Source organism: Hyaena hyaena, unplaced genomic scaffold (assembly GCF_003009895.1).
Source record: "Hyaena hyaena isolate Hyena2069 unplaced genomic scaffold, ASM300989v1 scaffold_456, whole genome shotgun sequence".
Taxonomy (NCBI): domain Eukaryota; kingdom Metazoa; phylum Chordata; class Mammalia; order Carnivora; family Hyaenidae; genus Hyaena; species Hyaena hyaena.
The window spans coordinates 67841-128788 of record NW_024081087.1 but is presented as its reverse complement, the minus strand read 5'-3'; the positions used below and the strand labels follow the sequence as shown (position 1 = coordinate 128788).

Sequence of the window (60948 nt, the reverse complement as noted above, 5' to 3'; positions counted from 1 at the left end):
GTGAGACAGCAGTGTAGTGTGCCCCTTCTCACTGCACTGCAGACAGCGTTTTTAAAAGGTGCCCAAATTCAGTTTTAGTTCATTTTAAATCCAGCCATCTTCGATTCTAGAAAACTGGAGTTGATTGACATTTTTTGGGGATGAAAATCAAGGTTGTTTTTCTCCATCTCCATCTTTCCTTCAGATACTTCCGAGCTACCCCTTTGGTGGTGCGAAAACTGTGTTGTAGGACCGAGGTTAATTATGGGGAATCTGGAAACACAGTCTTTCGTGGGATAACTGTTGGAAGGGTTTGTTTTGGGTTTGTTTTCTAAATTTTGTGAATGTGGAGCAGAGGAAAGTTGGAATGCTGTGAAAGGATGCCCGACTCTGCAATATCTGAGGGAAGCATCTCTGGGTGAGAGTTAGTGAGATCAGAAAATCTCACTGGGGGTAACATACTGGTCTCTTCAGATCCATTTTCTACTTTGTGCTTTCCAGCTCTCGGTGACTTGTGGTTGGAGATCCATGTCCTTCTAAGGAGCTGACTCTTCCCCTCCCTCCAGGGTCCCTGGTCCCAGGCTGTCAGTCGGTGCCTTTGATCCCTCCCACGGCAGTGATTGGTTCATCCTGGACACGTGACCCAGCATGGTCCAATCAGAATGATTGTCAGTAGTCTTTGTTTTCAAACTTCTGACCAAAACAGATGTTAAAGAAAGAAAGGAAGAAAGAAAGAAACCTTGGTGTAAAATCTAAATGCCTCCGGTGTGATCACTCAGGAGTACAGAATATCACTTTTTGCTTCCTTCAGTCTTTGGTGTGTGGCACGAGAAAAAGTCTTTGGTGTGTGGCTGGGTGGTCTTCCTGTAGCAGAGGAAACAAAAACTTCAGGAGGGTTAGAACCAGAGGTCTCTCTGAAAGCAAAATCCCTCTTCGAATTTATTTTGTTGAGCGAAAACAGATGCTCATGTAGGTCTTTCATAAAAGCAAAGTGGCATAAGGCAAACATTTGAAACATGGGAAATAGCTGTATTCCACTGGATCTAGAATATTTTAAACTATGCCTTATACATTTGTATGAAGCTTTTTAAAAATTCAATAAATAAGGTACCTTCTTTCTATTGTTGTCTATTGCTTTTAGAAACACAAAGATGAAGGGCTCCTAGATGGCTCAGTTGGCTAAGCTCCCAACTCTTGATTCATTTTGGCTCAGGTCATGATCTCACAATTCGGGGATCAACTGCCCCCCACCCCTCTGTGGGGTCAAGCTCTGTGCTGACAGGGCAGAAACTACTTGCGATTCTCTCTCTCCCACTTTCTCTGTCCTTTCCCCACTGGTGCTCTCTCTGTCCCTCTCTCTCTCAGAAAAAATAACATGATTCTTTTACTGTAACAAAGATCACTATCTCTCTGATTCAAATTGCAATTCAGATGGGTAAATGGTCTAAATCCTGTACACTGGACCCTAGAAATGGAGGCTAGAAAATGAGAAGAAAAGAAACCAGCTGTTCTTGAGAAAAGACATGGGAAAAGGAGCTGGAGAGAGATAGTAAGGTTAGTTTCTCTAGTACAACCAAGGGAAAAAGTTGGGCTCCCCGCCCACCAGGAATTTCAGCTCCCCCAATGAGGAGCCTAGGCTGGTAGGATTTTCCCGGCTGTAGAAAATTGATACGAAGGTGAAGAACCCACTAAAGACGGTTGCATTTAATTATTATTTATGATTTTGCACTCAATTGTGCAAATGAAATACGTTATGAGAATGTCTAATGCTGATAGCAAATAAGTAAACTGCCCACAATTGCTACCTTGTCTTATTTTGCTCTAGTTCCAAAGTTAAATTATCTTCTCAGTCACATCATTCCTCCTTTGAGATGATGGCATTTTGTTCCATGAGGGAAGAGGTGTCTGAAAAGAGATTTGCTGTCACTCCTCTTCCCTGCTTCACACAAGCTGGATGTTTGGCAGTTGACACATGGTCACACCATTGTCCATGCATTCAACATTCATAGGGCAAGTATTAATTGAAGGAGCCCTAAGTGCCAGTTGCAGTGAGTTCTCATACTCAGCCAGTGTTTATGAGGTTTCCGCCATGTGCCAGCTCAATGCTGGAGACCAGTGATACATGATGAAAACGATACTGTCCTTGCCCTTGAGCACGTGTAGCGAGCACTGTGGGAGCACAGGAGTCAGTTAAACAAGAGGAAAGGCAGGGTTTTCAAGGGTGACACATGTGCTTTCAAAGAACAGCAGGTGCTTGTGGCCTTACGGGCTCTAGGTACGCAGATCGCAAAGGTCAGCATCCTGGAAGTAGAAGCAGTCTGTTAGGATTCTAACGTAGTGACAAGTGAGAGACCTAACTAGGAGGGAGGCGGGTCCTGGATGCGCAGGGCACCGAATGCCTCCTGCAAGCACTGAGCTGTGTCCCGGAGGCAGTCAGCAGCCCCGGCAGAATTTAAGCACTGTGATTACAAAATTGTGTTTGTATTTCCAGAGGTCCCTTGTATAGTAATGTTTACGAGGACACAAGAGGCAAAAACAGGTCAGAAAACGCAAAATAAAAGGGCAAAACATGTAATATTAATAATACTAGACAACAAAAAGTCCTTATGACCGGAACACATAATATACAAATAATAAAGAAGTAATTTGAAGATTTGCCAAGAGACATGAGAAACTAACAAAAACACAAGTCGTGAGAGTTTTTAACGTAGATCTTGCAGGTTTTGAAAAACATAAGCAAAAAAACCCCAGTATTTGAATTATAAAACGCTTGACTTAACCAGTATAAAGGAAACATGCTTTTTAAGCGCACTTGATGACAATTTGCCACGAATTCATCCCAAAGAAAACCTCATTAAATTAAAAAAAAAATTTCCAGGCCACATTCACTAATCCCATTGCAGTAGCAGTGGAAATAAATCACACAAATATTTGTTACCACTATTAAAAAAATTCAAGACTAATAAAAATATATAATTTTAAACTCTCCATAACCGAATTTAAACTCTGAAGTGAATATATTTTGTTCATGTTGCAACAAACATGTGAAATAATGGTGTGGAGGGTGAATTAGGATGGAAGAGCAATAGAAACCTCAAACTCTGGCATCAGGAGGATTCTTCTAGTGCTTAAGGCACAGCCTACTCGCTACTGACTACAGATACATGGAAAACAGCGTGTCGCCTTCAGGCGCCCGGCCACACAGAGACGCAGACTTCTGCTAGCACCTGCCCTGTAAAGCTGACTATTGCCATCTCTCTTCCTTCCTCATCACCCTTCGTCCCTGAAGATTCCCTAGCGAAACTTCTGCTGTTGGCTTAGCCTGTTCCTCAGGGCCGCCACGCCCCAGTTCTCTCTCCTTCAAGATTCTTTGTGATTTGTTTTCTTGTTTTCTTCTTCCACCATGGAACTTCCTAGTCAGTTTCCTTTGGGTAGCTTTTCTAGAAGCTTCGAAGAAACAATCATTTTACGGCCACTTGCCAAACAGCTTCTTATGACCTGCATTAGCCCTTAAACAATTCCGCAAGCTAGTTATTGTTAAGTCAGCTTTGCCTGTGTGACAGAACAGCGTGCGTGATTCACATCGATGCAATGTTTAACGCACCGTATGACACCAAGAGTGAACTCAAATGAATGCTACTATAATGCTATGTAAACTATAGCAGACCAACGTTCACACTGCCGTCCAGGAGTTTCACCAAGCTGTCCATCCTAGCTCCTTGTGTCCCCTCTTCCTGTCTTCGGCCTCTTCGTTACTAAGCTTATTCAGTCTGGCTTAGATTTGTGTGGAAGGAATAAACTTGAGTTTGGAGCCAGAAAGCCAAGGTTCAGATCCTGGATTTTGCAACTGACCGGCCATTTTGACCAAGTTCCCTGTGGTCAGGCAGTGCCCTGAGTGGCTCAGGGTTGCCCCCTTGTGAAACTGTGATAAACTGGATGAATTCAGAGCCCTGCAGATTCCAGTTCCTTTTTTGTGCCAGAGCAGTTCTTACGTCATGGAGATCCTCACTGAGGAGGCACTTAAATAAAACGTGAGCATGAGCACACACAGTTCTTAGAACGTAAAGGTGCAGGACTGGACTCTCCTCCAGACACCAGTATGCATCTTAGAAACATAGAACATCACAGGACGCCCGGGTGGCTCAGTCGGCTGAGTGTCAGACTTCAGCTCAGGTCATGATCCCGAGGTCCATGAGTTCAAGCCCCGTGGCGGGCTCTGTGCTGACAGCTCAGACCCTGGAGCCTGTTTCTAATTCAGTGTCTCCTACTCTCTCTGCCCCTCCCCTACTCCTGCTCTGTCTCTCTCACTCTCAAAAGTTAATAAACGTTAAAAAACAATTTAAAGAAATATGGAATATCAGGGCTAAAAGGAACTTCTAGTAGATTTCCCTACACTGAAGTAGGAGAAAACTGTGGCTCCGAGAAAGAAAGGTAATGGATTTATAATCCAGTGTCCCCAACACTCCTTTTCCTCAATAACCTGCCTCATCTCCTTAACCTTGAGTCCACATACATAATTGAGCCACAAGAGGGAGGCGGCGGGCAAGAAAACGTGCTCTGAATTTCCGCCTAACTCCAGTGTCTGGAGTAGGCTCAGGGAGGCTTTCCAGAAAGGCAGGCGTACAGCTAGGGTTTTGTGTACTAGATCCGGTTGGATCCTATTTCTATCCTATATTGACCTGTGGACTTAGTGGATACATTAACTTATCCCTCTGAGCTTCTGTTTTCTCTTCTGCTAAACAGAGATACTAATAGAGAGAAAGTTGTATGTGAGGATAATTGAGATTGCAGATAAAAAAGCTGAGCACAGAGTGGATTCTCAAGGTAGGTGTTAATGATGATGACAGATTTACTGATAAGGCTTTAATTTCAAAGAGCACTTTTTTGTGCCCTCATCCCATCTCATCGTCTATACTGCAGGTAAAGTGAAAGCAATCATTTGGACTTTGTCTATTTGTTACGTATTCCAGTCTTCTCCCTTCTCCATCATCACTTCTGGGAGGTCTGAGCACCTGCATGGAAGTGGGGCATGGATTAAGGTAGAAGGAGAGATTGACACTAAAATCTCACCTGATCTCATATTCTGTATGATTTGGGTTGTGGATGGGACACCAGAAACATTGCCGTGTCCTCTTGTCCATTTTGTGGAAAGTGGGCCTTGCCACAGAAGGTGAGGGTCGAGGAATGCTCCAGAATGAATAGTCAGGTGTCTTCACCAATGCCTGGCTTCCTTCGATCTTGGTGGAGGGGCCACTGGCCTCTGATGCAGGAAACAGCTTGAACCAGAACCCGAAGCCTCTGCGTGCCAGGAGTTGGGCGTCTGGACCACATCCCATGGAAATATGTCAAGGAGGAGCTATTGGAATAACTCCTGATCTCTGGAGCTAAAGTGCCTTTGGAGGGGATCGAGCCAACCTGGCCATTTCTAATGAAGCCGACAGATGAGAACAGACTTGCATGATGCCATGGAGTGGACGAGTGGAAGAGCCTGGAAGAAATTAAAAAGGTAAAATGAAATTGGAACTTTGAATACTCCTGCAATACCCAGTTCCCTCATGGCTGGGCCATTACCACTCCTGAGTGTTTCATTTTGTTGTTTTGTGTTGTTTCTCTTGCTGTTTCACACAATGCAGAGCTTTACTGGTTTCTGCTGATTCTTCTGCAGTTCTGTCTCCTCCACAAGAATTTTAAATTACTCACACCCCTTCTTGGGCCAACCATTAAATTACCAACCACCTTGGGTTCCCTGAATGCCCCCTAGGGTTCTCGCTGTTTATTCAAAATGGCACCTGGGTGGCTCAGTAGGTTAAGCATCCAACTCTTGATTTCAGCTCAGGTCATGTTCTCAGAGTCATAGGATCAAGCCCATGGTCGGACTCTGCACTGACAGTTTGGAGCCCGCTTGGGATTCTCTCTCTCCCTCTCTCTCTGTTCCTCCCCTACTCTCACTTGTGCACATGCATAAACTCCCTCATCTCTAAAAAAAATTTAAAAAGGTCTAATTAAGGAATTTTTTTCACAAGGAATTGAGATGAATAAAATTTAATCTAACTTAATATACAAGTACTATTATTCTTCTGACTAATAATGTTGGGCATCGTGAGTGTATTCAAGCATTTTCTAGAACCTGATAATACAGATCCTTAGAGCTCACCAGCAATTCTTTGTGCAGAGGAAACGGAAAGAGCAAAGCTCTTGAGGCCAGCGTATGCCTGGTGTTTCTGGGGAGGGGGTGGGTCTGAGGCGGAGGGCCGGGGGTGGGAGAGGACAGAGCAGTGTTTTCTGCCCAGCTGCCCTGCGTAGGGGCTACATCGTAAAAGGATACTGAGGACTTGAGCTTTTATTCCAAGTGACATGGGAGGCGTGTCAGGATTCTGAGCCAAGGGGAGAAAGGATCTGACTTGTGTGTTCTCGGGATCACTCTGCCACCATGTGAGTTGAAAACAGACCACTGGCGGGCAAGGGCAGAAGTGGGGAGAATGGTGAGGAGGCATTGTAGTGGCCCAGGAGAGAGAGTGGTGCTTCAGACCGCAGCGAGGCAGCTTCACTCCTTGCTCAGAACAACCCCGGGGAGGCTGGCAAGGCACCTCTCTTTCCTCTCCCCCAACACCCACATTCAGTCGTGTTGGTCACCCAGTTATCAGCCAAGGTCTCCCCAGGAAACAGAAGTCATCCCACGGGATTCATTTTAAGAGGCTTTGACGAAGACCATTCAGGAAACTTAGAAGTGGTGGAAGGCACCGAAGATGAGAAATGGCAGGAAGCTGTGCCCCCTCTTGGGCTAAGGGCTGGAGAGGACAACAGCATTTCTGGAGTCCAAGGAGAGCAAAAGTTGGGGAAGAGGAGCTGGTGTGCAGGCTGACTGAAGGGCACGGCTACCACCCGGGCTGTACCCATGCAGGGAGAGCATGGCGGAAGAAACGCTTTGCCCCTCATTCTCCAAACAACGCTGCTGCATCGTTTGCTTCCTTATACCAAATTTACAGAAGATTGGAGATTTTCTCAGAGGCACGGTTGGCGAGTGGCCGGGTTACGTCTAGAGCTCCCATCTGCTGCCCTGGGGCCTTTCTGTTGTGCCGCATGGGCTCCCACCATGGGAGAAATGATGACTTGAAACTTGGCCTTGGCTCACAGGGACAATGAACTTGGATGAGAAGACAGGGTATCCGCTCACTCCCTTCCCGCCCCTCTAAGGAGAAAAAAAAAGGTGGCAGTAAGTCCAAAAACCAACTTTGGGGTTTCCATTGCTCTTGCTGATGTTTTATGTAGCAGTTCTTGTATCTAATATGAGTCACCTCCTAGAGGGTCAAGGCTGCAGCTCACTTAGAATGCAGGAGGGGGCGCACTTGAGTGACTTTTACTTCCAGGAGCCCCACCAAGGTCCTCAGGGTAAAGACCAGAGAAAAATGCCCTGGTGCTTCCGGCCAGTCTCAGGCACCATCTACTCTGTTACAGGACAAACAGACACACGCCACTGGATAAGATGTCAACCTCGCCTGCGGCGGTCCTCTGTGCATATGCCACTGCGTTTGCAGATAGCTGTAAGCTCGAACTCTCCCACTTGAAGGGTTCAGCTGGTCCCAGGGTTGTATCAAGGCCTGGGCTTTATGGATCAAGAGGCTCAGGTTTGCAGAAGGAGTGGTCACGAGATACATGTGGAAGGTTTCACGGACGGCAGTGGAGGAGGTGTTCGAATCAGCTGGTTCACACTGACAAGGAGATGCTCAGGTGGGAAGGAGCGAGAAGCTGTGTGGCAGCCAACCAGATGTGCAGGCTCCGGGGCTCAGGGTGGCTGGTGGCTAGAACATGTCTCTTTCGGTTCCTCACTTGGAGGATGAAGAAACAAAATCTTACCAGCATCACTTTGAGTGTAGCAGCTGAGCGGAAATGAAAATTTGGGCCACCTCACTCCCAGTTCTGTACCTTCTCATCTTTGACCCCCTCACTCCTCAGCCTGCACAGAAACGAGTTCTGGGGTAGAATCCAGAGGATTCTCCGTGTTCTGGTTTTCCCTTGCTACTTCCGACCATCGCTGCTCCCTGTTAGCTCCCGCTCCTGTGGTTTTCATACCCTTTTCCTAAAAGCCATACCAAGAGCTAAAATCTTATTGAATTGGGCTTCCTTGGCCTCTCAAAATGTTTCTACGTAGAGTAGATCTTCAAAGTTCTCGTGATAAGAAAACGACTGTTTTAACTATGCCCGGTGACGGACAGAAACCAGACAATTGTGGTGATCATGTTGTAATCTATACAAATGTTGAATCATTCTCCTTTACACCTGAAGCTGATATAATGTCCTATGTCAACTATCTCCCCCCAAAAAAGAAGTATTAAATATAGAAATCCAACCTTGTAATTCAATTGCGAGAGTTCTTGTGCTGGTCCGGGCAGGGGGGTTTGGGCAGACACGTTTCAATCAGCTCGGATTTGCATAGCACTTGACAGCTTACAAAACACTCACTTGTTCTTTGTCTCAGTTTATCACAGACACTGATCCTCTCTCACTGGAGCCCAAATGGAAGGCAGATTGATTGCTGCGTGCTGGGGGGGGCTGTGAAGACCGCTTAGGGCTTCCCCTCTGAGCTTGGCATAGAGGAGATACGTCCTCCCCCATGAAGACCTGGAGAGTAGCATTTCTTTGGATTAAGGAATCTACTATAGGAAGCTTGAGATAGCTGATTATTCCTGGTTCAGAGATCAGAGGAAATGACACTGCGAGAAATGTTATATCAAACCCCTAAGGATGGATTGGAAAAATGCTAAAATATTTTATTTAGCTTCTTTGGAATTTATTTTTTCCTGCTCCAAAGTCACAAGACAAAAATCCAGTGTACCAAAAATAATGTCTTTATCACTCTTGATAAAACAGAAGTGTTGGGGGAATTATTTGCCATAGATTGTTGGTGATTATTATTTTCTGTGAAATTCGGTGTTCGAAGAAAGTGAGATTAATTTTCCCTGAAGTTATAGGCCTTTAGGGGCACCTGGGTGGCTCAGTCGGTTAAGCGTCTGACTCTTGATTTCGGCTCAGGTCATGATTCCACGGTTTCATGGGTCCAAGCCCCACATCCTGCTTTTCTCACTGATCGCACAAGGAGCCTGCTTGGGATTCTATCTCCCTCTCCCTCTGCCACACCCCCACCAAGTCTACATCTCTCAAAAATGAATAAATAAACTTTAAAAAAAAAAAAGAGGCACGCCTGGCTGGTTCAGTGGTTAAGCTACCAACCTTGGCTGAGGTTGTGATTGCACAGTTTGTAAATTCAAACCCTGCATCAGGCTCTGTGCTGACAGCTCGGAGTCTGGAGCCTGCTTTGGATTCTGTGTCTCCCTCTCTCTCTGTCACTCCCCTGCTTACACTCCGTCTCTTGCTCTCTCTCAAAAGTAAACATCAAAAAAAAAAAAATTGTAGGCCATTAGAATTCATCTTTTGGAAAAAAAAAAAACAAGAATCAGTGCTTTCATTTGCTTTTGAAATGTATACATTTGCTCAATTTGAGTGGTCTGACTGGTCTGAAAGACATTCTCTAAGAAGCTCAGATAAAAACCTAGTTTACTGAATTGGCAGAATGATTGCAGGGCAATACATGAGCGCAGTTGAGTGAGCTGATGATGGTAAGGAAGACTGTGATGTGCGCACATTGCTTTGATGCTAGCAGGGGTTGGTTGGGTTATTATCACTAAACAGACCCGGTCCTTATGCATCTCTACCAGTTATTTTATGTATTAGTAATATACAATCACAGGTGTCTGGGATTATACATTAAGCATGTTAAGAGTGATTTCTTAAGAATGATACCTTTGTTGGCTGCGTATCTACTATTTGCAGAATTATTTTGTTCATAATAATGGAGGAAGCCGACACAGAAAAATATGCTAGATTTGTGTTTTTAATTTGGAATTATACAAACCCTGGGAAAGAAAATTTTTTTATTAAGAGATAGCAAGGCAATATCCTTCCTAGATTCAAAATAATGAAGACCAGTGCTTAAATATATCACCTCAACTTTACATGACCCTCAGTTTCTAATATAGTAGCTCTCACATTTTTTGTCTGCTCTAATCTTTAATACCAGATGTCTGAGACTTCTCCTTTTTCTTTCGCTGAGGTTAAAATATAATTTCCTCTGATGATATACCTCGACTCTCTCCTAACACATCACCTATATCCACTCTCTCTATTTGACTCTGTTTTACCCACATAACATTCAAAAAAAACGTCCCCATGTGGTATTAGAAATTGCTGAGTGAAATCAGAAAAATAAATGAGATACACCTTCAAAGGTATAAGAGATAAGAAAACAGATACAATATAACTTTAGTTTAGTTTTTTTAATGTTTGTTTATTTTTGCAAGAAAGAAAGATGGAATGCGAGCAGCAGGGAGAGGCAGAGAGAGAAGGAGACACAGAATCCAAAGCAGGCTCCAGGCTCTGAGCTGTCAGCACAGAGCTGGACACAGGGCTCTAACTCATGAACCACAAGATCATGACCTAAGCCAAAGTCTGACACTTAACGACTCAGCCACCCAGGTGCCCTGATACAACATAGTTTTAAACTGATGGCTAATCTTAGTGGATTAAACACATCTAATCCTGTTCTCTCACGAAACCTAATAAAAATGATAGTACGAGGTAGGAAGAAAGTTATAAATCTACAAATCCAAAAAATATGAGAGAAAATGATGTCACATGTTTTTTAGATGTTAGTAAGCAGATGGATAAGTAGCAAATACCTTAGCAGCCCAGTATAAATCTGACCGATGGAGCTAGAAGCCTGGAAAAGAGGTGCTTCTCGTTGGTAGAAGTCAGTAAGACTCAAGAATTGGGAGTGCTCCCAGTTGGATGTGGCATTTCACATGGTGCATTGATGGTTTTAAGAGGTTAGTGAATATAGTAAATTAATGACTTAATTAATTTCTTAATTCACTAAGAAGAATGAATTAAGATCTTAGCAGTCCTAGAGGGTAAACAGTTCTAACTAGAACAATCGAGTACAGGGCTCCAGAGGAGTGTCTCCAGAAAAAAAAAAGAAAAGAAAAGAAACTGATGAATTGTCCTTTGAGTCTGTAGACATTGAGAATTTTGCATTCCTGGTGGAGTATTTGGGAATTAATTGCTTTTAGGTATATGAAAAGCCAAGCATATGAAATGTGAGGCAGTTGTTAACTCCAGGGAAAAGAAATGGTTGAAAGAAGATACAATTATGCATAGTAATTTAGCCATTATGACGAAAACACTATATGTTGATCCAACTAAAAATTATGATAAACCTCTATTGGGAGAATGAGGGAAAATAAAGTGTTATTGGGGGGAGGGGTTTCCAGAGTAAGGGAGGAGAATGTAGGAGTTAGTCCATTGTCTTCAATAATGGGGAGTTAGTTATAAAAGCCCAAAGTTAAAAATAATACTAAATACATTGACTTACAAATACAGAAGTAAACACAAAAAGAAAACTAAAAATTTAAATACTTGCTTCTAGAGAAAGGAAATTAGTTGAGACCAGGGTAAGGGGACACTAATGACCTTCCAAATCCAATGAACCTAAATGCAATGAACATTTTGTTGTTGTTTTGCTACTCTGAATTCTTTCGTTTATGGGAAATATTTCTTCCTATATTAACAATGTTGAACATTTAGTGTATATTATCGAAGATAACCTTCTCAGTAATCATATGATGTATTATCTACATTTTACAGATAAATCAACTGAAGCTCAGAGAGCTTATTTGCCCCAGCTCACACCAGGAATGGGATTCAAACCTAGCTCTGTGTGATTCCAGACCCTGCACTCATGATTACTAGTAATGTGGCCCTTTCTCTTCCTTTAAAGATAATTTGACTCTCAAAATTGCCATGTGAATTTATTTCAATTATTATTTTTTTAATAGTGCTAACCCAGCTACCTCCTACACTGTTCTCCCGGTCCATATGAATTCCACGTGTCCCAATGCCTCACTCTTTAGCTTTCCCTGCCGCAGGCAGCAATTTGTCAGTGTCCTGTCTTCAGACATCTTTGGGGCCAAGTTAGGCAAGAATCTCTAAGCCATTGCAACTCAAAGAGTCATGTGCCACACATACAGTGTTGCTTATGCTCTGCTCTGGCATAAGCTTGAAGCTGACTTAGGGTTTTCTGAAGCTCAGCAAGTAAAATTCCATACTTGCTTTCTGATAACCCCTTCCTCTGAAACTTTCAGAGAGTTCCCTTGCTGACCATGCACTTGCCTTTTTGTGAGGGCTAATGTGGGAAATGCCAAAAACCTTTTTTTTCCTTTTTAAAATTCTTTTTAATTTTTAAATGTTTATTTGTTTTTGAGAGAGAGAGAGAGAGAGTGCTAGAGAGAGAGCACAGGAACAGAGGAGGATCAGAGAGAGGGAGACACAGAATCCGAAGGAGACTTAGGCTCTGAGCTGTCAGCACAGGGCCCAATGTGAAGCTTGAACCCACAAACTGAGATCATGACTTGAGCTGAAGTTGGATGCTTACCTGACTGAGCCACCCAGGTGCCCCCCAAAACTTCTATACTACAAATTCCCTTAAAAAACCCTTCTTTTTGATGATGAATCTCCAGGATTTTCTGAAAAGGGGTTTTGGGTATTATGGCAATGAGTAGTTTTCTTTTTTTTCTTTTTTTTTTTTAATTTTCTTCTTTTTTTTAAATTTTTTTTAAGGTTTTTATTTATTTCTAGGAGAGAGAGAGAGACAGCGTGAGCAGGGGAGGGTCAGAGAGAGAGGGAGTCACAGACTAAAACAGGCTCCAGGCTCTGAGCTGGCAGTCAGCACAGAGCCCGACGCGGGGCCCGAACCCACGAACCGCGAGATCATGACCCAAGCGAAAGTCGGACGCTTAACCGACTAAGCCACCCAGGCGCCCCAATTTTCTTAACTTTTTTAAGTTCTGGAGAAATGGATCCAAAGCTGTCTTTAATTTGGAGGTATTTGTTGGCTGTTGTGTTCTGATTTCTCTTTCAAATAAAATCCAAGGCCAATAGGAAAAATCACAATCTATTTCCTATTAGTTTCATGTTGTCTTTGATTTTTGTCTTCCTTTCCCTGTCTGTGATATGTGGAATGTGTTAAGATATTCAAACTTACCATTAGGTAAGAATAAAGAGACTACCTGCAATGATGAGTATGTCTATGCTTTATCTCCTCTTGGAGAGGGAAAAGGGCATTTTTGTTTCTCTGGGGTATCGTTACATTATATTAGATGTGCATGTTTTTAAACAGAATAGATAGATAAATGATGAATAAAGCTTTTGATAGTTGTAGCTCTATGAACTAGATGTTCAGGGAATGGAAAAGAGTAGACCTATGGCTGTGGCTTGACCAACATCCTTTTCTAATTTTTCTGAAAACATACCCAGATTTTCTCCTTTAAGAAATATCCTGCCATGGGGTGCCTGGGTGGCTCAGTCAGTTGAGCATCCGACTTTGGCTAAGGTCATAACCTCGCAGTTCATGAGTTTGAGCCCCTTGGGCTCTGTAGTGACCGTGAGAAGCCTGCTTGGGCTTCTCTCTCTCTCCCCCCCCCGCCCCTCCCCCACTTGTGTGCGCAAGAGAGTGTTCTCTCTCTCTCTCAAAGTAAATAAATAAATAAAACTTAAAAAAAGAAAGAAAGAAAGAGAAGTACCCCTTCACAGTTGCCAATGGGATTTTAGGATACTTGTACTTTTCCCTCCTATTTCTCATGTTAGGCTCATACAGTTTTTGAGTGCCAGTGATGTATTTTTTATTTTAAATAAAAAAGCACTTGGGCTTCAATGTCTTATTGCTTTATCTATTCAATGCTATTTCATGTTTTTTCATATTAGCTTTTTGCTGGATTATATCCTTTAATAATTCAAAGCAGCTCTGAGGTGGCCTTCTGTCCAGCTGTTTCTTAGATAATACTTTTTTTATCCTTTTTTTTTTTTTTACTTTTGAGTGCTAATATTTTGTAGAGTTACTGTTCATTGTGTTCTTCCAGAACGTAGTGAAGTTTCTGTGCCTTCTAACCTTAATGATCCACGGAATCCACCCATTCCTATTTTACCCTCTAAAATATCTCAAGATTCTAGTTTTCAATTGAAACATTTTGGGAAATAACCTGAATAATCCATCGTGGAACCAAGTGGTAGTAGTAGAGGTGGCCTCTGCCATCTGGTTGGGTGTGGCCAGTGGCGGGAATTTGAGAACAGGAGAGATGGGTCAAAAAATTGAGAGAGCCAAGGGTGACTCATCATCCCTGGGAACTTTTCATTAATGATTGAAAATAATAAGGAAACTTAGAGGAGTGAGCCTGGTATTTGGGATGCTTTTTATTTAAGAACATTTGCTGATTCTGGTAGATGTCCAAAGGTGTCTAACTCTGGTTTTAATTTTCATTTTATTGATTACTAATGAAATTAAACATGTTTTCATATATATTTTTTTAGCCATTTAGGTGTACTCTTTGTGTGATATGCCTGGACAAATCTCTTGAACAATTTTCTGCTGAGTTGTCTCTTTTCTAGCTAATACTTATTAGAGTTCTTCCTAGGGGTGCCTGGGTGGCTCAGTCAGTTAAGCGTCTGACTTCAGCTCAGGTCATGATCTCATAGTTCGTGAGTTCAAGCCTTGCATTGGGCTTAGTATTGACAGCTCAGAGGCTGGAGCCTTTTTCAGATTCTGTGACTCCCTCTCTCTCTGCCCCTCTCCTTCTCGCATTCTGTCTCTCTCTCAAAAATAGTAAATAAACATTAAAAATAATTTTAAAAAAGAGTTCTTTCTATGTTCTGGATGTATATCCTTTCTTGATTATGTATACTTAAAATGTCATCTAATACTCAGTGGGTTGTCAGTTTTTGCTTTCTATTTTTAGAGGTTCTGCTCTTAAGTATATACACATTTAAAATTATTCCATCTTCCTGGAGATTTTGACTATAATATTTTTTATGGTTATGTAATATTCTTCTTTTGCATCAGTAACTCTTTCTGCTCCAAGGTTAACTTTGTCTGATATTTACGAATCTTTGGTTTAGGATTTGCCTGATGCATCTTTTCTCATTCTTTTACTTTACACTATGTTGTATTTATTAAGATTTACCTTTAAAATAGGAAGTAATTAATTTTTGGCTTTTAAAAATCTGGTCTGAAACCTTTGTTACTTATTACACATAATACACTTACTCATATATTTGGAATTAAATCTACAGTCTTACTACTGTCTTTCCCGAAAGAAATAATAGTTCTAATTCTTACCAGAATCATATAAATCAGATATACATGCTGTGATTTTTTTAGAGTTTTAAGTAAACACATAGTAAAAGACTAAAATGACCAGATCAATCGAAGGGAGAAATACAATAATAAAAAAAAACACTCATTGAAAAAATATGCACATTGAAAATAATGCAAGAAAAGGGAGATAAGAGAACACAGAGCAGTTGCCAAAGAAAATAGAAAACATTTTTTTATTGGTTCATGTGTTTAATCTATTTACTCTCTTTTATGGTATTGATTTCCTTAAATGTTCTATGTCTATTTCCACTTTAACTTGGTGATAGATTTTTTCATGTCAGTGAATATACATTTTGCTCACTACAGCCTATGTCTGATGACCATGAGGGAAGCACTAAGCCAGGTCGTATGTGCAGGTGGATTGAGACTTAAGTGGGAGAGCACCCTGTTTCTCTAGACCAAGGTGCCCCCTGAATCTCCATCATCAGAATCCTGCTCTAGGGGGTATAGTAATAGTCAGGACGTTCATGTGCACGCCACTTCCATAAGACCCTTCTCCTACTTTCTCTTCTTCCCCTGTTATTTTGGAGGTTTGAAGTTATTCCTGCCTCCATTCTGCTTCTCACGTCCTGTGTATTTGCATGGAGCAGAATGTAATTTTGCTTGGGAAACTGTTCTTGAACCTGGGGCCTAAACCCCATTGGTGTGGTGTGCCTGGGTGAGGGAGAAAGGGGCAACTGACCCAGATCTTTCCAACATTACTTTAAAAATCAGTGATCTAAACAACTGCCCTGGGCTCTACCCTACTCCCTATTACTTACAGTTTCTGACACTGAACTTGAACTCTGTCTGTTTGCTCTTATTTCTATGGCAGTTTTCATCTGTGCTAACTCTGGGGCAGAGAGAGTCTATGCATGCTTCTCTGTCAGGTCATTTCTACTCTTCACTGTGTTTCCATAATTCTTCAAAGTCACTTGCCAGCTACTGCTGTCTCTAACTTTTTTGTCATTTCATGCCATCTGTGGTGGGAGAGGAGATTGACCCTTGCCCTCAGTCCGGCATCTCAGCCTCTTGAAGTCCTGAAAGTCTCTGTAGCCTTGGGCATCTGTGATGGCACATTTTCCTAGTTTTCCTAATACCTTCCTAGCTCTCTTTTTTAATCCTCTGAGAAATTCTACTTCTACTAATACTGGTTTTATCTTCCTTCAAGGGGTTTAGTCTTCTCTATCTGCACTATGACCCTGGGTGATCTCACCCTTCTGCCTGAGATAGTCGCCTGCTCTCACTTCCTGGCTCCCTCCCTCTGTGTATCCAACTCCTAACCATCAACCTTATTTGTTTTTTATTTTTTTATAGTTTATTTATTTTTGAGACAGAGAGCATGAGCCAGGGAGGGGCAGAGAGAGAGAGGGAGACACAGAATCTGAAACTGGCTCCAGGCTTTGAGCTGCCAGCACAGAACCCGATGCAGGGCTTGAACCCACGAACCGCAAGATCATGACCTGAGCCAAAGTCGGACGCTTAACCAACTGAGCCACCCAGGCGCCCCACCATCAACCCTATTTGAAGGCCTTTATAAAGTTCAAACTAAACATGCTCAAAATTTTACTATTTGTACCCGTAATTTAGTCCCTGCTCTTGTCTGTTTCCTTTGTGAGTGGTCCTATCACTCATTCAGCTCCCTAAACCAGAACCTGAGGGTCATCCTTTCCTGTTGTTGTCTTTGTCCTATGCATCCATCCTACCGCCAAGCACAACCATTTCTACTCTCCAATCATCATTCAAACTCATTTGCTTCTCTCCACCTTCATCAGCTCCAGTGGCCATTCAAGCAACTATCATCTGTTCCATATATAACTGTAGCTTCCATGAAGCTACCTCTGTGCCTTCAGTGTTATTTCTTCCTATTGTTTCTCTACATGGAGCCCGGCACAATATTTCTGAAAAACTCTTTTTATGTTTTCATTTTGAGAATAGTAACTCCAGAGGATTCCAAACAAGAGTCTTCTGAATTAGACGGAACTGTCTTTCCATCACACCTACACCAACTCTATGCATATTTCAGCTTCTGTGAGCACCAAGTAGACATACATCTTAAGCACATGGCCTCATACTTAGTAAATATCTCATCAGTTTTAAACAGATTGAATTACATTCATCAACATGAAGACTTTATAAATTCTCATTACTAGGATAAATTCCAAAGTCCTGAAGGTGATGTAAAGCCCTGGATTCTCTGACTACTCTTACTGGCTGCTCCTGTTCTATTCTTCAGTGACTATGAAGCTTTTTCTGTTTCTTGACCGCACCATGATCTCTCTTACCCTTTGGTTTTTCTTCATTTTACTGATTGTTTTTGGAAGGCCCTTCATCCCCTAACTCTCCTTCCATTCTCCTGCTCATTCATCAGGGCCCCAGTTAGATGCTTCTTCTTCTGGAAGTCTCCTCTGCTTATCCAGAGTTGGATTAATTAATCCAATCTATGAGCTCTCTTAGACTGCTCTACTCTACTTTGCAGGGAACTGGTTATCCTGGATTATGGTGATATATGTCCTTGTTTGTATGCCTGGTGATCTGCAAGCTCCTTGGGGGCAGGACTGTCTCTATCAATTTTCACCATTTAAAAACATTGTTTTTAATATTTATTTTAGGAGCACGAGAAAGACAGACAGCACGAGTAGGAGAGGACCAGGGTGGTGGTGGAGACTTAACTGACTGAGCCACCCAGGCACCCCCTTTTTTTCACCATTTTATCTTCAGTACACACTGATGGCTCAAAGTAATTTTTCCACAAGAAAATGTTTAAGGAACAAGCACTGAACACCACTAGCTTTCTCCTCCATATAAAATACTGAGTTCCTATTGCAAATGAGAGACCTTATGTTCAGAGAAATAATAAGGCCATGAACAAATGGTTGGAATTGGCTTTGTCTTAGTCACATACCAGGCTCTTTCTATGATACTAGATGCCTCTTTGCTTTAGAAACATGTCTTAATTAACTATTGCTATGCAACCAACTTGTTGCCACTTTATAGGCATTCATCCCTAATGTTGGACTTTCATGTAAATAATATATTTAAATCGTATATAGAAGGGTAACTTGCAGTTTTCACCATGTGTGAAATTGTGAAGAGGGCTTTTTAAATGCCATTAAATTAGTTTGTGTATATTAAGGCCTTAGAGCAGTCTGACCCACAGTCAGTCCTCAAACACTGATTTCCCCTGATATACACAGTAATAATACACTGTATACCATATACACAGTATTATACATACTATTATTTTCCTACCAAAGACGTATGAGGCAGTCACTGCTTGTTCAGCAAATTTCACAGGAGGCATCCACACCCATTTTAGGGACACTGAATCAGTTAGTGCTTCCGACATAAAAAAGGAACCAGCTGTGCATCTGAGAAACACTCGGCACCGCCTTTGGGGTTCAGAAAACCTGCAGGAGAGGAATGCAGATTTGACCCGAGTGAGGTGTGTGGCAGGAGCAAGCATTGTGCGTGGACCGACGGCACTTGCCCCGAGTCTCCGGCACTCATAGGAAACACTGCAGATATTGCAGTCTTGAAGAAAGGTAGGGACCTGCCTTCCTAGGCTCTGGGGCTGATGGTTTTCTCATCCACTCGTTCTAGGAAACCTGGGAGTCAAATGTGAGAGGATCAGGTCACTTCTCAGAGCACGAGCTAGTATTCCGGGTTGAGGTGGATCAAGTTCACTTTTAAATGTACGTTTGTGGGACAAGGTTGGGGAGCATTCTTTGCTGCAGAGGATGGGGGTAAGGACAGGCTCCTAAAGGCTGATGCTAGAAAAGGCAGTTTCAGTTACTTTTGATCTCTCCATCCCTGGGCTCTTAGGAAACCAAAAGCAGTATTTTATGCTTTTCTCTAGGTAGTTCATGTACTCTTGACAAGTCCCCTTCTTCTGTGGTCTTTATTCTCTGTCTCTGACATCATTTTTATAATTCAGCATCCAGAAGAGATCTGCTACGTGCAGAATTTGGTAGAGACGTTGTCAGACGAAGTGGGGGGCCCATCTTATGCCAGCCCTGGGGTAGACTGTGGCCTGACCTAGTTCCCCAGCCCTATTGGGTACTGTTCGTGAGACGCCAAGCCATGAACCCAAGCTGCCTATGAGGAGGTCCACTAAGGAAAGAGTATTTGTGGATCTGTGACATCCCTGAGATCAGAAAGAAGCTTGCTGCAATTATGCCCAATGCGTGTTCCTCAGATGAGGTCAGTGAAACCCAGAGAAGGGAAATAACTTATCCAGACTCACACTAGTTAGTAAAAGATTCAGGACCGGAGCCCAGACGTCTTGATTCCTAGTACAGACTTTTTTCCTTACCCAGGTCCCTGTGTCTACTACCCCATCATCATCCTCAATCAACTGTCCAAGTTCAGGCCTCCTTTAGGATCTCTATTCCATTTTATACGTGTGACAAAGAAGGGGAGGCGGCTCCTTCAGACTGCTGTTCCCATGCTCCCTCCTTGGCAGTTATGACCCAGGAGGAAAATGGTGATAAACATTAGGAAATAAGAAATGGGTGTCAGTGCTGACCCACAAGGACACTCGGCATCAGTGGAGGAAAAGTGGGGAGTTTTCTAGGCTTCTCCACATCTGAGGCAGGAGCAGCAAAAACAGGAAGACACTATAGCTGTTGGTAGCCCGATGTAAGTCACAAATGATAAGGTAAGCCTGTGGTTTGGAATCTTCCCCAATCTGGAGGAAAAGAGGATCCAAAACTTCTCTGTTGTTTTGGCTTCCTTTCTATTTGAATATAGGGAGATTGAATCCTGGAGGGTAAACACACTTTTGTCCTTAGGGCATTTACCTTCCATAAGTAATTAGCACATGAATTTGTGTGGAAAGAAGGTAGGAGGCAGTTATGTCAATTTATAGTGAGTTCTTTAGAAGGAACAGAGCGTCAGCCCCCAGTGACCAGGACCAGATGTATGTTACCACAAAAGATGGAAAGACCGCTAGAGTCATTTGAAAGCATTATTTTAATATAGTGTCTGCTCGGGGAAGCTCACAGTCTTATTAGATATAGAGGAAGAACCACCACAGATGTTAGACAAGACAGGATCTACATTTCCTAAATCGTAGTCTGAAGGTATGTCTGAGAGATCAATGCAGACATTTATTTGCATTAAAAAGAAGTACACCGAAGTACTCATTCAGCTGGACTAAGAAGAATTATCAGTAGTTGCTTTTACAATACCTTTGGCCTCTATGATGGAAGAAAGAAATAACTGAGATGTTTTCTTTTTTCCATCTTTATTAAAAGATAATTGACATACATTACTGGATAAGTTTAAGGAGGACAGCATGATGGTTTGGTTTATGTATTGTGAAATGATTACCAGAATAGGTTCAGCTAACATCCATCTTCTCATATAGATACAATAAAAAGAAAAAAAAAAGAAAAGAAAAAAATGAAAAAGACAGTCTCTCTTTCTTAGGATTTACTCTCTTAACACGTTTCCTCTACCTCACATAGCCATGTTAGCTGTAGTCAGCCCATTGTACATTGCACTCTTAGCTCTTATTTATCTTACAACTGGAAGTTTGCATTTTTTTTTTACCAGCTTCCTCCATTTCTCCCCACCCTCACACTTTGTCTCTGGTAACCACAATCCTGACCTCTTTCTATGAGTTTGGGTGTGTGTTTTTTAAAAATAAGATTCCACATGTAAGTGAGATCATACAGAATTTGTCCCTGACATATTTCACTTAGAATAATGTCCTCAAGGTCCATCTATGTTGTTGCAAATGGTGCAAATGGTGCAAATGGATTTCCTTGTTTTTTTAATGGCTGAATAATCCAGTGGGGTGTGTGTGTGTGTGTGTGTGTGTGTGTGTGTGTGTAATGCTGCCATGAACAGATGAAGGTACAGATAGCTTTTCAAATTAGTATTTTTGTTTCCTCTTGATATATTCCCAGAACAGGAAAAGTGGAATTGCTGGATGATATGGTCATTCTTTTTTTTCAATATTTTGAGGATCCTCCATACTGTTTTCCATAGTGGCTGCACCAATTTACATTCCACCAGCAGTGCACAAGAGCTTCTTTTTCTGCCCATCCACACCAGCTTTGTTCTCTCTTGTCTTTTCGATGATGGCCATTCTAACAAGTGTGAGGTGATATTTCATTGTGATTTCAATGTTCATTTCCTTAATGACTAATGATGTGGAGCATCTTTGCATTTACCCGTTGGCCTTTTGTGTAGCTTCTTTGGAGAAATGCCTTTGCAGATCCTTTGCCCATTTTTTAATTGGGTTACTTTTTCCCAATTGAATTGTATGAGTTCTTTATGTATTTTGGACATTAACCCCATATCAGATATATTGGTTTGCAAATATTTTTTCCCCATTCTATAGGTTGTCTTTTCACCTTGTTGATGATTTCTTTTTTTTTATTTCTAGGAGAGAGAGAGACAGCGTGAGCAGGGAAGGGTCAGAGAGAGAGGGAGTCACAGACTGAAACAGCCTCCAGGCTCTGAGCTGGCAGTCAGCACAGAGCCCGACGCGGGGCTCGAACCCACCAACCGCGAGATCATGACCTAAGCGAAAGTCGGACGCTTAACCGACTAAGCCACCCAGGCGCCCCTCACCTTGTTGATGATTTCTTATGATATGCAGAAGCTTTTGGTTTAATGTAGTCCCACTTGTTCATTGTTTTGCTGCTGGTACTCTGGATATCATATCAAAAAATTCATTATCAAGGCTCATGTCAAAGAGCTTTATTCCTGTGTTTCCTTCTTGAAATTTTATGGTTTCAGGTCTTACATTGAGGTCTTTATTCATTTGAGTTAATTTTTGTGAATGGTGTAACATATAGGTCCAGTGTAATTCTTTACCATGTAAACATCCCATTATCACGGCACCATTTGTTGAAGAGACTGTCTTTTCTCCATTGAGTATTCTTGGCTCCTTTGTCAAGTAGTAGTTGACCATATGGGTTTATTTCTGGGTTCTTAATTCTGTTCTATTGGTCTATTTGTTTGTTTTCATTACAGATGAAAAAAGCTATACTATAGCTTTATAGTATAGCTTGAAATCATGAAGTGTGATGCCTTCTGCTTTGTTCTTTTTCAGTTTTCCTTTGGCTGGTTGGAATTTTCTGTGATTTCATATAAATTTTAGGAGTTTCCTACTTCTGTAAAAAATGCTATTAGCATCTTGATAGGGAATGGACTGTGGCTTTTGGTAGTGTTGTCATTTTAACAGTATTGACTTTTCCAATCCATGAACATGGAATACTTTTCCACTTATATGCCTTTAGTTTCCTTCATTAATATCTTGCAGTTTTCAGCATAAGGATTTTTAATCTTCTTAGTTAAATTTATTCAAAAGTATTTTGTTGTTTTTGATGCTATTGTATTTTTTTTTCAAATTTTTATTTAAAGTCTTGTCAGTTAGATGCTATTGTAAATGTGATCAGTTTCTTCATTTCTTTGTAAATTCCTTGGTTGGTTTATAGAAACACTACTGATTTCTGTGTATATTAATTTTGTATCCTGCAACTTTATAAATTCACTGATTAGGTCTAATGGTTTTTTGGTTGAGTCTTTAAGATATTCTATATATAAAATCATGTCATCTGCAAATAGAGACAATTTTACTCTTTTCTTTCCAATTCTGATATCTTTTATTTCTGTTTCTTGCCTGATTGCTCCAGCTAGAACTTCTATATTGAAAAATGTGGTGAAAATGGGCAATTTTGTCTTGTCCCTGATCTCAGAAAAAAAGCCTTCAACCTTTTATCTCTGAATATGATGTTAGCTGTAGACTTGTTATATATGGCCTTTATTATGCCTAATATGTTAACAGTTTTTATCATGAATGGATATTGAACTTTGTCAAATGCTTTTCATGTATCTTCCTGAGATGATCATGATTTTTTTCTTTCATTCTATTACTATGATGTATCACTGATTGATTTGCATATGTTGAACCATCCTTGCATCTCGAGAATAAATTCCACTTGATCATGGTGAAAAATGCTTTCAATGTGTTGCTGAATTTGGTTTCCTAGTATTTTACTGAGAAATTTTGCATCCATCAGGGATATTGGTCCCTGGTTTCTTTACTAGTAGTGTCCTTTTCTGGTTTGGGGATCAGACTAATGCTGGCCTCATAAAACATAAAATGAAGTTGGGGGTTTCCCCCTTTTTTATTTTCTTTGACAGAGTTTGAGATGTTAGTTCTTTAAGTTTTGGTAAAAGTTACTAGTAAAGCCATGATGGTGCTAGGCTTTACTTTGTTGGGAGAATTTTTTTTATTAATGATTTTATCTCCTTACTAGTAATTAGTCTATTCAGATTTTCTGTTTCTTCCTGATTCAGTTTTGGTAAGTTGTAGGTTTCCAAGAATTTTTGCATGTCTTCTAGGCTGTTCATTTTGTTGGTATATAGTTGTTCATAGCAGCCTCTTGTGATCCTTTGAATTTTTATGATATTAGTTGTAATGTCTCCTTTTTCATTCATAATTTTGTTGACTTGGGTTTTTCTCTTTTTTCCTTGGTAAGCCTAGCTAAGGGTTTGTCAATTGTATATTTTCAAGGAATCAACTCTTAATTTGGTTAATCTCTTCTATTGTTTTTTAATTCTATATGTCATTTATTTCTGCTCTAATCTTTATTATTTCCTTTCTTCTGCTATCTTGCTTCTTAATGTAGGTGTTTATTGCTATGAACTTCTCTTTCAAAATTGATTTTGCTGCACAAGTTCTGGTATGCTGTGTTCTCATTTTTATTTGTCTCAAGAAACTCTTTTATTTCCCCTTTAATTTTTTTTTTTTTGATCCAGTGGTTGTTCAAGACTATTGTTTCATTTCCTTGTGTTCATGAATTTTCCTGTTTTCCTCTTGTTATTGATTTCTAGTTTTATGCCATTGTTGTCAGAGAAGATGCATGGTATGATGTTAATCTTGAATTTTCTAAGGATTGTTTTGTAGCCAAACCTATGGTCTATCCTAGAAAATGTTTCATGTACACTTGAGAAAAATGTATATTCTGCTGTTATTCTAGTTTCTTTGATCATCTATAGAACCAAGTCTGGAAAATACTCTGACTAGGGGACTCAAGGGGGTGCAGATCTGCCTGAATTGGATCCTTTAACAAGGTTTGTGTCTTTGTTCATAAAGGATATTCATCTGTAGTTTTCTTTTTTAAATGATGTCCTTTCTGGCCCCAAACAATGAATTGGGAAGTATCCTTCCTCTTCCAGTTTTTTAAAGAGTTTAAAAAAAGGGTTATTGATAGATAAACCAATAACCCTTTTTTTATGGGCATGGAGGAGGACACTTGTGGGGATGAGCACTGGGTGTTATATGGAAACCAAGTTGGCAATAAACTATTTAAAAAATATATATATATATATATATATAATAAAGCCGATTTCATAGAAAAAAAGTTAAAAATTTTTTTAAAGCGTTATTGAATTTTTAAAAAATCCTTAATAGAATTCACCAATAAAACTATATGGGCATGAGCTTTTCTTTATGGGAATTTAAAAAATTCTTAATTTAAATTCTCATTATAGTTCTTTAAAGCTTTTGTATTTCTTCTTCCATCAGTCTCTAAAAGACTTTAACTGTCTCATCTAAGTTATCTCATTTATTGGCATATAGTTGTTCATAGTATTTTCTTACAGTTCCTTTTTTTTCTGTAAGGTTGGTAATCATGTTGCCTTTTCCTTCCTGATTTTAGTCATTTCTTCTCACAATTTTTCTTATTCAGTCTAGATAATGGTTTTCCAATTTTGTTCACCTTTTCAAATAATACCCCATCACAAGCATTCATTGTTGTTGTGGCTATTTGTCATTGCTGTTTGTGGTTGTGGTGGTGGTTGTTGTGTGGTGACCACCAGATCTCTTCTGTGAAGTCTATTTTCTTTATAATCTGTTCACGTTAGAATTTCTACTTGATAAGTTTAATGATCAGCTAATGATTTAACAGATATCTTTAAGAGCCCCTCCCCCCAACCCAAAGTCTCCTATCCTTTTGTCGGAGATGGTGTGTGTGTGTGTGTGTGTGTGTGTGTGTGTATGCATTGGGCAACTTTAATGCTCCAGTAGTTTATACCTCTATCTTAGCCTTTCCTTCTTGCTTGCATAGAGCCTCAAAATAAGCCACAGTTGAGGAATTAGGGACTCCTCAGGTTTTTCCTGGGCACACATACAACATATGTGTGTGCATGGCCTTCTAGATTCCTGGGCACACATACAACATATGTATGTGCATGGCCTTCTAGATTCCTAGGGATACATTAGGAATCTTTCAAAGATCCCTGCAAAAATCTCATTCCTGTTTATTTCCTTTAATTATTTTTAATCCAGATTTTTCTTTATTCCAGCTGTATCACTGCCTCAAGAAGCTGTGAATTAAACTATTTCTGATGATTGCTTTTAACAAACATCTTGAGGCTAGGGCTTCTGCCACAGAACGAGCCTTGAGTCGTATTAAGTAGAGATAACATCTAAAAATGGAGCTTTTCCAGATGTCTTCCAAACAGGTCAAACAGTGACAGTTCTCTGGGCATGGGGCTTTTAAAGGATTTCCAATTTTGCTCTAGCTCCTCCACAGGATGTTAAGCGGCTGGCTTCTATAGCTGCTATGGTTCTAAGACTTTTAATTTTCAGGGCGACACAGTTGGAAGAGGGTAATGGGAGAAAGACAAGTTAAAACATGACAAAGCTCAAAAAAACCAACAGAGAGAATCAATGAAACCAAGAGTTGGTTTTGTGAAAAGATCAACAAAATTGACAAACTTTTAGCTAGATTAACTAAAACAAAAAGGTGAGTCAAGTAACTAAAATTATAAATGAAAGAGGATATTACTACTGATTTTATAGAAATAATAAAAGGATTATAAGAGAGTACTATGAGCAGTTGATTCCCCAAAACTTAGATAACCTAAATGAAATGGACACATTCCTAGAAACACACAGTCTACCTAGACTTACTCATAAAGACATAGAAAATCTGAAGAAACCTATTACTAGAAAGAAGATTGAATGAATCATTGAAAACCTCCCAACAAAGAAAAGCCAAGGACCAGATAGCTTCACTGGTAAAACTTGCTAAACATTTAAAGTACAATTAACACCAATCTTTATCAAACTTTTCCAAAACATTCAAGAGGAGGGAATACCCTGTAAGTCACTCCACGAGGTCAGCCATACCCTGATACCAAAGCCAAATAAAGACATGACAAGAAAACTACAGAGCACTGTTCCTTATAATTATTGATACAGGTATCCTCAACAAAGAACTAACCAAATTTAACAGCATATTCAAAAGTCCCACCATGACCAGGTGGGACTTATACCTAGAAATTAAGGATAGACCAACATATAAAAATGGATCAATTAATATGCCATATTAACAAGATGACATAAATAATCACATGTGATCATCTCGATAGAGAAAAAGCATTTGACAAAGTTCAACATCCTTTCACGATAAAAAAAAAAAAAAATCCAGGAACTAGAAATAGAAGGAAACTACCTCAAAATAATAAAGGCCAGATATAAAAAATCCATAGTCAACATGATACTCAATGATAAAAGAATGAAACCTTTTCCTCTAGGATCAGGAACAAGGCAAGGATGCCTGCCTGATTTTGCCACTTTTATTCAGCATAGAAATTGAAGTCCCAGTCAGAGCAATTCAACAAGATAAAGAAATAAAAGGCATCCAAATTGGAAAGGAAGAAGTGAAATGATCTCACTTCACAGATGACATGTTTTTATATGTAGAAAACCCTAACAATTACACACGCACATGTACACACACACACAACTGTTAGAACTAACAAATAAATTCAGGAAAGTTTCAGGACACAAAATCAACACACAGAAATCAACGGCATTTCTATACACTAACCATGAACAATATGAAAATGAATTCTTTCCCAGTTCACTCTTTCACCTTGTGCTACAGATGAAAGCGCATCCATTTTCAAGCTTGAGACTTTTGTGGAGCTTCAGTGAGGCATAAATGGTATCAGAATTGATGGTGGCTTTGCAAAGACAAGTTTCACTTCCCTCAAAATTTATGGATGTGAGCCATGCAACATCTGAATACAGATGCAAATGAGTAGATTAAGTGTTCAGGTGGTTTAAACGTATTTCCACATAACCTGACTGGGATTATGGGAGAAGAAGTGGCATAAGAGTAGTATGTTTGTCCTCTGAGTCTCAGAAAAATAATATTATGCACCCTTACTATGCATTAGCTAATCAGGATTTAAAACGTTTTAGTGGGGCAAGAAATTTAAATTCTCAGTGCTAGGGCTGTAATTCGGGATCATGAATTCCCTCCACAAAGTCCAGAGTTTATAAGAATGAGATATGAGATTAAATAAATCGTAGTTAGTAAAGATGAGGCTGGAGAAAGTTTCCAGCTCTGAGAATGTAACTGCACAGGAGCACAGGTGATTCTATGTAATTTATTCCTATTATAAAATGGGAATGATAGGTGTCTTTCATGGAGAAATGGCTATCATCAAGGGGTTATGCAGTAACAGGGACAGAGCTAAATGCAGACTTCATGTATTTGAGGGGCCCTCACATACACCTCCATTCTCTCTAGATTTCCCTCTCTTCAGTACTTTCTGGTATCTTGAAGACATATGGCATTTCTCTCTCTGTCTGTCTCTCTCTCTCTGCTTCTGTCCTTAAGCTGTTTCTTGTTTCTCTTTCCTGGCTGGCTCTTGCAAGAAGTACATTTTGCAAGGGCACCTGGGTGACTTAGTTAAACATCTGATGTTTGGCTCAGGTCATCATCTGTGGCTTATGAGTTAGAGCCCTGTGCCAGGCTCTGTGCTGACAGCTCAGAGCCTGGAGCCTGCTTCAGATTCTGTGTCTCCCTCTCCCCTGCCTCTGCCTCTCTCTTTCTCTCTCTGTCTCTCTCTCAAAGATAAAACAGCATTGGGGTGCCTGTGTGGGTCAGTCAGTTAAGCGTCCGACTTCAGCTCAGATCATGATCTAACAGTTCATGAGTTTGAGCCTCACGTTGGGCTCCCCTCTGGAAGTGCAGAGCCCTCTTCAGATCCTCTGTCCCCCTCTCTCTCCGACCCTCCCCCACTTGCGTTCTCCCTCCCTCAAAAATAAATTTAGAAAACATTAAAAAAATAAAATAAAAGTCTTTTGTAAAATAAATAAATAAACATTAAAAAAAAAAAGAACTACCTTTTGTAAAGATGTTCTAATAGCTGTATAAGGCAGGAAGGGAATGTAGACCCTAGGTGGTCCTGTTATTTCCAAGACCTCATTGTAAATTACATTTCTTTCTGTAGCCTCTTTTCTGTTGCCATGGCAACCATGCAAGGACTGGAAGGGACCATGCCAGAGGCTGGCCCTGGTAGGTACCAGCCGGACCAGCCTGCTGTTCTCCAGTCACATCTGTGGAAGAGAATGCCGGAGAAGTTTTTGAAGGGGGAGCCTAAAGTCCTTGGGGTAAGTCGGTTACAGATCTGGGAGAAGACCGATCGAGTTGTAAACTCACAGTTCATCAGTTTTAACAAATACTCCGTCCCATTAGCCTCATAATGCATCAGCCAGCCCTATGGACATGGGTATTTGATGTTCAGGGCCTATCACTCAAAAATGATATGATCTTCTGTTACATTTTGCTTCTTATTTAGGTGTGTTTAGAACACAGTGGCTTGGGATGTATTCTAGGGTTGCGGGTCATCCATGATAACTTTAGCTTCAGCAGAGAAGGGCAGCAAAAAAATAAAGGCCATACGTGTGCTAGCTGGTGTCCACCTTCCCGGTAGCTGATTGCCCTGCATTGTTACGATCTCTCGGGAATTTTCTTAGCCTGCTCCTCAGAGGTGGAAAACCCTTCAATTCCCTGTGCATTTCTGTTTGGAGTCTCAGGGCGGGGCAGTGTGCCTAAAAGAAACAGAGTTTAAAGAAAGATAGGTTAATACAGGTGGAAGGACAAGGAGTACAGACGTGTTCTCTAGACCAAGCTTTAAACCAAGGGGACAAAGTCATCGTGACAGTTTGGATCCTTTTTATATCTGGGGATAACTGTACTCCAGCACCTGTATTTTTAGACCCCTAGACTCACTCATATCCTCAGGCCCTAGACACCAGAACAATATCACATTACACTTCTCTTTTTCTTCTCCAGTACACACATTCCTTCCTTCACATTATTTTTCCTTGCTAGAATAATTTCTAATTGCTTCCTAATTCCTAGGTCACTCCTGTCTGAGAGGGTAGTGTGTAAAGGGGATCAACCGCTATAGTAGGAGTCACGGCCTGGGGAGGTCAGTAAAGTACCTCTGGGTAGGTCCTGGCCCATTCTTTTCACCTTGAAAATGACCGAGGCAACTGGGATAGACATCCCAAGAAACCACATAATCTAAGCTACATGTTAACCACATAAGTTAACATATCCGTAGTTCTTTATATGAAAGCAAAGAGACAGGAAAATATCAAGTCCATCCGACTCTTTCAAAAGATGGAGAAGAGGGGTACCCTGGTGGTCGGAAAGGGAGTCGTAGCTAATCAGTTTTTACTTTCTTCATTAATTCTAGGTCATGCAGATCCTGATTGCCACGATGAACCTCAGCTTGGAAATAATAAAGATGGGTGTCCCATTGTCACTTGCTCAGACACATTCTTTTTCACATTCTTTTTCAAGTCAGGATGTGAACAAATTTGTGGGGTCAGTGGTGGTGAGTATACCTTTTGATATAGTTGGAGACAACATAACATAGTTGCTAACATCCTGAGCTTTGAAATTATGTCCTAACCTTCTTTTGTAGTTCTCTAACTTTGAAAAAAGAGATCCAATTTCCTTTTGACCGCATTTTCTCATATTAAAACTAGGAATAATAACATAAGACTCCTAGAAAGCCAAGCAGATTAAATATTTAATACATATCAGGATATATCACAGCAGCATACAGCAAAAGACCCAAACCAGGGTGGATTAAACATTGAAAGCATTGATTATTTCACAGCAAGAAACCCAGTGGACTTTGGTGGACTTTTGGAACATTCCTCAGTTTTACTCATATATATTGTTCACATTCCTTGTTAAGTTTTTTTCACTCAGAAACTTTATATATTTTTGCTATGGCAATGAAGTTATCTTATTAAGTCTTATCTTTAAACACACAAATACATGTATATTTGTATATAATTTTTGTTTATATTGTTCTTCCCATGTGCTGTAATGAATTTTCCTAGAGTTTATAGTTGCTTTTAGTTGATATTATTAGAGGCCTGCAGTATAACATATTCATATTTAAATAGCAGTAATTGTAACCATTTTCCTCAAATATTTGTCTTACATGGCTATTTTGGTTAATATACTAAGGAGAGTAATACATAACCATCTACATCGTTATCTGGATTTTGACTTTAATAGAGATAGCCCTAGTGTTTCCCCGTTAAATACGACTGAGACACATGTTCTGTCATGTTACAGTAAATGGAGCTCTTCATATATTATGAATAATGGTTAAGTCAATAAGATGTTGAATTATATAAAATGTCTTAAAGTTGTAAACATAAATAACAATTACCATGTGAATTTTCTCCTCAAATCTGTATTTATGAATTACAATAATATATAATATTTAAAAATCTAGACGTTTGAAGAAATACCTCACGTAGTCATGATGCATCTCATATAACATGGTGGATGATTCTCCCTATTATTTTTTTCCAGAGGTGACTTAATTTACCCTAATCATCTCCATGTCTTGGTATTGAGAAATATTTGAAGGAATCTACCCAGCTGTTTCATTACATCAGTCTTTTTTCTGGTATTATGATACTATGTTTGAAACTCCTGAAATCAAATTTGGAAAGCAACCCAGAAATTCAACAGTCAAATAGTTTAAGACAGGGCGTCCAATCAATTTGACTCCAGCTGTTTAGCTGAATGGAAAATACTCAAATGATGTAGCCAAACAGAATAACATATTATAATCAGCATCTAATATGGAATTGAAAAACTTTCTTTGCTATTATTCCATTTACAACTTTTAATAGTCATATTTTTAAAAAGAAACATTAGGTTTTTTTAAATAAAATTTCTCTTTTTTTAAATAAAATTTCATTAAATTTGGTACCATATTAGGGTTCCTTATGTCAGCAATTTAGAAGCTTTCTTTATATTTCAACGCCCTCAAACAGTTTATATACCATTGCAGAGAGACATTGTTTTTGAAAGTCTTGATAAGTTCTCCTGCGAATCCATCTGGTAGAATTTCTCTGTTGTTTCTGGGAGAAGAGGGGAGTTATTTACAATCTTTGGTGCTTTCTTCCAATGTAATTGGTCTATTTAACATATTTATCCAAGGTAGGGGTAAGTATTAATAAGTTAGGACTTCAAATATTTGTTGAAAGGTCTTTTACCTGTATTTTTTTTCTCTTCTTACTAGTTTATTATTTCAGGATCTTTGTCAATTGTAGCAGGAATTAGAACTACAAAAGGTCTGGTGAGTAATATTTCCTTTCCTCATTTTTTGTTTGTGTGTTTCTGTTCCAAAAGAGGGATTAACCAAGTATGTATTCCACTAGAGTAGAAAACAGATTTTGTTTGTTTTTTTAAAAATCAGGAGATGGGGCGCCTGGGTGGCTTAGTCGGTTAAGCGTCTGACTTTCGCTTAGGTCATGATCTCGCGGTTCGTGGGTTCGAGCCCCGTGTCGGGCTCTGTGCTGACTGCCAGCTCAGAGCCTGGAGCCTATTTCAGAATCTGTATCTCCCTCTCTCTCTGACCCTCCCCTGCTCACGCTCTCTCTCTCTCCTCGAAATAAATAAAATAAAAATATTTTTTTAAAAAATCGGGAGAGGGGCGCCTGGGTGGCTCAGTTGGTTAAGCATCCGACTTTGGCTCAGGTCATGATCTCACAGTTTGTGAGTTCAAGCCCCGCATCAGGCTCTGGGCTGATAGTTCAGAGCCTGAAACCTGCTTTGGATTCTGTGTCTCCCTCTCTCTCTGCTGCTCCCCAACCCATGCTCTGTCTCTTTCTCTCAAAAATAAATCAACCCTAAAATTTTTTTAAAATAAATAAATAAATATTAAAAAATAAAAATCAGGAGAGATTGTAAGTTTTACATAGTTGCTTTGGTCTTTCAGAAATTACAGTAAAAAATGGCTGATCATACAATTATGATATGATATGGAAAGGCAGTTGCCAAGAGACCCTTTATGAAATGAAAGAGAATTCCTAAGAAGGAATGTCAAATGGTACCGGTCAAACAAAGCTTACAGCTTGAGAGTCAGCCCATAACAGTGGCACCAGTGTTGATGTGCCAAAATATTTATTGACTTATGGATTAAAGTGTGTATTCCAACTGTATACAGAAAGGGTTTCCTTTTGGTTTTCAGTGAAAGGAATTCACAATAAGTCTATTCAGTAAGGAAAAGCAAATTTCAAACATAACTCCCATGCCAATATGCCTTTCGTAAGACAAATAAAAGGCAAAAGCCCAGATCTTGACTAATGTTTTTGCTGGTTAAAGACCTTAGTTGGGTTTTCTTTGCTCAAAGGATAAAGATCAGACTAAGGAACACGATCCCAATGGTTTGTCCAAATCTGACCTCAGTCTGTCTCCCTAGCATCTTCTAGCATCCAGCTATAACCATTAAAATCACCCTCATGCTACAGCCACACTGAGCCTCTCATGCTTTCATGGAGAAGTTTAGCTCTTAGAAGGCTCCACAACTTCACCAAGAGAAGAGAATGTAGAAAAAGGAATACTGAGCAGAGGGAGGTCAAACACAGAAAGTGCAGAGGTGTGAGAGGCAAGAGACATTTGGAAACGAACAGCCAGGCACCTGAACTAGGGCGCAGTAGGAGTTGGGCATGGACAGATCTGTCCAGCTAGCGTGTGAAAAAGAGTTTATCTCATGGGCCTAGGGAACATCTGTGGGATTCAAACTTGGGAACAACAGAATCATATTTATGTTTGGGCAGGAGACTGCCTGGAAGGGCTTATGTTTCAGGGAAGAAGCAAGTGAGGAGATAGTCCAGTCATCAAGATAGAGAAGGGGGGAGTCAGTGGGGAGAGGGGCAAGAAGCAATGTGTGTCAAGTGGTTGATGGAGACAGCCCTGTGGATGCTGTTGGATTAGTGAATCGATTTTCCTTCCTTCCTAGATCCAAACTAGCCTAGGATTAAACACCTTCAGTTCTGTCTTGGCTGGAGCAGAGGTCTTCCTCACTATCCCCAACTTGAGTGAATTTCAAGCGCCTGTCTTCTCCTGCAAATTTCATCAGAGGTTGGAGAGTTGTCCCATGGCCATGTCCATTTTAACGGTGAGAACTCCCTCTCTTCATGGGGTACTGTAGGGGAAGCAAGTCGCAGGAGCCCTGGCCCTGGCCCCTGGCATCAGTACTCCCTAACTGACGGATGACTCACTTTGGGAAATTAGAAATGATTGAAGAATAGGGCCATCTTTTATTCAAGAGCCAGGCCCACGTCTCATCTCTATTTTTTTTTCCTCTATACATGATGAGGGAGAGTGGGAAGAAGGCTCACAGTCATAGAACACAGAACACCTACCTGCTCTTACTAGTGCATGCACTAAAGCATATTGAGGGTTTTTTTTTTTCCCTGTTTAATGCGAAACCACCAATTCTGCAATGCGCTCTAAAGCGGCAGACCAATGTCAGTCCCTCTGTGTCGCCAGGGCTCCCTGATGGCTTTACCTGCTTCTCTAATAATAGAGTAAAATGGTCTTGAACATTAGCCAACGGGTGCCCCTCCCCACATCTCTGGAGGTTCTTGCAAGATTAAGTACTTTGGGCCTCAGCACCCCGCTCCTGGCAAATTCCCAATTTCCACTCCGTATTTCACTACTTTGCTGTAGCACCTGCCCTCATTTACCTAGTATCCTAATGGCCCTGTTCCCCAAATTGCCGCTTCCACCAGCCTCCGTGGGTGGTGAAGCCTTGGGACCCGGGGTTGGCGTATGGAGGGGGCGCTACCACAGCACAGTTGTCATCAAATGCAATTGGATCTTTATTAAAAAGTCTAAGGGCACCTGGGTGCCTCAGTCAGTGAAGCGTCCAACTCTTGATTTCCGCTCAGGTCATGATCTCGCAGTTTGTGAGTTCGAATGCGGCCTGGGGCTCTGAGCTGACAGTGCCGAGCCTGCTTGGGATTCTCTCTCTATCTGTGTGTGTGTGTGTGTGTGTGTGTGTGTGTGTGTGTGTGTGTGTCTCCCCCTCTGCCTTTCTCTCTCTCTCAATAAATAAATAAACTTAAAAAAAAATTTAAAGCCTGTTATCCATTCTCAGCACCATGGAATTCCTGTTGTCCCTCCTCCTGGGGAGCTTCAGGCTTTTCCTTGGGCTGCATAGCCCTCTCCCTCACTGACCCTTGTCTTCACCTGAACGTGGAAACTTCGCATTCTTCTGAACTTATTCCGAACGCAGATCAGTGACGTTGCCTCCTCTTCATTTCTGAGCTAATCCTAGATAAGTCCTGAGTGGCGTCCAGTCACACCAAAATAATCTCTAGAGTGCCTCTGCAAAGCTAATTTATACTCCTCGTAAGATTTCTAGCAGTTCTTACGGAGTCCAAGTTTATTTCCCACCACTTCCTCAGAATCAGGGAATTTATCTCAGAGAACTTGTATGTTTTCCCCCAAGATCACCCCGTGAGAAACTGGCAAAAGCGTGATGAGATTCTGTGCTTTGCTGCCCCTGATGCCTCTATTTGTACTTATGTTTAATAGTGTTCTCTGTCATCACCATGAAGGAGGAGCCTACTTTTAGTTTCTGCAATTCTCTCCAATTAAGGTCCACGAGGGCACAGTAGACAAGGACAAAATATGGACTGGACCGGCTGCGTGGGGCTGGCTGCCTGGGTGTGGGACCCGCCAGGCACACGGGGCTTACCAGTTAGAAGAGCCGTACGCCTGGTTGATTGTGCTACTGTTCCCATCGTGAAGTTCTTAATAATTTTTTAACAAGAAGCCCTCTAAATAAAGTAGCTGGTTCCGCCTTCTTCTCCATCACCTTCTCCCGGAGGCTGGCACCTATTCCTATTGTGTGAACACAGTTTCTGCCTGAGTTTACAGCAGAGCAAATCCATGAGGGCTTCCTGGGATCTGAAGTATCTGGTCTGTTCGTACCGGGGCACCTGCATGGTCATCCCACAGGCCTGGGAGCTTGTACTTTATGGCAGTCCTACAGAGGGACGTAAGAATGACACTAGACTCTTACCCATAGGAAGCTCCTTGGAGGAGACTATAGAAATATTGGAAAGCACGGAGCTCCTGGGTGGCTTAGTCGGTCAAGCGTCTGACTCTAATTTCGGTTCAGATCGTGATCTCACAGTTCGTGAGTTTGAACCCTAGCATCAGGTTCTGTGTTGACAGTGTGAAGCCTGCTTGGGATCCTCTCTCTGTCCTTCCCCTGCTCACTTGCTCACTCGCTCTCTCTCTCTCTCTCTCAAATAAGCATTTTTTAAAAAGGTTTTTTTTAATTTTTAAAATGGTTTTATTTCTGAGAAAGAGACAGTGTGAGCAGGGGAAGGTCAGAGAGAGAGGGAGATACAGAATCTGAAGCAGGCTCCAGGCTCTGAGCTGGCTCTCACAGAGCCCGACGCGGGGCTCGAACCCATGAACTGTGAGATCATGACCTGAGCTGAAGCCAGAGGCTTAACTGAATGAGCCACCCAGGTACTCATTTAAAAATTTTTTAAAAAAAGAGAAATATTGGAAAGCCAGCTAGAGGTTGATGAAGGGCTTACTTTTGAATGTGATCTAAGAAGCGTTTAGAAAGGGTGAGCTCTTTGTAGGAATGAGTAGAGCACACAGTACCTGGAATCATTAGGCAGAACAGTATGAAATCACTAACGATCATCTCTGTTTGATCTAGAAAGACAGCGGCTTTATATGGCTCAAACTGATATATTATATATATACTTTTAGCTACTTTTTGTTGGAAGTCCAGCCTGGCCGCTCTTTTTGTAAATAATGTTTTATTGGAACATAGCCATACCCATTTGATTGCACATTGTCTATAGCTGCTTTTGTATTATAACAGTAGAATTGAGTATTTGTGACAGAGACCTTATGGGCTGTAAAACCTAAAATATGTGTTAGCTGGTCCCTTATAGAAAGTTTGTCAATTCCTGTCTATGCTACCAGATTGTAGCATCCTTGAGGCTGGGGAAATCATCTGTTTATTTGCGGTTCTGTCTTCTGTGCCCTTGACAATTCCTGAAACATAGAGGCTACACTATGTTGAACAGATGAGTAAATAGGTAAAGAAATGACAAATGCGAATATTCTCAAGGCTCAGTTGAGTCTGGGTCACTCATGTCCTGGGTTCTTGGTCTCTTGACTCTTCCGCAAAAAGATAGGTACTATCCCTATCCATGGAGAGAAAAATAATATTTAGACCAAAGAATTCCAGGCATCCAGTCCAGATTTTTTAGGGTAGTAAGAGGACTACCCAGTGTTTCTCAAATTTGACCATATGTTTTGGCTAAAGATTAAACCCAGAACCAGTTCTCTGGGGAGATGGATCACGGACTGACTAACTGGTATTCATTGTTACGTTAGTTTCTTCTTGTTGCTGTAACAGCCTATTGCCAATTTAGTGACTTGAGACAACATACATTTACCATCTTACAGTTTTGGAAGTCAGAATTTTGGAATGGTTCTCGCTCGGTGAAAATCAAAGTGTTGGCAGGATTACCTTCCTCTCTGGAAGATTCGAGGGAGAATCCATGTCCTTGCCTTTGCTGGCTGCTCGAGGCTGCCTACATTCCATAGCTTGTGATCCCGCCCTGTCTTTGAAGCAAGCAGTCCAACATCTCCAAATATCTCTTGGACTTTGGCTCTTCTGCCTCCTACTTCCACTTAGAAGGATTCTCTAACTATTTGAGGCCCCCCAGATAATCTCAGCATAATCCCTCCATCTCAAATTCAATTAATAAGCAGTCTTAATTTCAACTGCCAAGTGAATTCTCCTTGGCTATGTAACTAAACATGTCCAGAGGTTCTGGAGATGAAGATGTGGATCTCTTTGGTCTATTAATGTTCTGTCCACAACTATGACTCTGGCTATAACTATCAAGACAGGAGGTGATACTGCTATGGCAACTATATGGAGTTTCTGGTGTTCGAAAGAACTAAGTAACCTTTATGACCCCTAACCCTTCTCCCCCTTTAAATAGTTTTCACATTCTGTATCTACAATAGCACTGGAAGGTAAAGTGTGGGAAAAAGTGATTATTTCACTAATGGAAAAAATGGGAACGTAAAAGGTACTCAACAGGCCAAGCGTTGGCCAAGAGTCTGGCTGCAATTCGGAGTTGGTTTTCCCGACATCAGGCCAGTGCTTCTCTTTTGGCATGTAATCATTTGATTACAATTACAATGGTAAGCATTTTATTTATTTTATTTTTAAGTTTATTTCTTTTGGGAAAGAGTGAATGTGAGCTGGGGAGGCACAGAGATAAAGAGAAAGAGAGAGAATACCAAGCAGGCTCCGCACTGTCAGTGCCAACTCGGATGCTGGGCTCGAACCCACGGACTGTGAGATCATGACTGGAGCTGAAACCAAGAGTCAGATGCTTAACTGACTGAGCCCCCCCAGGTGCCCCAGATGGTCAGTGTTTTAAACTTGTCATCTCTCTTTCTCACGGTTCCTGGTGATGCATTTGTTCCTAGAGTCTGGATATCGTGGTGCTCCTTTTGAACATACTAGAGTTCTTCATTGCTCTGTCTCTATCTGCCTTTGGATGCAAAGTTACCTGTTGTAATCCTGGCGGGGTGAGTAGTAGGCTTCCCTTGAAGATGTCTGTATTAGTTTTCTATTGCTGTCTAGTACATTATAGAAACGTAGAGGCTTAAACAACACACAGTTACTTCTCAGCTTCCGTGGATGAAGAGTCTGGGCACACGTCAGCTGGTTCCCCTGCTCAGAGTCTGACATGGCTGTAATGAGCAAGCTGGCTAGGGCTGCGGTCTTGATGGAGCCCTCCCATCCTCTCCGATGCTCACCTGGCACAGTTTATTTCCTCTCTGCTGTGGAACTCATGGCAACTCACTTCCACTTTGAGTTCCAGCAAGAGAGTGAAAACCTGTGTTGCTTTAAATTCCTTTTAAAAAGTTCACGTAAGGGCAAGTCTATCTAGAATAATGTCCCTTTTTTTTTCATTGAAGAATAATTTTAAAAATTCTGTTTGTTTATTTATTTGGAGAGAGACAGAGCAAGCAGGGGAGAAGCAAAGAGGAGAGAGACAGAGAGTGAGGGAATCCCAAGCAGGCTCCCCACTGTCTGCTCAAAGCCCAGTGCAGGGCTCAAACCCACCAACCGTGAGATCATGACCTGAGCCGAAATCAAGAGTTGGATGCTTAACTGACTGAGCCACCCAAGCGCCCCTGATGTGTAATTAACATAGAGTGTTATGTTAGTTTGAGATGTAGAGCTTACTGACTTGACAGTTCTATTCATTATTCAGTGTTCACCACAGGAAGTGTGGTCACCATCTGTCACCATACATGGTTGTTCAATATAATGGATATATTCCCTAACTTTTCATCTTCATGACTGATTTCTTTAATAACTGGAAGTTTGTACCTCTTGATCCCCTTCATCTATTTTGCCCATCTCCCCATCCACCTCCCCTCAGGCAACTACAAGTTTGTTCTCTGTGTTTAGGAATCTGTTTTGTTTTGTGTTTTAGATTCCACATGGAAGGGAAATCATGTGGTGTTTGTCTTTCTCTGCCTTATTTCACTTAGCATAACACCCTCTAGGCCCATCCATGTTGTTGCAGATAACAGGATCTCACTCTTTTCTTATGGCTGAGCTGTGTTCCATCATATAAATATATCATATATACATATTTGTGCCCATCTTGTTTATCCTTATATTTATCGATGGAACTTGGGTTACTTCCATGTCTTAGCAATTGCAAATAATGTTGCAATAAACACGTATCTTTATAAATTACTGTTTTCGTGTTCTCTGGGTAAATACATAATATTGGAATTACTGGATCATACCGTAGTTCTATTTTTAATTTTTTGAGGAACCACCATACTGTTTTCCACAGTGGCTGCACCAATTTACATTCCCACCAGTAGTGTACAAGGGTTCTCTTTTCTCCACATCCTTGTCAACTCTTATTTCCTGTCTTTTTGATACGAGCCATTCTGACAGGTTTGTGAGGTGATATCTCATTGTGGTTTTGACTTGCATTTTCCTGATAGTTAGTGACATTAAGCATCTTTTTCTATTGGCCATCTGTATGTCTTCTTCAGAAAAAGGTCCAAAGAATAATATCCTCTTTGATAAGGTCAACTGATTGGTCACCTACTCACAGGAGTGATATCCCATCCTACATGGGTTCCACCCATACCCAAGGGGAGGGAATCACACAGGGGCATGAGTGACTCGGTGTCATTTTCACATCTTGCTGACCACGATGAATACAGAAAAGCTAATTTTCTCCATCCTCACTCCCCCAAAGGGCTTCCTCTCATAGTCCAGATCAGAGAATGCTTCATAATGGAGAGGAGCCCAGAGAGTGCCAGATTTTGACCCCTTACCCCTATCATAGCAACCTTCCATGGGCTACTGAAGAAAGTCAGGCTTTCAAATTTTTCTACCCATGTGCACACACCTGCCCATCTCTTACCCTGACACCCGCAGCAGATCTGACCAGAAAGAACATCACATAGAGAGAAGATTGGTACCTAGGATGAAAGAAAAGACCAAGAGGCACCAGGAAGAGTAGGACAAGAATCTCTTCCAAGAATTGAATTAAAATGCCGAGAGCTGCTCATTAGTCTTATTACCCAGAGACAAATCATGAGCTAGTAATCGTTTGACAAAATCATTTCTCTCTTGCGCTCCTCCACCATTTTGTGTCTCTTTACTTTCTTTTGGGGATTCCCTGCTTCACCACATGTCCTGCCCCTCAGAAGAGAGAGAGAATAACTCTATTAGTGGACTTCTGCATTGTAAGGACCCTAGAAGTTAAGAGTTTGCAGCAATTCCTAATTATTTTGCAGTTTCATTAAGTGAAGCATTTTACTTTCATTGACCAAAGCATTTGCACAAGGAAGCAATTCTTGTGTCATGATGTCTAGACCTGTGTTCCCTTCCGCTCCTGGTGATACAGGGCTGGGAAATGCTGCTCCCACAAATCTCTTGGTGTGGATCCAGAAGAGCAATGTCTTTGAGGCATGTAATGCCTAAGTTTCATCTCTTCCCTGTTCTATCCCACCCTCTGCCACATACAGACACACACACACACACACACACACACACGCACGCACACACACGCACACACGCACAATTTCACCCTGAGTTTGTGAAAGAAAGACCAGCATTTTCCTTAGTTTCCTGATGATTCTTTCCATTCTGGGTCAGTGTCATTCTTGAAATGATTGAGTCATGGCCAGTAAATCAGGATTTGGGTGTGTTGTGGCCATCATACATAAAGAACCTAATTTGGAAGAAGAGCTCTAAATTTCCCTTAAAACCTTGGTTTACTCAAATTGCTGGGCACCATCATCCACTTACTGGGTCACAGCCACAGCTGTCAGCATCTCATGCCAGGGGCTGTCACTGCATGTTTTTCGAAGATCCAGTCTTATCTCCAGAATGCCAGAGAACCACCACCAAGTGGATCTGGAGACCGAATTCAGAAAAGAGAGTAGGCTCTGATGATGATACGGCTCTTTGTTGACTCACTCGCCTGTGTCATTCTGGTTGATTTCACAGGTTGTGTTGATTCTGCCATCAAATCCCAACGTGGCAGAAACAACATCTCCCACACCACTTACAGAGGTCTGATGTCACCAACAGATCAACAGCAAAGTGTTCCAGAAAACCTATCCTGCCAGTTGTACAAGAATGCCACTTGGGAAAGTACCAGAATCCAACGCTGATATATACAGATCTATTTCAGAATCGTGTTCTCATTTTCCCCCAGGACCTCAACAATTCATTTACTTGCTCTTTATCAACAATAGCAGAAATTAAATAAATAAATCGTATACTTAATGAGTCAGTGGTGCTTGAAAGTTTTTATCTATCTTCAGAACTTTAGATAAGGACATTAAGTTGGTAAGTTAGATTCAGCAGAAAGTCAAAAAGATATTGCTGAAATGAGGGCTCCCTGAAGATTACATTTTTCTGCTTCCCTGGCCAATACTTCTCCTTCTGATTTAATTTTCTTCTCCTGCCTTTGGGAGTACAAGGTGGGTTTTTTGTTTGTTTGTTTGTTTGTTTATCTATTTTGAGAGAGAGCACAAACAGTTGAGGGGCAGAGAGAGAGAGAGAGAGAATCCCAAGTGGGCTCCACATTGTCGGCATAGAGCATAACATGGGGCTTGATCTTATGAACTGTGTGAGTTCATGACCTGAGTTGAAATCAAGAGTCAGACGCTCAATGGACTGAGCCACCGAGGCACCCCAGGAATGCAAGATGTTTTTACCTTCAGAACACTGTGACACATAGTTTTCCCTTCTCCTTCCTTTTCTTGTTTTTTTCTCCCATAGAAAATACCTTCTAATAGCACAGTCAGTCCTTGTATGCACACAAACCATTATTTGAGTGTAGGTACACATAGAATAAAAATCATTTCATGGATCAGATTGAATTTATATTTTTTATCTCTCTTCATCTTACTCTTCCTCCTTCCTTCCCTACCTTCTCTTTCTCCTTTTTTTTTTCTCTCTTCCCCTCCCCTACACTCTCTCCTATAGGACAGGATTACATCTTAATCAAATCTGTATCCAGTGCCATATATGCAATTGTGCAATACTTGGTATTTCCTGAATGTTCATTAAATACATTTGATTTATTACAGTGCAAAAATAAGTTAAATTAGAAACAATAAGTCCATGCACTCCCTACTTCCTAGTCGGATGCAATATGTTGGGTAGAGACTAAGTGATGAAAGGAAATGCAGTGTGGTAGTAAACAGTGGGGGCCTGTAAATCAAACAACCCTGCATTTTCATCTCGAAAATTCCATCTCTCTCAGCTGCCATGAGCAAGATGCCCATGGGCATATGACAAAATATCTCTGTGCTTCATATTTCTCTTCAGTAGAATAGTAATATCATATGGCTTCTCAAGCTGTGATAATCTAGGTAGAGCAGCTACTACTCTGGCACATACTGAACTATAGAGGGTTTTTTTTTTAATGTTTATTTATTTTTGAGAGCGAGAGAGACAGAACGCAATGAGGGGAGGGTGAAGCTGACTCTAACCCCCAACTTCTCCTATATCTGGGCAATGGCAGATTTACATCAACCCTGCTAAGCTGGCTGGTTCTGTGTCGTAGCTTAGTGACCTAAGAAAAACCAATTGTATAAATGACACATTTCCAATCAAAGCTAATCTCAGCATTTTTGCTTCTCACTGACCAGGAAAGAGAGTCTTCTTTTCTCTTTCCCGTTGGGCTTGGAACAGTGCAGATAAGAATCTGATACTATTAGCAATCATCATGCTACTATACGAGTTTTATCAGAGACAAATGCTTACAGAAGAGACCAACACTGAGGATTTCCAAGTGAAAGATTAGTCCCTAACAAGTCCTTTTAATTTCTGACTCAAGGTGTCCCTGGAATTGAGCCAACTTCTGGAGTCAAGCCAATCCCTTAAGTTTTAGACATATAAAGAAATTAAAATAGATCTGTTCAAGTAGAAAATCCTTCTATGGCTTCTTCTCTAATTCAGAATAAAAGCCAAAGCTCTTGGGGAACCTGGGTGTCTCGGTCAGTTAAGCATCCAACTTCAGCTCAGGTCATGATCTCACGGTTCATGAGTTCAAGTCCTGCGTCAGACTCTATGCTGATAGCCTGGAGCCCGCTTCAGATTCTGCGTCTCCCTCTCTCTCTCTACTGTTCCTCCACTCACACTCTGTCTCTCTTTCTCTCAAAAATAACTAAACATGAAAAGCCAAAGCTCTTACTAAGTCCTACAAGACCCTACATCACTTGATTCTTTGCTATTTCTTGGATTTTATAAAATACCCTATACTCATATTTGCTGAAATGTTGCTTAGAGTTTATATTAAATGGTCAGAGAGAGTCTTTGGTAAAAATGTTTGCATACATAAACCTTTTTATGTTTATATTCATATAAGCAATCTAAGAGTAGTGCATTTTCAGTTGTATAAAGTTTGCATGAACATTCCAGCCTATTAAAGGAAGATGTTATTGTTCTTACTTTTAGAGAAGACTGCTTGCATTTTGCATCATATCATTTTAAACTCAGTAACTTATAGGTCTGTTTCTATTGATTGGTTTTTCTCCTGGGTATTGGTTACTGTCATTTTTCTGCTTCTGGCATGTATAATAATTTTTTATTGGATGCTAGATGTAGTCATTTTTATGTGGTTAGCTGCTCACATTTTCTTTTTTCAGAGTATTACACTTTATTTCTGGGAGGCATTTAAACTTGTAGAGCAGTTTGATTCTTTTGAGACTTTTTTTCTAATCTAGATTTTTATTGTAGCAGAACACTGTAACTTATAAGTCTTTATAAGTCCTAAAACTTGTAAGGAAAATAAAGTATGATTTGTGATATTTTTCCTTTATCTTTCTTCTAATTATAATACTAATTCGCTACAGAAAAACCAAAAAATCTAGCAATGTATGAAACAAAACTCAACAATAATCCTACCATTAAAGATAAGCATTGTTAACTTACTAATGTATTTATATATATACATACATGTACATAAAAACTAAAAAAAATAGATTTTGGTTTATATGGCATTTCTAAGCCGATACATTAATATTTTCAAAAGCTTTTATAGGGAGGCTTTAGAGTTATTATTTTGAGCCAGTTTACATTTTTTAATGTTTATTTTTGAGAGAGAGACAGAGAATGAGCGGGGGAGAGGGAGAGAGAGAGAGAGAGAGAGAAACACAGAATCCAAAGCAGGCTCCAGGCTCTGAGCTGTCAGCACAGAGTCCAATGCGGGGCTTGAACTCATGGACCATGAGATCATGACCTGAGCTGAAGTGGGACACTTAACAGACTGAGCCGCCCAGGTGCCCCATATATTCATTAAGGCTTAACTTTTCTGGAGGTCCTTACATTCTAAGTGTTCTTAGGAGACTCTACATTCCAGGTTATAGGAACTTGAATGTCTCCCAGTTCCGTTTGAGTTCTGGTAATCATTTAGCTTGCAACTACCTATCTACCTGTTTATTCTTTGATTGGACTTTTGCAATTCCAACTAATAAATGTCAGCCTAGTATTTGACAACAAATTCAAGGGGACTTTATTGAAGGCTTAGGTAACTCTTATCTCTGCACAGCTACCTCCTGTATGGTTCTCCACTCACTAATTCTAACTGCCTCAGCTCCCTAAACCTTTGATTTCTGTCTCCTCAATGTAGCAAGATCAGCGGGGAGCCATTTCCCTGACCATGGTCTAGACAATTCTTTCGTGCAAAAAAACCTGACCACAATTGTTATATTCACATTTGTTTCCATTTTCTAAATGTTGAAAGCCCTGCATTGACTGCTGTCCAATGTGTGAAAGTAGTTGTTTAGAATTATTTCAGTTTTCTAATTGTACAGAGTAGTCTGCAGAGGAAGTCAGGTGCCTTGATGACAGGAAAAATTGATTTTTTTCCTTCAATTATAAAAGGATCCCTATAAACATAGATGTTTATATTTTTTATTTTGTTTTCCAATATTTAAAATTTATTCCAGGATGTCTAGATAGGTAATTTAATTAAATCAATACTTATCTGATCATTGAAAATATTCAGCCGTAGAGTTCAAGTGTAACAATTTTCATATGATCATTTTCTTAAGCCACCCTATTTATATTCCTTAAGAACCAGCTCATAGGGGTGCCTGGGTGGCTCAGGCAGCTGAGCATCTGACTATTGGTTTAAGCTCAGGTCATGATTTTAGGGTTGTGAGACTGAGCCCCATGTCTGGCTCCATGCTGAGTGTGGAGCCTGCTTGGGATTCTCTCTCTCCCTCTCTATCTGCCCCTGCCCTGCTTGTGCTCTCTTTCTCTTTCAAAACAAATAAATAAACATTAAAAAAAAAAAAACCTAACTCATAAAAGACACATGTACATTTCAGTTGTTATTTTATATTTAAGTTCTGATATTTTCCAATGTCTTTACCTAGTAATATCTGTACTGTGTTGATCAGTGTTCAGAAATTTTGGTTTTCACTCAATACAAATGGTGGTAATATAATGAGACAAAGCTATTGTCTCAAAGACAAATTTCTGGGCAAATATTTAAATTTTTGAATTAATCAAAATTTCCTTGGTTTGACTTTTTTTTTAAATAGTTGTATGATAAACACAGAAAAGATATATGAAGACACTTTCTTCTGATTTCATGGTGTATAGGGGAAAAAATATGACTCCTAAATTTGAGATATGGTGTAAACAAAGCTGACAATGTGTTTGACTTCCTTTGGAACCTCTTCAAGGTCAACACTGTTTTTTACTGACTGCTATTTGTTAGGGTTGCTTCAGTTCATGGGATTCTCAGGAACATAACTAATTTTGATTAACTTGTAGGCCTAAAATTTAGACATTTTTTTCATGTCCAATAAGTATGGACATCAGGCAAAGAAAGTTCTGAAAGTCCCTGTGGTTGCCCCCTGATTACCCACAAATGTGGATGTTCCCATTTTCATCGTCAATGTTAGCAAAGTGTGATATTTTCCCACAGAGAAAAGGTCAGACAGCTTGTTCCAATTCTTCTCAGTTACCACATACAGCTTCACCAGAATCACCCACTTCTTTTTTAGTTTTAAGTTTTATTTATTTTGAGAGAGACAGAGAAAGCATGGGCAAGGGAGGGGCAGAGAGAGGGGGGGAGAGAGAGAGAATCTGAAGCAGGTTCCCAGCGAAGTCAGTGAAGAATCACCCACTTCTTGGGTGGACTTCTGCTGGGCCAGGTGGACTGACTGTCCAGAGGAGGAGAGGTCAGGCTCGTGGAGGGTCAGGCAGGCACCTCATGGAGATTTGCAGCCCAGCCATCATCCAGGGTGTTCTCCTCTGCCCAGCTACCAGATCAGGGTGCCTCAGTTCATACTGATTACCTTTGAAAATTGACTTTTTTTCCTTAAGTTGTTTCTTCTTCTAAGTATTCCTCCCCTCCCAAATTTGATTAAAAATGGCAGACAGTAATGAAAATTTTCCCACTTTATCTCTAGTTCTGAAACCCCAGAGGCTGGGTGCATACCAAGGTCCTCAAGTGACCTATATTGCATATTACATATATACATATTTATGTGTATAATATATATTAAATACATACATTGTAAGTATACAGTATGTATGTATGTATATTTTTTTTTCCTTAAGTTATGAAGTCATGGCAAGGTGTGGGTGTAAGATCAGAATCCTTTTTTGGCTGACAAAGACTATATAGTCTTTACCAGATGAAAATTATATCTGGGCTACAAAATTTAGTTATTTAGCAAACTTGGTTAAATTGTCACTTTCTTTTGATTTCTTGGGGATAGAGAAAAAATGTGATTTCTAAATTTGCGATATGGCCTAAACAAAGCTGACGAGGTGTTTGGCTTCCTTTGGAACCTCTTCAAGGCCAGCAATTTGTTAATTAGAATATCATTCCACTGAAATTTATTTTGGAACCAGGGATGAACTCGTGATACAAATGATACAAATTTGCATTCAAATTCATCATACGCATGCAATCCAGGTTATTCCCCTTTCAGTTAAATACTATAGAGGTTTTATAAGAAATTTGTCTTAGTTCATCTAGCAAATGGAGGTTTCATGTTTCACATGTTTTCTTTATTTTTCTATCTGGAAGACATCTGGTCCAAAAAGAATATCAGTTCAAAGTGTTTGTTAGCAAATATTATTGCTTCTCTATTCTTGATTAGATTTCTCAAATCAACCTTGTTTCACCGATTTGTACATTTGCAAGGACTCACCAGGCTGCCTAGAATATTCCCACATAAGACTTTTATCTAAAGACAAAAAGTACATCCAGCAAGAGTCAGTGCAGGCTAGCATTGGAGACATTTCACAGTATATGCTCCTCATTGACCCAATCAGATGCATGAACCATGCTAGCTCTGGCTTGAGGTGCCCATATTTGTGCAAGAATCTCTCAGTATCTCCTTAAGTAGTCCAGTCAGGCTTATCAAACCAGTTAGTCTAGTTGCAAACTATTAGGAAAGAAACTGATAATGGGGGGGGGGGGGGGGGCGTTGGGATTCTAAACAGCACGTCATAAATTCCAATGGTCTTGTCTCAACCAGGAGTCAAAGCCAGACATTCAGACGTTCAGGAATCCCCAGGGATGAAGATAGAGTTTTCCCAGCATGGCTGCAAATTAACTCCATCTCTACAATATCTTTCGTCAACAAATATTTATTGAGCACCTGCCAAGCATGTGGCAATGAACTCCCCAAGCTGTCTGCGACCTCATGGAGCTGACATTCTAGTTATTTCCAAAGTTACAGTTTTAACACATTCAATAGAGAATTCTCAGTTAAAAGTGACCACAGAAAATTGGTATCATCTGTAAAGTTCATTTTCCCCCTTATAATTAGCTTCCCTTCACCATACTAAAACCCCTCTGACCCACAAACTCAGGGGAGGTAATACACATTTAATTTAATTCCTCAGTTCTGGGGCTAGTTGTTACCCAGTAATCTGACACAATAACATTGAAGATAAGGCTGTTAAATATCAAAATTCAACCAAGTAATTTAAAAGAGCAAATTGACTTTATTGAACAGTTCATGAATCAAGCAGCACACGTCCCAGAAAAGAGAAAGGAGCTCCATCAAGCTGCAGAAAATGAAAGGCTTTCAAATGCAGACAGGAAGCAGAAATAGGAAATTATTAGCAAAGAATGCATTGTTTTATACAAGGTCATGATCCTAAGAGGGATGGGAGGGGTCTATCAGTAAATTTCCTAGTGCTGACTGGGAAATTCCATGTTGACTGATTAGAGGTTACATTACTGGTTAGGTGTTAAGTCTGGATTTGCTGACGTGGGGACCTAATGTCAGTGATTTCATTAGGGGCCTGTGCTTTTCTCCCTTAGCAGAGCAAACACAAAAGAATACATGCTGTATGATTGTATTTATTGAAATATCAAAACCAGGAAAAACAAATCACTGGTATTAGAAATCAATATGGTGGTTACCTTTGGGGATGTAAGAGCTGGAAGGAAGCTCAAGAGCCATGTGCCTTTGAACGCTGGCAGTTTTCTAATTTTTGATCTAGGAGAGGGTAATGCAGGTATATTCCCTTTGTGATGATTCACTGGGCTGTCTATTACTGCTTATGCACTTTTGATAGTCCTCCAACTAAAATATCAACATTAAATCCCTGTCTCCAGTTCTGTTTTAGGGAGAACCTGGGCTAAGACCATTAAGACTTAATTTTAAAAATAAGGGTTCTGTGTCCTCAATACAAACAGATTACATACGAAGAGATTTATCTAATATGTAACATACACATAAATTTGTCTATGTGTTAATCATTTTCTCCAGGCTGTCTATGCAGGGACCAAAAAAAAAAAAAAAAAAATCACACCAGCATTGAAATTTTCATTCCCAGTTTAAAAGGAAAGGAAAACAAATAAGCCAACAAATATAACAATCACCAGTGCAGAGCTTCACGTAAGGGTTTTGGGGATTTAACATTACACATTTTTTCTTAACTTTCTGGTTTCCAGGGAAATACAACTCTGAATCTACCTCTAGTCCAAACTTGGCAGTAACCCTTTATACATAGCTCTGCTTTGATTTAAGCCAATAAAAACAGTATGTTTAAAATGTACCTAAATCCCACCTTTCCATAAAATCCTAAACTAATCCCATCTCCTCCTCTGATTATGTGGTTCCTAGTTCCTTTGGTATGTGCTATAAACACTACCCACCCTGCAACACCCACACTGAAATTGGTGGTCAGAACCAGTTTACAGATATACACATATATGCATATACTGCTTAACAATTTGAAAGCAAGTGCTTGACATCATGATAGTTGGTCCCTAAATACTATATTTAGGGACCTATCCAAGCATAACAGTTATATCCAAAATGTATTAATATAATAATCCAATATGTAGTTCCTCAGAAACTCTGAGATCAAGCTATAAATGTTACATCTTTCTTAGGAAGACAGAGCTGTAGCAAGCTCTCTTAAATAAATTAATCCTAATTATGTCTTAATGTTTATAATTTAGAGAGAATATTAGCCGAGATCCTGTGTTAGTTTGACATGGCACCGTTTAAGCTATCTACATATTTCAGGTAGAGCAGTGTTTCCCCAAGAAGCTGGGAAGTTAAACGCAGATGTTGATTTATTCAGAGAGCCATAAACCTTGACATGACCACAGAACTGCTATGTCTTTATCAGTTGGGCCACATAAATAATTTGAAGGGAGATATTTCAAAACATTTTCAGACATAAACCACTAAACAAATAGCAATAATATATGTTGAAGACAGATATCTTATTCTTTTTTATGGCTGAGTAATATTCCATTATATATATACTTTTCCATTATATACATAATAACACATACCACATATATATATAATACATACTATATATGTATATATACACATACCACATATATATAACACAAACTTATATACCTATATCTATATATGGATATACATATCACATCTTCTTTATCCATCGATCTATCATTGAAGACTTAGGCTGCTTCCATAATTTGTCTATCATGAATAATGCTGCAATAAACATAAGGGTGTATATATCTTTTTAAATTAGTATTTTCATATTCTTTGGGTAAATACTAGTGGAATTACCGGATCATAAGGTAATTCTATTTTTAATTTTTTGAAGAACCTCTATCCTGTTTTCTACAGAGTCTGTACCAGTTTGCATTCCCACCAAAAGGGCAAGCATGCTCCATTTTCTCCACATCCTCACCAACACTTGTTTCTTCTGTTTTTTACTTTAGTCCTTCTGACAGGTGTGAGATGATAGCTCACTCTGGCTTTGAATTGCATTTCCCTGATGATTAGTGATGTTGAGCATCTTGTCATGTGTCTGTTGGCCATCTGTATGTCTTCTTTAAAGAAATGTCTGTTCATGTCTTCTGCCAATTTTTTAATTGGGTTATTTGTTTGGGTTTTTTGTTTGTTTTGGTGTTGAGTTGAATAAATTCTTTATATATTTTGGATACTACCTTTTATTGATATGTCATTTGCAAAAATCTTCTTCCATCCAATGGGTTGTCTTTTCGTTTTGTTGACAGTTTCCTTTGCTGTGTAGAAGACTTTTATTCGTATGTAGGCCCAATAGTTTGTTTTTGCTTTTGTTTCCCTTGTCTTAAAAGACAAATCTACCAAAATGTTGCTGTAGCCAATATCAGAGAAATTACTGCCTATGCTCTCTTCTAGAGTTTTTGTGGCTTCAGGTATCAAATTTAGGTCTTTAACTTTGTTTATTTTTAGTTTTTTTTTATTTTTTAGTTTTTTTTTTTTTTTAGTTTTTAGTTTATTTTTGTGTATGGTGTAAGAAAGTGGTCTAGTTTCATTCTTTGGCATGTTGCTGTTCAGTTTTCCCAGCACGGTTTGTTGAAGAGACTGTTTCCCATTGCATATTCTTGCCTCTTGTGTCAAAAATTAACTGACCATACAGTCATGGGTTTACTTCTGGGTTCTTTCTCCTATTTCATTGGTCTATGTATCTGTTTTTGTGCCAGTATCATACTGGTTTGGTTTGTTTTGTTTTGTTTTGTTTTGTTTTGTTTTTTTGAAATCTGGAATTGTGATGCCTCTGGGTTTTTTTCTTCATTTTCAAGATGAAATAACTTTGGTTATTCAAGGTCTTTTGTGGTTCTATACAAGGTTGAGTATTATTTGTTCTAGTTCTGTGAAACAAGCTGTTGGCATTTTGATAAGGATTGTATTAAATCTATAGATTGCTTTGGGTAGTATGGACATTTTAATAATAATTGTTCTCCCAACACATGAGCACAGATATCTTTCCATTGGTTTGTGTTGTCTTCAATTTCTTTCATGAGAATTTTATAGTTTTCATCATAGTATAGGGTTATTGTTTTTTTTTATCTCCCTCATTAAGTTTATTACAGGTATTTTATTATTTTTGGTACAATTGTAAACAATGGGATTGTTTTCTTAATTTCTCTTTCTGCTACTTCATTATTAGTGTACAGAAATGCAATGGACTTCCATATATGTGGGACACAAATAGAAAGCAACTGATCTGAGACTATTCCTTAGCTAAAACAAACAAGGTTTTGTCTTATTAGATACACCCTATTGCCCACAGAGATCAGAGCCAGAAGCCCATTTCTTCAAATCACAAAGATCCTCAGCACTTCAGTCCACTTAATTCTCAGTTGGAGGACCGTTTTCCCCTTTCTTGCTGTCCACCACCTGCTTCTTCTCCACTACGTGAAGAAATTCTTCACTTATGTAGGAGTGTCTCAGTCTCCGCCATGAACTAGCTTGTGCTGGGCTCTCACCCTTCCTTCTCCAAATCCCTTGAAGGGTGGAGCAGGTGGTTAGGCTGTGTTTTCAACTGCAGACTTCCTGTTGCCCAAAAGCAATTTATCCACAGACTGTGAGCAAGACTGAAATTCTCACAAGATAATATTTGGGTTTTTTTTCTTTCCCACTCCAAGCGTTTAGGACTTTCTTACCTTTTTCCTTAAGATACCCTACTAACTAAGGATGAGGAAATAGTGGGGGAAGTACAGAATATATATAAATGGAGGAAGGAAAAGATTACTGTGCCCACTAGTTTGTAACTTTTGTTTTCCAAAAGTCCAAAGAATAAGATACCACTAAAGAGGTTATGATAAGTGCTTCAGAAAGAGACAAGTTCCCAGTGTTTGGGTAAAAGAAGGGAGATGGAATGGAAGGAATAGTTATGATCAAGAGAATAACAGATGTCTCTGAGGACTTGAAGATTCCTGTGGTCCTGGAGAAGACAGGGAACAGGGGTTTGGTGACGAAAGCTGAGAAGACAGATGGGACCTGGCTTAAACAGTCAAGGTCCATTTGGGGTGCAAAGAGCTTGGGCCTTCTTACTTTCCAAGTATATATCCTTATAACAATGACCTGCTTTGATAGATGAACACTAAAATCCTCCCCCACAGTCTAACTCTTCGTCACTATATAAACACCTGCTTTGCAAGCTCTGCCACAGGTAGAAGGGAGACTTTCCACCTCTCAGTAGAATACGATAAGAAATTAACTTGAATGACATCAGCAAGACGGTACAATAGGAAACCCCAGGCCCCCAATCTCCCATGGAGACACCAAATTAAGTATACATGGACCAGATTGTCTCGTGAGCACTCTGGAAGCCACTTAAGAAGTCACAGCATCTCAGGCAAGAACAAAGCCAAGAAAAGATGCCTCTAACTGGGTGGGAAAAAGTGACATTTTACCCACCCTGGCCCAGTGTGGGGTGATTGGGCGAAAACTCTCTTCCAGCTCTTTCATCAGGAGGGAAAGAGTGGAGGCACAGAGCATGTGTCCAGTGTCCTGGATTTTCAAGGGGTGTCGGAGGGATCGGTTTTCTGTCTCACTGGATTCAGGGTGCCCAATGGAAACTGGCAGTTTGGCTGTGAGGTTGGGAGTCGCTAACAACAAAGTCAACCCCTGCGGCTTCTCATAGCAGCAGATCGACTGTAGTACCTCAGACAGACGTCAGGGGAGGAAGGTGTATGGGCTCCAGAGAAGAAGCAGGCAAACGTCTTTCACTGGGAGGTTAACACTCACGTGCCCAGAGAAGATGCATCTCAGGAAAGGTCGGAGACGTTCCCAGAATCTCTATCCATGCTGATTGGCAAAGGTCTTCCCTGCTATGAAGCCAGTTTGAAAGACTGGAGAAGGAGGCTTTTTTTTTTTTTTTCAATGTCCTAATCTCAACAAAAGATCACAAAACAAAGAGAGAAACAGGAAAGCATGGCCCAGCCAAACCAAAATAAATCTTTAGAAACTGACCCTAAAGAAAAGGAGGTCTATGGGTTACTTTATCTCAGAAAGATTCCACCTTCATTATTTATTGCGTCATTATTCACAGTAGCCAAATACCCGTTGGCAAATGAATGGATAAACAAGAAGTGTCATACGTATATAGCAGGATATTATTGAGCATTGAATGAGAAGGAGATCTTATCACATGCTACAATGTGAGTGAAGCTTGAGGACACCATGCTATGTGAAATATGCTGGTCAAAAAAGACAAACGTACGATTCTATGGATGTGAGGACTCCAAAGTAATCAAATTCATAGAAACAGAAAACAGAATGATGGTTGCCAGGGGCCAAGGGTGGAGGAAGTGGGGAGTTGTAATTCAATAGGTATAGACCTTCCGTTTTACAGGAAAACTGAAAAAGTTCTAGACATCTATTGCACGACAATATGAATATACGTAACACTACTGAACTGTAAATTTTATGTGGTTATATATATATATCACATAAAAATAAATATAAGTATAAAAACCAAATGGAGCACGTGGATAGCTCAGTTAGTTGAGTGTCCTACTTCTGATTTCAGCTCAGGTCATGGTTCCAGGGTTGTGGGATCGAGCCCCGTATTGGGCTCTGCACTGGGTGTGGAACCTGTTTAAGATTCTTTCTCTCTCACTCTGCCCGCGCCCTCAAATAAATAAAATGAAATAAATAAATAATAAAATAATTTTAAAAGCAAGTAAATAAAAATAATAAAAATTTTAAAAATTAAAGAAATTAATGAGTTAAATAGCAATAATGATCTGTTTCTCACGTACTCGCCTTTGCACAGAAGCCACAGAAAAACATTTTGCTTCTAGATCAATGGTACTCAGTGAGGAGATTTTTGTCTCCTCTCCATTGGGGGACATTTGGCAATATCTGGTGACATTTCTAGTTATCTATCGCATCTGGGGTGGGTGGTGTTACTGGCATCTAGAGAATGGGGAGGCAGAGATCCTGTTGAAGGACTCCCCTGCCCCGCAATAAAGAATATCCAATCCAAAATGTCATTAGTGCTTTTCCAGAGAAGCGCGGCCCTAAATTATTAATCACAGGTATTACTGATCTGCCAGTCCTTTGCCTCCAAGTTGGGTTAGTGGAGTCCAGACTCTAGAAACAAGAAATGGTCAAGTTGGGATGGGTCTAAATTTAGAAAACAGAGAGAGGAGTCCTTTATTCAGATATTACCGAAGCCCAAAAGAAAAAGGAGGGGATGCGGGGGTTGGGGGGGAGGAAAGAAGGGAGGGAGATTGGAATTGGGTGTTTGAATGCGGTGGGTATTGGAGGGAAGACAGGAGATAAACCCCTGGGACCACTACTCTGTGTGGTCCTGTACTAAGCACCTTGCACATGTTGTCTCATGCAATCCCTATAACTCTGTGATCATTTGAAGTTATAATTGTATAGAAGAGGAAGACAGACTGTAGAGGGAGTCTTTGCTTGGTTGATAGAATTAATTGGTTATTACAAATTCCACTGAAGGGAAAGAGGTTGTGGTTGTCCCTCATGGAGCTGGGCTCCTTCTTTGTCAAAGCCCAGGAAAGCATTGTACCCCTGCTATTTTACTGGATGCTGGGATGGTGATGGGGTGGCAGGGCATGATGGGAAAGTGCCAGCATGCACCTTGGGAAAGGAGACAGGGTGCCAGGAGCCCAGGAGAGAGAGAGTAGAAGTTCTTCTGTAGCTCTCCCACAGCTTCGCGGTGAGTCCATTCCCTCTCTCAGACTAACTCTAGAATTTAACCCAAGAAAACTGAGTTAGTAATCTGTGCCCTCTGGTCCTGGGAACTAAGCCAACCTTAATGGTGTTTCTTAACTCGGTTCTTGAATGTGTGGAGTTAAGTGCAGAACCCAAAGTTCCTTGAGGTGACAGTGATGGTTGTGGCCGTGTTCCCGGGGTTCCTTCTGGCTCTCCCCCAAGGGAAGGAGGAAGCTTGTGGAATGGGGCCGTTCAGCTTCTGTGACTAACTTTGGTGCTGGCACCCTGAGCCAGCACCTGGTATATCAAAATCGGCTTCCAAAGAACGCCCATCTGGACGCTTGAAGATGCATCTGTTTCACAAAACTATCCCAAGTATGAGTTTGTTAAATCTGCAGGTCCTTCCCCAACTACACCTCCATCTGGCTCCACCACTTCCTAAAGGTGTCCAACCTTTCAGGGGGCACAGAGATCCATTGCTAGAGAGAGAGGCCAGAGAAGAAAGACCACCCTACAGCAGGCAGCATCTAGGCAGTGGGAGCCGAGAGGCTGGTTCAGCCTGTCCAGAGCCTGAGGATCTGGAAAAAGAAAAATATACATAAGAACAAAAAACATTTTTTTCTATATTATATTATTACCATTACTGGCTATATATTATTGAATGCCTCTTGAAATCAGTATAGCCATTATCCCTATTATTATGACTATGGTTAGCTATATATTATTGAATATTATTATTTATCAATATCACTATTACTATCAATGTTACTATGATTAGTTACATGTTATTGAATGCTTCTCGGAAATGGTAAGGACCTTCTATAAATATTTTCTCTAAACTGATTCATAATGAATCTCCAGTTTAGAGACATAACGATATTGTTGCCCTACTTAAGAGACTTGAAAACTGAGGCAGAGAAGAACACCAACTTGTCTAATAACACAGAGCTAGGAAGTATTGGGGTGGCAGTGCACCCACAGAGCTCGGGGCATCTCATGTTCTCCCCGTGGTTAGGTGGTTCTACTTGAGGCTTTGCTGAAGATGCCAGGAGTCTGGGGGGAAAAGGAAGTGCAGGCACATTTCACAAATCTACAGTCTGTATCACATCCTGTGCGGCTATAAACTCTGGACTGAGGAAGGGCTGGTGATTTTCAAAATATGAAGACAAGTAGAAAATTCTGCAGGACCGTGTGAGAACCGAGAGTCTCCCAGGAGTTTGAGACTTCCGCTGGAAACAACAGGCTGGTCCACGGGCACAGGTAGGCAATGCCCAGTGACTGTTTTCAACTTCTGACTCCCCTGCTGTGACTCCCTTAGAGGGGATAGTGGATTGGAAGCTCCTGGAGAGAAGTTAAAAGGCACCAGATTATTCTGGAAATAGAGGGAAGGAGTTTTGGATTAACTTTTGCTACTGTTTTCTACCTGTGTGATCTCAGTGAGTCTCTTACCTGAGGTCATGTGATCCATGGGAGCACAAAGCTTCCCCTTTAGGCTGTTCTTGGGCCTTAGACAACTGGACATTCCGGGGGCTGAGAATGCTGATGTGAACAGATATCCAAGCCAAGCTCCCCAATAATACCGCAGACACTTGTGGTCACTCCTCAAGTGGAGGGCTCTGGCAGTGGAGGGCCCGGGCCTTGAACTTGGCTTTCATGACTCTGGTCCTGTTCCCATATTTCTGCATGCCACTGCTTCTCCAGAATGAATCAACACAGGCACAGGCTACTGTTGCCAGGTGGAAAGGACGAAGGGGTCACACAATCTAGTGAATTGTTCGAAGGCTTTCCATACTCAGGGAGAGCTGGGGTCCAATCTTGGCTCTACAACTCGCCAGTTGTGTAAACATCCCTGAGTAACCATCATAACTGCAAACATCTCTTCAGCATTAACTCTTTGCTGTGCATGTATGCAAAGTGGGTGTTATTTCCCTTCACAATAAACTTTTTGATTCTGAGTTTCCCTAACTACAACATATCAGCTGGGGCACCTGCGTGGCTCAGTTGGTTAGCGTCCGACTTCAGCTCAGGTCATGATCTCATGGTTCATGGGTTTGAGCCCCATGTTGGGCTCTGTGCTGACTGCCAGCTCAGAGCCTGGAACCTGCTACGGATTCTGTATTTCCCTCTCTCTCTGACCCTCCCCTGCTCATGCTGTCTCTCTCTCAGAAATAAATAAAACATTAAAAAAAAAAAAAAAGAACCAACTAACCTACAGGGTTGTTGTAAGGATTAAAGGCATTATAGGATGGGGGCACCTGGCTGGCTCAGTCCATAGAGCATGTGACTCTTGATCTCTGGGTCATGAGTTCAAGCCCCTTTTTGGGTGTAGAGCTTACTTTAAAAAGCAAAAGCACTAGAGGATAATGTCTAATAAAATACAATTTAAAAATACTTAGAATTAACCCTAATAAGTGTTATTATTGGGCTAAAAAATGAACAGTTAGGTAGCGTGAGAAGTACAGAACCTGAATAGGAAAACGTTGACGAATAGAACCCTTATTGCATCTCAACCCATAAAGACACCTGAGGGTGAAATTCATTGAATAGTTGGCTATTCCGTTGTTGGGTAGAACTAGGGAGAGCTTTCTACATATTGTAAGTTTTGTGTGACCATTTGCCTGTGGGCATTGAGACCTCTCAAGATTGGAGTGCCAAATGCTGGGGGGGGGGGGGCGGAATATTCATGATACTAACTTTTTGTGGTTTTCACAGCTGCAGGGTATCAATTTCCTTCCCTAAAAGAATTAAGTCAAGTCAGGACTAATGGGCAAATACTGGCTTCCAGTTTTGAGAGCCCTAAGAGCCCTATACTTTTAAAAGCTTAATTTATTTATTTTCTCTTTCAGAGTTCGTGGCACCATCATGATATCACAGCCCATGACCAATGAGGCTGTTGTAGTTCTGACACCAAATGGCATCAGATTCCCGCAAACAGGGGGACCCAAACCTACCAGCCAGAGACGGTACAGCCTGGTGAAACAGCTAAAAGCAGAAGTCAAAGTTCTTGGGGTAAGCTCAATTCAGAACATGCTGGAATGAGATGGTGGTGGGAGGGTGCTGGAAAGAAAGTGTAGTCTTGGGACTACATCGTGAATATGGAGGCTCTTAAGTTTTGTCAGAGGGACCCTGGGTTCATGAGTTGACCAATGGAAGCCATTTGCAGAGCCATCCAAACCTTCTCCAGACATAAGATGATGATGTTTTTCCCCTATTCTGAATACTAGCAATTGAGTTTTTGTTGGTTTCTGTATTTTTGCCATAGCCCACTTCTCAACATTTTCTTCTTGTAAAAAAAAAATCACTTTCTTTTTTTATTTTTTAAGTGCTTCATTTATTTTTAATAGAGGGAGAGAGTGTGTGTATACAATCTGGGGAGGGGCAGAGAGAGAGAGAGGGAGACAGAATCTGAAGCAGGCTCCAGGCTCTGAGCTGTCAGCACAGAGCCCAACAGGGGGCTTGGACTCATGAACTGTGAGATCATGACCTGAGCCAAAGTCAGACACTCAACCAATAGAGCCACCCAAGCCCCCCAAAAATCACTTTCTTGAAATTTAATCAGCATACAAAAAGCTGTATGTCTACGTTTTTTACTAAAGTAATGATGGTAAATAATTACATATTTTATGTTCATTTTTTCTATGTGTTCACCAATTGCATGTTTATGCAACCTGACTGATTTTTTGAAGGGAATTTTTCCTTCACCATAAATTATGAGAAAAATAAGCTTCTTTCCCATCTTTTATCTGTTTTGAGAACAGAGATGAAATGTGCCTTTTGTTAGCTTCTCTCCTCTCATGCATGATTTATATAGTTTGAGTTTAGCGCTCATAGTTTGAGTTTGCTAGGCAGAATAATTTATTAAAGGAGCTCTGTGGAGTGAAGGGGGAAGTACTGGGAGGGATATATGTAAGACTGAAATGGTCTCTGCAGTTATATGATCTAAGGCTACAGAACCTGGCGGGACCCATTGCCTTGCCTCAAATACATGATCCTGTGGGGTACTATGAGGCTCGTGGGACATAATATTTGGAAAACTGCTTGACAAATATTAATAGAGCTGGAAATGTCTGAGGACGATGTCAAGGAGGGAAACTTGGTCACTTGAAAGCCAAGATCCTCAGCTATAGGGACGTGGACTGGAGGGGTCAAGGAGCTGACCAGAGGCTCAGGCTCTCTGTTGTGTCAGCAGGGGTCTGGGAGATGTAGGGACGGACTTCATCACCAGTGCCAAGACAGAGTGAGGGCTTTCAGATCCCCCCTGTCTCCATAAGAGATAGAAGGGGAGAGTTGGTAGTAACAGAAGGAGAGAGCCAGGGGAAACAGTCTGGTATTGAGCCGGGAGCAAGAGCCATAAACAGACGAGGGCCAGAAAGGCAGAGATGCCTGAAGGTTTGCTGAGCACCAGCCAGATGGCCTGAGACAGCAGTTTTCTGTGACACAACAGCATCTCCTCCGACATCTTTGTGGAGTCCTTGCTCCAGACCTTTTTCAGTGTCTGTATCCTGGCTGGGATCCTGTAGAAGGTGATGATGGGTAAGTACCTTGGGAGAGCTAAAGAGGCCTGCCTTTCCAAATGCTGATTTTAATCCTCCATTTCCTTTCTTCTTCTTCCAACAGGCTATCCAGATCCTGTGCGGGGTGATGGTGTTGATTTTGGGAATCATTTTCGTATCTGCTCCCAACTCTCCATCCTTTACCCCAGTGTTTTCCATCCCTTTGAAGGCTGCTTACCCATTCGTGGGAGGCTTGTGTGTGAGTAGAGATCCTTAGGAGGACATGAGGGGTGTGAGTGGGAAGAGGATGCCCGGAGGGCAGGCTGTGCACCTGTAAGCTCACTGTCTGCCCGGAACACGGGGTCAATGGTAGAACACGTTTCCCTTTGTGTGTAGCCCAGGCAAGAGTTGAGTAGGGTGGGAGGGCAGAAGTCACCTGATTTTAAATCTATTTCTTGGTTGGCTCAAATAATCATGTCTTCTGAAGATCACCATACTTTTCATCTCATCACCTTGAGGATTTCACAAGTTTGTCCTCTTATCTATTCCAAGATCCCATCAAAGACACTTACATTACATTAAATAATTGTGTCTCCTTAGGCTCTTGTAAGGCTTTTTCAGACTTGTCCTTGAGGGTGTTGATATTCTTGAGTAGCACTGGCCAGGATTTTTAGAATTTTAGAAAGTTCCTAAGTTTGGGTTCATCTGATAACTCTTCTCACACCAGACTGGTTGTGATGGATTTTCAGGCGGAAGGCAACAGAGGTGAGGTGGTTCTCTCAAGGGCATAGGCTACCAACATGATTTGTCACTGAGGATATTAACCTTGACCCTGTGGCTGAGATAGAATCAGCAGCTTTCACTTGCTGTAAAGTCACTTCTTTCCATACTCTTTGAGAGCAAATCATGAAGCACAGCCGTGCTGATACAGGCACCCTGTCCAGTTTTCAAAACCCAGGATTTATTTAGGCAGACCTAAATTACTTAATGCTAGGGCCATGGAAGCTACAAGTTTTCTCTTCTCCCTATTTTGTCCCATTTTTTTCCATTGTTAAAGGATTTTCTGTTACTTAACTGTACCAAATCTATTAGATTATGAATATTGTAAAATAGTATCTTTGATTTTCTGAACACAGCCTTAATGATTTGCTGCTGTCCAGGCTTGTCTTCTCTCTGACCTCAGCCTCCACTCCACCCTAGCCAGGGGAGCCACCAATTTAAAATGTGGGTCTTGGTTCTCCCATATCTGTTAGCTTCTCTCACTCTTTTCTTTTTTCCATACCACTGCTTTCATATTTTTCTCTACATAATGTCTAACTACAAAACTCTCTTCTCTTGTTTAAAAAACACCTTCTTTCCTGGCTCTTAAGGCCTTAATTTTGTTTACTGGGATAGATTCCTACCTCTGCTCATGCTTTTCTGAATACTTTCTGGGAAAAACAGCCATATCTATGTAATTAATTGGGTCTTACGTTGTTGGTCATTGGTTCTCCAGGACTGTTTCCATAAAAGTTTTCCAGAAACACTGTGATAATAACATTGTAGCTTCATCTATACATAGAAACTGACCTCACCATTGTCTCTCCTTTCT

At 40.6% G+C, this 60948-nt stretch overlaps 2 protein-coding genes across 4 annotated transcripts in view; both read left to right on the top strand.

The window, feature by feature from the left end:
* Positions 1-18583: 18583 nt before the first annotated feature.
* On the top strand, positions 18584-41183 carry LOC120246181 (membrane-spanning 4-domains subfamily A member 4A-like). Of its 2 annotated transcripts, XM_039253569.1 has the most exons (7): positions 18584-18762; positions 28493-28652; positions 29747-29887; positions 31607-31663; positions 33329-33487; positions 37861-37962; positions 40928-41183. In XM_039253569.1, exons 2-7 carry the CDS (start codon positions 28509-28511, stop codon positions 40997-40999), a joined length of 675 nt encoding a protein of 224 aa, XP_039109500.1. In that variant the 5' UTR covers positions 18584-18762; positions 28493-28508; the 3' UTR covers positions 41000-41183. The 2 variants fall into 2 exon arrangements, with proteins under 2 accessions (XP_039109500.1, XP_039109501.1); XM_039253570.1 differs by lacking the exon at positions 37861-37962.
* Positions 41184-56005: 14822 nt separating this feature from the next.
* The window catches only part of LOC120246192 (membrane-spanning 4-domains subfamily A member 6D-like), an 11080-nt gene continuing 6137 nt past the window's right edge, over positions 56006-60948 (top strand). For both annotated transcript variants that reach the window (XM_039253588.1, XM_039253587.1), the window contains exons 1-3: positions 56006-56124; positions 57711-57873; positions 59482-59616. In XM_039253588.1, the coding sequence (XP_039109519.1) occupies positions 57727-57873; positions 59482-59616 (282 nt within the window). In that variant the 5' untranslated portion in view covers positions 56006-56124; positions 57711-57726. The remainder of the gene's footprint in view (positions 56125-57710; positions 57874-59481; positions 59617-60948) is intronic.

Bases quoted from the DNA above. Each gene is read 5' to 3' on its own strand.
- LOC120246181 (XM_039253569.1), top strand. From the start codon at position 28,509: ATGGCAACCATGCAAGGACTGGAAGGGACCATGCCAGAGGCTGGCCCT. The intron at 29,888-31,606 runs GTGAGTATACCT...TCTTCTTACTAG, and splicing joins AATTTGTGGGGTCAGTGGTG to TTTATTATTTCAGGATCTTT. The intron at 33,488-37,860 runs GTGAGAACTCCC...ATTTGTTCCTAG, and splicing joins TGGCCATGTCCATTTTAACG to AGTCTGGATATCGTGGTGCT.